We start from the raw sequence: 72089 nt of genomic DNA on the forward strand, positions 1-72089 counted from the left end.
AAAACATTAATATTTATATCACTATCAATGATATAGGTTTACGATGTTCTTCTTGCAAGCTGAAATACGACATGCATAATTTATTGCATTTTAAATTAATAAAAATTTTAAAGGTTAACAGGTTAACAACACAGCCTGAATTTTCACTTGCAATAGAAGTGACAAGCTATAGGTACAACTTGGATGCACATCTACATCAAGTTATTTTCAGGGTAATAATAGGCCAAATCAACAACAGGATCTAACAAGTGATAAAATTAAAATTTTTGAAAACCCCACGCAGCCGTTTTGATGAAACATATCTACTGCAGCGCCCCCTAGCGGCTTATAACCGTAAAACTAATCTAAGAACCGGCTCTAAAGTAATACTTGTGTAATGCAGAAAACCGCATTGAAATCGGTCCAGTAGTTTTTGAGGAAAATGGTAACACACACACACACACATACACAAAACCTCTTACCCCAAACGCATATACCGTCTTCGTTCCGTCGTCAGTAAAAAGAAATAAAAATAAAGTAGTTTATTTGTTAAAAAAAATAAGATTTGTGTAATTAAAATTTGAAAAATTTCAGAGCTACTTAGATTTTTCTGATTGTCTAAATCGTAGCTGACCCAGTTATACAAATTGTTATTCAAAACTTCTTATAAATTACAATATTGATTTATTTATATATTAATTTTTATTTAAATTAAACAGATTTTTTAGGTATTAAGTTACAATTATTCAAAATTGCTTAAATTAATCACAAGTGTTCAGTTACTAATTTTGGTATTGTACCTATGTATATACAAGCGTTTTGATTTTAAAAAATTTTTTTTTTTTTTTACTGAAGAATTAATTCACATTAATAAAATAAATAAACAATGTTTTTGTACAAATAACAAGGAAAAGATGGTATTTAAATTTTCAAAGAAAAACATAGCTAAAAAATAAAATTTAGAAATAAATTACATAATAAATATTTAAAACGAGATAATATATTTAATAAGAATATAGAAAAAATTATCAAAAACAAACTTATATTCAGTACTCAGTAATTAATATATAATTATTATATAACAATAAACAAAGCAGAATAACCAAAAACGCAAATACAGTTTAGGATACTGACCTAACAACCCCATATAAACAAAAAAATAAATAAAAGAATAATAATGAAAATATATACAATAATAATATAGAATTTATACAAAATCAGTTGTACTGGCCAAGCCTTTTAAATAATGAAAACATAAATATAACAAATGCAGCAACAAACTAAAACACATCACGACTAGTACTGAAAAATTTTAAGAAATAAGTTAATGTGATAGGAAATAGAAACTAAAACCCATTTAATATTTGTTAATACAGGAGTATAAAATTGTGAACATAACATACTACAAAAAAGATTGCTTTGTTTTCTTCTTCTCCCCCGGACCGGATCCTGCAGTTAAGTATTACACAGCCCAGGCGCGTGTCCTTTACTCTAACAGGCTTCCACGTCTCGGCCCGCCGGTCGGATTTTACTTTGCGGCCGCCTCAAATCCCCAGAGTAGAATCCACCAGGCCCGGATATGCCGTCCCTGGGTCCCCACACCGGGAGCGGGGACTTGGTCTTTATGCCATTGCCTCTAACGGGGACACCCCGAGTGGGGCATCCCTGCCGGAACTCTGTCTTTTTCGCTCAGGGGTGCGAAAGTCCCCGTGCCTCATCGCTACCATCCACTCGTGCCCCTGTAGACGAAAGGATAAAAAAGATTGCTTGTACAAATATAATTACCCATTTTGCTAACAAATAATCTATATAATTTTATCAAATAAGCTCAACATTCCATAATAACAAATTATTAAAGAAATTAACATTCTTAATTTGTGATGAATTATTTTCAATATTTAGGTGTAATATAATGACGCTGAAGTGAAAGTAGAGTTTTCTTTAAAAGAACTTTAAAGTTATAAAATATTACTCTATATTTCAACTTGGCGGAATTTTCTTATTACAACAAAGTTTATATATATGAATGAATCTGATGGGAGAATGATTCTCCCATCAGATTAATGTATCATAAATCTTAAATAACTCAAAATAAAAAAAATATATATATCTACCGTATATTAGAAACTAAACGCTTATGTAGCTTTATACTCTGATCAATTTCATTAAAGGTCAGACCTGATGCTGTTTCTCAAACGAATTGTTTCTACACCGGCAGACGTGATGAGGTTGCTGCTTCCATTGTAGTGGTACTTTGAAAGAGTGTTTGGATGATGATGATGATCCCTGAGTTGAACATCCTCGCTATTTCGGCAAAATGTGCAACTTCGTACGATTGACGAAAGGTTTAGATAACATTGACATTGTACAGATCCATTCTCAGGAAATGAGGAAATTAAAGGATGAGGTTTAATTAATATCACTGTATTGTAATTTCTTCAGTGTAACAGTTTGTCCAGTACAGGATCCGAAACTTTGAGTGATCTAAGAATGTGGGGTTCAAAACAATCGGCCTACATCTTAAAAATATTAGTTATAACCGGTTAAAACTGTATTTTGTCCGGTTCTTAGCATTACCAAAAAAACACCACCAGAAGGTGACCGTACTTCGTTTCTCATTTTTTATTTTTATTTTTTTTTATTTCTTTTATTTTATGATTTTTAGTCAAGTAAACGGAGGCAGGTGCAAGAAATCGTGTTGCACATACAGTAAGAGTGACTTCAATTAAAAAAAACCCGAAAATAATTTTTAGATATTTATCTGAAGAGTATTTGCAAGTCCCAATCAAGTGAATATCACGTTTAGTATATTCGGAAAGAGGGAAAATTTGCAATCCTTGTTCAAATTTTTTACTTTTCCTCATTATTTTCAAGGTCGAATTTCGATAAATTTAGAAATTGGGTTTTAGATATTAATATGAAAATTACACATACCAAACATCAAGATGATATCTCCATTTGTTACCGAGAAATTAAAAAAAATAAATAAATAAAAAAATGGCGAGGTTTGAGAAAAAACAATTCAAAATCCATTTTAAACTTTGAACCCATTTTTTACCAAATTATTATTTTTTTCATCTGTAAGTAAAACTTTACGTAACCGCCTTGCCATCGTCTTAAATTAGTAGTATGTTTATCATAATTCAATATTTTTGTTCCTAATCCCCAAAAGTGCATGTCATATTAATAGGACAGTGGTAAGTGTCATTTTGAAAAAAATTACATTGTCCTTAAAATAAGCCAGAGGTAAATACTGTAAATATTTTCCAATAATATTTATTTTATTACGTATAATACCTAAGTAATTTTTTTAATAAATGTTTTTAAAAATGAAGTACAAAAAATTTTATTTTATAAAAACTGCAATTATAAAATATATATATGGAAACACGTACAAGAAGTAAATACAATGAAATTTTTTTAAAAATATATAATAATTTTGTTCTTATAATAAAATTTTATTCAATTAAACTTACATTTTTCATATGCAATTTAAAACAGTGTTTTATTTAATTTTTGTTTAGAATGATATGGTCCAAAAAATTTTGCAAAAAGGGTCACATATTTTGCTGTATGTCAGGTGGTTTTAATTTGCAGTTTTTCATTTGGCATCTTCCTTGTTTATTTCTTTTAAACAGCAAGTAGTCTTTTTTTATCGAATCATCAAAAGTACTTGATATATGAGCACGTGCATTAATTACTTGACGACTGCCTGGAGTTGGATGATTTCAAAGAAGTTACTGTAATGCATCTTCGGAAATTCAACAAAGACATTCTTACGAGTGTGAATAATCCAAGCATTTATAATGGTCATATCTAAAATTCTTATTATTTCAGGTCAATACAATTTTTTCAACTTTAATACTGATAGAATTTTTTGAGGCTAGCCAGTCGTATAGGTCAACACCTCCCATTCACTGATCAAATTTTGGCATAGGCACTGACACCAACTTTTTTTGTTCTTTGTAGTATCTATTTACTGACGCTAATGGCTTAGCAGAATCATAGTTGGTTGTTACAGTAAGATTTTTATTGTCGTGCCATTTTACCACAAGTATATTATTTTTTCGTCAGAACGAAATCAAAAGAGACACTTCTTCGCTTCTTAAACTACTATTTACCAGTAGACATTGTTTTGAATGACTTTATTTAATTGTACTGGTCACTCGAATACCAACTGCAAAAGCTTCTTTTAATAAATCAAAACTGGTAAAGCAAGTATCAAAAAATATTTCATGGCTCAATGGATCTTCTACTACAGCAAGAAGCAATTCAAGAACTTGTGTGCCAAGAGCAATGTCATCATTCGAACCAAATTCTTTTCCAAAATACAAATCATACATAAGTAGTAGCAGTAGCCACTTGCACCACATAACGCCAAACATTTGCAAGCGAACCGCACAGGTTTACCATGAATAAACTGCTTCAAACGATTCCCGCCAAAATATTTAATAATCATCTCGCCAACAAATAATTTCTCATCAAAAACACCAAACTGAAAGAAAGAGTTGTTTACCGCTTGTATCAACGGTCTGACCTTAAATCCTTTATCCCATTGTACATTTTCATTTATAGCAAAAACACAACTACTTGCCAATAGAAAATTGTTAGTGTAGCTGTATAAGTATTGCCAACCTAAGATATGCATATTAGTGTCATATTTATATGACAGGTCAATTTTTTCAAATTTTGCTACCTACGAGGAAAATATATTTAAACCTCTTTATCTGCATAACCTATTCTCAAGCGTTTAAAAAAATAACCAAAAAATTTAAAATAATAAAAAAATAGTAATAAAATAAGATAAAATAAATGTACGACAGCCAAAATTTTACTTTTTTAATTCCATAAAAACAATTGTTTTACTGCGAAATATAAAAAAGTTTATATAATATTTGTACAGCATAGAGTTTAAATTAATTATTGTAAAAGAAATAATGGTGATAACTAATTAACATATGGTGATTTATTATTAACATACAAAATTGATGTGTCCTATTTATATGACAGTGGTAAAAGCTGGGTAAAAACAGAAATATCAAAAAATTTAGAAATTAGTTTTTAGATTTACACATGAGGATTATACACACAAAGATGAAGTAGACATCTTCATTTGTTTCCGAGAAGTAAAAAAGACACATTATATTATATTGTTACTTCATTTTAACCCTTTAAACACAGAATTTCAAAAAATCCATTCCTAGCGTGCACTTACACTGTAAGAAGAACATATATACAAATTTTCATCAATTTATATTCAATAGTTTTTGATGAGCGATGATGTATCACTCAGTCAGGACAAGTGCTTTATAGGTACAGATAATATAGCAATAAATGTTTTTATTAATCGAAACAAAAAATAATGTTATTAAAAAGGTAACTCTAATAAAAATACAAATATATATATATATATATATATATATATATATATATATATATGAGCATATTAACCTGCCAGGGCTCGCTTCGCCCTTTCTTTCCATCTAGACAGGGGTTCCGCTCCTTGGATCCCCCGCTACGTTCGTATACTCATGGTTGTGAGAATAATACTGATAAATAACAATTACAGCCTAAAAAATTCCCTTTTCTCCAACGTTTCCCTCGTTCTTATCATAGAAGCTACAATACCCTCCTGCTGTAGACCAACATATTCCTTTTAGTTCCCCTTTCCATTTCCCTAAAATACCTTATATGTTGGGAAGGAGTCAAGGTAGAGAGCTGAAGATCGGATATGTTATAAAACGCTAATTTTATTATTTTTACGCCTATAAAAGAAATCTAAAACCTTATTAGGTCGTCGTCCAAGAGGAAAAATTCACAACTTCATCTCCAAGGGGGCTAGGGACTCGATCTATCGCTTAAAATCTTTCATGAGATAACACGAATGTGTTCTGAAAATTTGAAAGCAATCGGTCGGTTGGTTCTTGCGTAATGCCATTTTAAACAGACAGAGAAACTTTTGCATTTATTTATAAGATATAAAAACACACATACTTAGTAAAGTAATGATTTTATGTCTAACATGAAATTTTATGTTTTACAAAGTGTAACATCTTTTGAAGTTATACAATAGCCGTTTTAAAGAGTTTTTTTTTATTTTGTTATAATGACTTGAAATTAAGCACAAATCAACATTATAACATTATATTTCTCTACTATTTATAAATAATTCAAAGTATTACTATGTAATACAAAATACTAATTGTAACAGTGTGTCATTGTGTTGCTAATGTTGTGAGAGTGAATACTTAAATATTATATTAAATTATAATAAATCTAAATTAGAACAACTTTATATAAATTACTAACTTTTTATTTGTACTTCAAACTTACCAAAAGTCTAAATTAAAAGCTGATACTTAAGCAATCTAACTAGTTAATTTTGTCAAATCCCACCAGAACTTTCTTAAGAATAAAATATCTAATGTGAAATACGGTATGTGAATCCAATCAAATTATTATTAATCTGGCCTAGCACAAATCGCTTCTCATTATTATTTACCACAAAAGAAACGAGATACTCGTTAAAGAATGATAAATCACGATATAGAAAATCTATACAAAACGACGAATACCAAAATAAATTCAACATACTAAAGTAAAAACTGAATAATTGCGTGAAGGGCTGATATTCAATAAATTAAAACGAAATAATTACCAGTAAACGAGTAGCGACAACGATATAACAATAAAAAAGTCATCAAAAACTAAAAAGAATAAATTTAAACTTTAAAACTGTGAATAAGAGTGTAAAGGACTTCACTTATATTAAAATCTAAAAATAAATAATAAATAAAAGGGAGATTAAATAATTTAAATAAAAAGTAAAAAGCAATTATCTTATAGCGACAGTGTCTAATGGTATAGAGTACAAGCTGAAGTCAACAAAACAATAAAGACTTAAAAGTAAATAAAAATGTTAATGGGGCTGGACGGATAATGTAAAGAAAACATTATTTCAGCATATAATGAGGAGAGACAGAATGATAGGACATTTACTACGTCATTCCATTGTATTCATTACTTTCCTGAAAGGATGTTCTAAGGAAACCGTATAAAGGAAAGAAATAATACAAAGAAAATCTAGAAAGTATTATGATTTTTTAAAATTATAATTGTTCACAAAAAAATTGTTATAACTATCAAATTATCAAAACAAAGGATAACGGAATTACAAATTTAGTAATAAAAATATTATCTTTGGCTGCCAATACAAAAATATTTCACGAACGGTAAAATATAAAGGTCATAAAACAGCAATGTGACGTTGTAAAATAAAGGTGTTGACAACTATAATTTGAAACCCGAAAGTGACTGAACAATTTTGTAAGAAAATTAAAAATTATAAAATAAATAAACAAAGATTACTTTATAATTAAAAACGTGTTTAGAATAAATAAAAAGTTACATAAAAATAACAAAGATGCATAATAAAAAATCTGTCAAATATTTTCTAATACATTTTTGCCAAAATTTAAACAAGTGTTACAATACATGAAAAATTAAAACTACTTTAAATTCGTCAAGTATGGGTATCACATAGAATTGTTTAAGAAGAGGACTTAAAAAAATACATACATTATAGTATCCATCAAAATGTTACGTCTGAATAATATTTTTTACAGAAGCTACTATTATAATATTTATATGTATTAAATGAATTTTAAAATAAAAGATTAATCTACTCCATGAAACCGAGCTCCGTATACTCGGAAGATTTATGTATTCGTATGAATTACTGAACTGCGTTATCATAAATAAAAACATATTTTACAAAAAACCATCATTTAGTATATTAGTAATGTTTTAATAATTTTAAAAGATTAATCGTAATTTTTCCCTTTTTATTTATAAATAGATATATTAAAATATTTTTAATATCGATTCAGGACTGAAATATCAGTAAGAATATAATCATTAATGGCAGGAAAAAACTCCTTACATCTCAACTGGATTCAGAGTTCGGCATTAGTATTGTAAACATTGAAAATCTATCTCTTTGTGCATTTCTTTCGGGCGGTATATCAGATTTTAATGAATATACGTTGATTTGGTGTTGTCACTGGAATATTTAAAGGGGTTTGATAGAAACTTAAAGAATTTTCTCTTTTAAACACCTAAGAAACATTAGTAACAAAATGCTACACTGGATTAGATTATAAAAGTCATTGACAAAAAATTAAACAAAAGCATAATGGATAGAAATTATGAAACAAGGTAGGCAAGTATAGTGTACGAAAAATATAAAGAAATACTTTGTTCATTCAAATATCTTCGTACAGTACAATACAAATATTACATTGTACATAAATAATACAAGATTATAAACGAGCCCTAAAACTACGTAATTAATCGCCAATATATACTTAGGGAGTGTAAAAAACTCTCCGAAAAAAATATTTGAAACAAACTTGAAGAGATAATTCAAATTATAATAAGGAATAATTGAATGACTATTCTTATATGCAATTAAAAATGGTGAGTTATGACTTCATGATAATTTTCCTAATAAACTTTCAGAAGATTAATTTTTAATTAACTATAAGAAAATCCCTAAAAATGTTCAAAACGACTTAAAAAACATTCTTACAAACCTAAAAGGCAAAAGACTGTGTAAATGACCAGACTCGAACAACACAACCAATCAAATTTCAGATTTTAAGTGAACCAAAATACCTTAATTTTCATAAAAAGTGCAGTGGTTTAAGTGTAAAAGTAAACAAATTAATTTTCTTAAGGACGTAAACAAATAAAAAATTTTAAAGGAAATCTTACAAACGGAAAGAAAAAATCAAGGAAAATCACTTCACGAAAGAAATAATTAGTCAAAAAAAAGAACAAATATTTATTTAAGTAGTTATAAGTAATGAGGAGTATGTAGGAATATATATAAAATTTTGTGAGTGTTTGTGCTAATCGATCAGAGACCAAAGATGAATCAGTCTCTAAATAAGAAAGTTTCTTATTTAGAGTCAGGTTAAATATCTTCGAATGAATATTCCGGAAGTCTCCAGATATCCTATGCAGCTTTCTGGATTCGGAGGCCGTAGTCAGCTGCGTCCTTTGTTCGTGACGTGTGAGTGAGACGCAATCTTATACAGATTCAGGCCGATATATCTAACGCGTGAGGTTAATTGAAACAGATAAAATATAAATTGTATGCAGATAAAATATAAATCAGCTGTTCTATTGTTAAATAAAAACAATATTTTATGTATAAAAAAAAGTTCTATTATAACCTTTAAAATATTTTTCTTAATAAATTCTATAATGGAATAAAAAGTATATTACCGCATAACGGTAATATATTTACCGTAATTTATTATACATTTATTTATTCCGTATTTACGGAATTTATTTTGAGTGTTTTAGTTAGATTTCATAAGAAAGCTACCTATTGTAATGGGTACCATGATTCGACTTCCGGAAAATTTCGACATATCTTCGCGTTTCACATTCCCCAGACCCCAAGACCACCGTCAGATCAAACGTTTATATATACATATACATATGTGTCCACAAGAAAGTGAAGTATATATATATATTTCACATACAACATTTTCCACATATTCACAAGAAAGTATATTTCACTTTCTTGTGGACACATAACAGCTGTAATTTTCCGCCTATCACTTTCAAATTGATATATAAAATATAATGATCCAAAATCTCGGTCGAGTTCGTTAATGGGCAAAATCGGACTATGGAGGTGGAAATGAGAGGGCTTTTTCGAAAAAATAAAATATTGCTATAACTTTCTTATTAAGTAAAATATCGAATTAGTTTAAAGTTTTTACTATTCTTTGGAGGGTCTAAAACTTATCTAAGTAAAGTTTTTTGATATCACCAACCACTCGTCCAGGTGGCGGAAAAAATGAGGTTTCGAAAACAAAAAAGAATCATACCCCCCTTAATAGGCACAGTATCAAGTTACTTTCAAGTATCAAATTAGTATCAAGTTTTCGTTAGTCCTCTAAACATTAACTGAAACATTTGTCTGAAATAATTTTTGATATGACTAACCCTTACGGCAAGGGTGACTAAAATGTTGCTGGTGTTGTAAGAAGATGGGGCTTGTCGCATGCTAAACGTGTGAAACTTTTTTCACATGCAACCATTATCGTATTGAGTAATTTGAGGTTTTTTTAACTTTAAGGTGAAAATATTTTTTATTCCCTACTTAACATCGGCGAAATCTACGAAAGGGATTTTTTTTAAGATGAATTTGTAATAAGATATATATGTAAGGGGGAGTCTAAACAAATTTAAGCAGATAATTTAGAAGATACATATTTTTTTTCTATCTTACTAGAGGTTAAAATAGTCTTTTAATTTTAATTTAATTTATAAATCATATCTACTGATATACTTGATACATCATAAATAGTTATATACCAATTAATAATATATATATATATATATATATATATATATAAATTAACCTCACTTTTATTGTATAATTACTCACTCTTTAATTTTTGTCAGAATTATCGTAAAATATAATTTGAAAGACGAGCATATTAAATTTTACATACGTCAAATTTCCATTAAAAACTGTAAAACAGCGGCCTACGTTTAGTAAAATTTCTAATTTAATTTGGCAAGGTTTAAAAAAACTTTTAAATATATAATAGGAGCATTTAAAATATACATTTTTTCTAAAGACATTTATCTTGAGACTTAAGGATACAAATTAAAGAATGCATAAAAAAAATTATAAAAAAATTTAACATAAAAAATAAAACAGTTTTTTAATTAATTCCAACAGATTTTTCATGGATAATTTTTTGTTGTTATTGTAGGTGACGAAAATGTGAAGTAGGATTAAAAACTACTTTATTTGGTTATATAACGACATTTATGTCGAGTATGAATAATAGTCGTTCAGTTTATAGTTTAAAAATACAATCCTGTGTATACACCAACACAAATGTACAATTATGAATTCATTATATATATATATATATATATATATATATAAAGATAATAAAATATGAGATAGGGCATAGTAGGAGTAACATCCTTTTTGTTTACGCTAAGTGGCCTGCGGAGAAGTTGGCGCATGTCGGCGCATGTGCGTAGAGTAGCCGGTGTTGGGATGCTGTACATGCGTTTGCTGTGAGTGTAAGTTTGTGTGTTTGTGTGCATTGCGCGCGGTGCAGTATTGTCGGGACGCCCCATGTGGACGTCTGATTTTCTGATTTTGTGAAACATTCTTTCGGTAAAATCGCGTTGTTCGTTCATCATCTACTAAGAACATGCGTAATTTTGACAGGTAAATAGAAAATCTTTTATTATAAATCTCAAGCAGTTTTATAATATATTGTTATAGATAATTATTTTCTAAAATCCAAGTTTTCAAAAACTGATAATAATTTTAAGAAAAAAAGTTTTTAAAAATACTTAATTTCTATTTTATTAAGAAAAATTAATGATAAATATAAGTAAAATATCTTGCCATGTTTTATTTACTATTAATCTCTTCCTAATTAATAACTACACAAAAAAAGAATCTTTCAAATAAACAGATATTCGGACTTTTTTAATTGTCTGATTGAAAGTTAGGGATTAATAATAATATTACTAAGCAACTGCTTAGTAACTACGGTATAACTATACCGTACCGATAAAGCAACTGACTGACCAACGCCCAGCAAAAACTACTAAAAATAAATTTATAAAAATTTGTACATACGCTCTTACTGTGTAAGTGCACATTAAGAAAGATTTTTTTTTGCAATTTCAAGTTTAAAGGGTTAAATTAAACTTTTGACATTTTTTTGAAACCTGGCTACTTTTTTTTTAATTTCTCTGTAAAAAATAAAGATATCAACTTGATTTTTGGTTTTCGTAATTTTCATGTAAACATCTAAAAATAATTTATAGATTTTTCAGAATTCGAATTTGAAAGGGGGTAAAGAAAGGAAATACAAATTTGAACAATGATAGTAAATTTTCCCCATTTACGACTACACTAAACGAGGTATTCACTAGAGTGGGACTTGATAATACTCTTCAGATAAATATCTAAACTAATTCGCTAATTTTCTGAATTTCGATTTTATAAGGAGTGCTACGATGTACTGTGTTGGGGCTTAATCAACACAGTCACTGCTACTTTATGTAAGACGCGCCCGATGCACTTACTTCCGGTTACGACTAGAAAATATAATGTATATGTAATTAATAATAAAAAAATGAGAAACTACGTACGGTCACCTCTTAGTGGTGTGCCACGCTTTTTTTACCCGTACGTAATACGGGTAACCAGTTATAAGTAATATTTTTAAGATAAAAGTTGACTGTTTTGAAACCCGACTGTTTTGAAATCCCCATTCTTAGATCACTCAAAGATTTGGTTCCTATTGTAACCAAACTGCTGCTCTGAAGAAATTACAATACACTGATAGTTTTTATAAATTTAACAGGCTTTAATTTTTATTTTTCATTATTATTCTCAAAAGCTTGAGTTTATTGAACACAGCGTGGTTCAAGGGATAGAGCCCTCTGGCTAGACGGGAAGCGTGAGCGAAGGGAGCGATGGACCGGCTAAATATCCCTTGACCGAGACGGAAAACGTAAGTAACCTATAGCGCGGGCGAAGCCGCGACGGGAAATTACGATTAATAAGTCTCAAAGACAATAGTTGAAGTTGGCATGCATTGACTTAAGACAGTTCTGTTTCTTTCACGGGCAATTTTATGTGGCTTGCTCTAGAGTAAGTTCATTACAATAGCTTATTCATTCCAGCACCACAAAAAAAAAAATTGCCAAAATATTTATTAAATGACGGGGATTTAATAGGAAATCTAAAGACAATATTCATAATAAAATAATTTTTATTTATAAATAAATAAGTTTATTGTAAAAAGGATATTGGTGGGAAGCCGCATTGATAACGCGAGCAGAGCCGCAACGGCGGAGAACGCTAGTATGTATATATATATGAAATAGTTACAAAGAAAATTATAAACTTTATATTTTAATTTTTTTTCAGAAATACAAAATTCATATGATTTCATCCAATCCACAAAATACAAATGATTATTTATTATTAAATCTAATCGTTATCCAAGATGTAATTATTTTATAATCGTAATATGTGCATTTATTATAATAAGTAAGAAAATCTTACAATTATATTTTTTATTATTGGTACGCTTTCGATATTATCATAATTACCTATTAAAACAAGATTTTTATTTTAATGGATTTTATAAATCATTTTATAATTATAAACCTGCCATCTGGTACGTTAAGAATTTTAACTATAATAACTTATAAATTTTCATTTTATTACAGATTAAACTTATTTTCTTAATTCGACGTTTATACGATCTATTTAATTTAATTAGAAGGTATTTTCCCGCGGTTGGGGGTCATTAATTTAAGATGAAAATTAAATAACGTTATTCATGTTTTAAATATATTAAACCAAATATTATATATTCATATAATTAAACAAATATATGTATATATATAAAACAAATAAATATATTCATATAATCTGGGAGAGTGACTGGGATAGTTTTTTCTTTGTTTAAAAATATTTTTATTAATTCGAATAAAGAATAAATGTTAAATAAGATGACTAGTATATCTATTAATTGTTAATTAATTAACACTTACGTTACATTAAAAATTATATATGATGTAGTAAAGTTATTTGAAATGCTGCAAAAAATTATTGTGAACGTAAAAATTAATTTAACAAGATTCTACGTTAAAAATTACGTAAATTCTAAATAATATATTCATATACACTACTGAATATGCTTTGTTTATGAAAATCCACTTTCACAAATAAATTCTCATTTATTCTAATTTTAAAATGTAACGATTATGTTTAACTATGAAAATATTGAAATTTATGAGTTAAGTTTTTTAACATTGTTTCTTGCTAATACCTAACTATATTTACTCTCTCAGTTGTGCGTTTTCATACCCCCTTACACATGTACATGGTTTTATACTTATGCATGTATGTACACATGTTCTTATGGAATATTAAGTGCATTTTTTCTTCTTATTTAATTATATGTACTCGTAAGTATATATATATATATAGGAAATACGTACATATTACATATACGGAATATATGTATTAATTAAATCCTATTTAAGAACGTTTCTTAAATATGCAATTATTTTTCTTTTAGTTAAGACTAATATTTTGGCTTTAGAAAATATTTTTTAATAGTAAAATAAGGTGGTAAGAATCGGCATTAAACTAATTTTATATCTACACAACGAAATCTTTCTTTTAAATGAAATATGAAAATTATTTCATAAAGTTAGTAAAAATTTTGAGTTTCTAGAAAAGGGAATCTTGTTTATTTAACTGAAAATTTAATTAAAATAATAATTATACAGTATATTACAGCGATCGCTAAATTTAGCATAATATATCAATCATACCCTTACACATGATTATAACAAATCAGTATTACACCATTTCAGAGAGAACGATATCATTAGGGCAAAGAGCAAACATTAATTAATGTGGTTTTGTTTAAATTTCTTTTAATATTTGATGATGGTGATTATCACATGATATTTAAATAAAATAATGGTTTAATTGACCTTGACCACATAATATGGTTCGCTTTAACAGTCTCTAAATCATTTTACCGTACATGTAGAGAAGCTTAGAGACAAATAATTTCCTTGTCCCTTGGGATTCGTCGGGATTTGACCTCATTACTAAACAGGTACTCAGTGATCTACTGAGATAAACTGTGTTAAAGTTGACTTGTTTAATATCATTATGAAAACGACCAAAAGCTCTATCAGTTTTTCTATTTTTCTATTTCTATTTTTAAAATTTTTCTATTTTTAAAATTATTTATAAGCCTAGTAAAATGTACTTCTGTTTCTGAAAAATATTTGAAAAGCTTTTATCTTACAGACTTCCGCATGTCATTAAACAAGATCCCCAGTTTTTTATTTAAATTTCCGAACAAATTTATTCATCAACTAGAGAAAATGGATACAATTTCAGTGCCACCTTAAAAAAACGGTAAATTTAAGTGTTTTTTTGCATTAAATCAAACGTAGAGGGTAGATATATGTACTAATGAAATTCCAACCATCCATCTAATAATATATTCTACAATCCTAATCGGAACGATTTTTAACCTTTCCTAGGAAAATCCTCAGTTTCGACTTAACCCTAAAGAAACAGCAGTCCTCTAAAAATCGAATTTTTAATTCATTATTATCCAAAATTTACACTTCTGATAGATATCCCTGAAGCTTTGAAAAAATTACTGGCCACACGATATAGTTACAATGACATCAGCTTAAAATCCTGTTTACGCTTTAATTAAAGAACAATCCAACAACGTTGATCAGTATTCCAAGCTTAGTTAAAAAATGTGGAACAACCATCAAACATTACTGAAAATATCTTCAAAGGCAAATTATTATCGTCTTAGAGACAGCAGAGATAAGATACGAAACGGTTTCAAAATGATATATTTTACATTAAAAAATACATTCTTCTAAATTTTGTCAACAAAACAATATATTATTATTATTAAAACAAAACTAATTCACTTAGGTATAGTGTACTATAACGAATAGCTTGGAAATTAACAATAAGTCAAACGTGAATAACGTAGATATTTAAACTGTCACCCACTAACGAAAATGTTTGAAAGATAAGCCGGCATGAAAATTGAATAGCAGAAAAACAAACCACATAGTATGTAGGTAAAAAAGAAAACAAAAAACAAATCAATAAAACTAAATTAATAGATAAATTAAATATAATAAAACATATATACAAGTAAAAAAAAAATTCCTTTAAAATTAATCAAATTCGTTTTTTATTAATCAATTTCTTCCAAAAACTGATGGAATTTGTTATTCTTTAACTTGGAGATGGACTTTCTATGACGTATTAGTATTGTGAAGCTGATTATAAATAAATCAGAATTGTTAAATTATAGAATAGACTGGTTATATTTACTTTAATCATCTTCCCAAAGAAACCAATTTACAATCCTATATAATTTACGGACTAAAGCTAATCTGAATTAATGAAAGTCAAATATAAAATGAAGCAAAGACTTTGTAATTAAATGATGGCAAGTTTTTCAAAAAAAATTCCCACGTACATAAAATATATTCCAATTTAAATTGTCAGTAGAATGAAATACAATGATAGAAAGTTGTTAAAAACAACAATTAAAAACTTTTACTGGCCGTTCAAAGGCAAATTAAACTTCAGCAGAAACCTTGTAACACAAAAACATGATTTACTAGGAATTCTTGGAATGTTGCTAAGGCGTCACTCTAATATTAATACGTGAAACTTATGTTTTATCATGATAACTTGTTTTTCTTATTATGATACAGCATGCAAGTTGGATGAAATTCTCCTACATGAATTATTTTTAATCGATGAATAATTTAGTCCAGATGGAACTTATGCTTGGAAATATGGAAGGAAAATTTTTAGCCAATAAAAAATGGTATATCTGACCGGGATTCGAACCGGGACCTTTTGGGTGAAGGGCTGAAACGATATACTCCCACATGGAGGTGAACAAAGTGGTTAATTGATTGATAAATGATCTTATAACATGATTTATTTTTATATTTCTTTGTTGTTGATAAAATTTTAGAACTTAATACAATAAAAGAGGAAAAAATGTTTTAATTATTATTGCTTTACAAGTATTTTTCATAATTCTGAGCTAAGAATTCTGGATTACTTTAATTAGTGCAGATAAACCTATTGCTAATTATTTTATTAAAATTTTTCTATCATATATAAGAAAAATTTGTAAGTTGAATGACTTCAATTATTAATATAGACACACCTGCTATTTGTCTATCTGTAACTGAAAGCCAAAGAAGGAATAAGGACATGAATCAGTACATGCGACATAGATTTTTCATTTTAACTGGTTAAAATTTCTTTTATCGGTAAAATAAAGTACACAAGAAAAGATAGCATACTGCAGTTGGATAAAGTACAGTGAATCCAACACCAGGTTATTATTTTAGTTATTTAAATATTACTTACTAAAATAAACAATTAAAACAAATAATGTGGTTAAAAGTGGCATAATTAGAAATAAATTTATACAATGAAATAAACAGGATTTAGTCATGGGAAAAGTACGGGCTTATACGTTAAATTACAACATCGACTTCTTTTTTAAGTTATTCCTCCTGGAATAGTTCCCATAATGTTCTGAAGTTGTATTTTGTATAACGCATGCCTCTAATCGAAAACAATTTTAAAGAAAGAAAAGAAACTAAAAACACTAAATAATTTATATTCAAGTTTAGCTACATGTTTCTTTTAGGGCAAAAAATTATTGTTGTCTTTCAATATAAGATTTAAATTAACATTGCGCGCATACATACATATACATACACACACACACAAAAAAAATTGTGTAATAAACAATTTATAGCAGTTCACAAACCGAAAAACTTAAGGTTCAAACAACTAACTTCAAGTGTACTTTTAATTCCTTATTTTTACCGACTGGTTTTGCTTACGGTCGCATGGCTGGAGGGGGTTGAAAATGAAATGTCTTTGTTTTGAGGTGTGAGGAGTACGAAAATGCCAAGCATATAAGGAAATATATTTCCTTGTATGTGTAGAAAAAGTATATACGTATAATGTTCTGAAGCTGTATTTTATAAAACTCATGCCTTTAATCAAAAACATTTTTAAAGAAAGAAAAGAAACTAAATCATTGTTAATTTATATTCAAATTTACAGACATGTCTTTTAGGACAAAACACACAAACACATACACACACACAAACATATATATATACACGCACAAATACGTGTGTATGTGTGTGTGCGCGCACGTGTTTATTTATATATATATATATATATATATATATATATATATATATATATATACAGGACCTATATACGAGTAAACAGGACTCTAAATATGTATTTATAAGCCTACATAAAAAATTTTATGAGAACTTTCAAAACTGCTTGATCAATTTCATTGAAATTTAAACATGTTGTAGTAGTGTATCTGAAGTTGTGCACGTGAAAATTTTATGAAGATTGGTTGGGTCGTTCTTGAGTTACGCTCAATTTAAGGCTGAAAAACGATTGGAACCCCGTCTAGTAGTCTGAATGGGGCAAGTTAGAAGCGTGGTTCGTTACAATGCTGCAAGTTGGAACGTTGAAATTTCTTTATGTGCAGTATCAATAGATACCGAAAAAAACCAAATTAAAACAAAAATTAAAATATTAAAACCAAATTAAGTTAACTAAAAATCGGTCCTCTTGCGCAGAACTGAGGAATAATTTTTTTAAAATTTTATAGCGTTATACAGAAGAGGTTATTATTAGAAAAGAAAAAGTGATCGTAAATGCACTAAAAGGTCTGTATAATATTCTTTAATTGCCAAAAAAAATTTATCAACATAAATAGTAAAAAACGTTTTCGCAAACAACGATACAATAGGGGCAACACTTAAGGAACTTTCCTTGAGAAGAAATACAAGACGAAAACGTGTAAAAAAATTTTAAAAAATGTGTACGAAAAAGATAAATAAGAAAATAAATAATTGTAATGGTAATAGGGTTGTTAACGCTTTGTGTAATTTTTTGGTTTTCTCTTGAAAATTTATACAATTCTAATGTAATGAAATAATATGTACATAAAAAAATAGTAAGATATTACCTACTAAACTGGACTATGTATTTTATGTCTTAATAAAACCATTCGTATTCTTTTAAACGTATGTAATACTAATTGAAATTTTACAAATTGTTTAATACTTTAGTTATTATAAAACTGAAGTTTTTAGATAGGAATACCTTTGTAATAACTAATTAAAGGAAACTAATTAATAAATAACATTTAAAAACAAAATATTATGTTTCACAATTAATACCATGGTTATTTTTATAATTCATATTTAAGCCTAATTTTTAAGTTCTTGCGTTTAGTATTATTAATTATATTCAGGTAGTTTTCCCTTCTATGCTTTATTAGTGGTTTGTACTTAAAATAATATACATTACTCCAAAATTAAAACTTATTTCAAAACCAGAAATCTCGATGTTTTGTTTCTAAAGATGAAAAATCATGTAGGTTACTGTCATCTGAAAAACAAAAGCAATTATGCAAAACTTCAAATTATGTAAATCTTTAATAACAATTTTGAAGACAAATATAAAATAAATAAATTTTCAAAATACAGCATTCAATAATAACAGTCTTTAGATTTATAATCAGTAATGAAGCAATTAATTATAGCAACTAGTTTTTGAAATGTATGCTGTAAATAAAATTAATTATAAACTGTAAATATTTGCTAATGACATTTAATGTTTACATAAGTAACAGTAAAAGTGTTTTTCTATCTCTCTTTCAAAACTCTTTTTCATAACATGAATGGAAGGTTATGTGATATACATAATATATTAAGAAAAAATATTTAACCTCCTGCTAGATTAAATAAATATAAATATCACAAACTAAAATTTCTGTATTTTAAAAGAACTCTGTGACTGAGTAGTGCTGCAACGGTTATGAACAACTTGTTACAAGGTGTAATTTATTAAAAAAAATGACATGGTCATTTTTAAGTACAACTTAAATGTTTTCCTTTTTTATTTAGTATGATATTAGAAAAAAAACATAATTACTTAATGAGCTTTCTAATTATAATATTTTTTAAATATTCAGAATTTTGCAGCCTATCATGAAGAAGATATCGTTAACATTTTACATGGGGGGAAGAACATCGTAAGATAATACAGCTGAAATAAATAAATGTATGTAAATATATTCTAATATTTACTAAAATGTACTTCCTCTGCTGCTGATGACATCGGAGAAATTTTACATTATAGTTATTTTATTATTATGCAATACATCTGAAAAACAGTTTTAAAACTCATCATGTAAAAAGAGATATGCGTTTGTAAAAAGTGTTTGTAAAAGTTTGTAAAAGTGTATGCGTTTGTAAAATATATACTCATGTGAACGTTACATTATAAAGTATTTTAAAGATTGAGATTACATACACAATTTCTTTTCTTTTTTAATACCAAAAATTTTATTGTCAATAGCAATCAAATCGGAAATATTTCAAATAATATATATATATATTTTTTTTTTTTTTTAAACTGGTGAACAACCAATAAGAAAAGTTATAATATATAACTATTTTCATACGAAAATCTTCAGTATGATAAACTGTATAGAAGGTGTCCTAAGAAAAACACCGATGAAATTTTATAATAAAGGTTTAAAAAATATCAAAGACGAACAATTTTGGAGTTTGATATTCCATAACGGATTAATATTTTAGGAATTGTAAAGAGAATCCATAAGCAAAATAAATAGTTTGCAAAGATTTAAGTAAATATTAAAATAATTTCAGTTTTTAATAAATAAATAAAAATGAAAATGAAGAAATTTACCACTAAATTTAAGAAAATATTTAAAATCTGTAGTAATAATATTCTCCATATTCTGAAATTTAAATTTATTCATGAGATTGAGATTTTCCACTTACCTCTTTAGTTTTTTCCTCCGCAGTACTTTCAATGGTTTATCAGAAGTTTCTGCTTCATCAGTATGTTTTTTTTACATATTTTATTTTTATTTTAAAAAATACATTTTTTGAAAAATCAATTTTAAATTATATAGATTGAATGTTTATCATCTTACCCCCAATATAAAATATGTAAGTATGTATTACGTAAATATGTATTTATATTCGTAATAATAATAGTAGCCCACCGGGCTGTTGTACTGATCAACTCGTCGTCACAAATCAGTTGCTTAAAAGCTGATTTTCAAAGTCGAGTGATCTGAGGTTAAAATCTTAGTAAAAGTTGGTTACTTTCATATGGATTTGAATGCTAGACAGCGAATACCGGTGTACTTTGGTGGTTGGGGTTCAATTAACCATACGTCTAAGGAACGGTCGGTCTGTGTCTGTAAATGGCTACACCTCATTTACACGTCATACATATCATCCTCATCTCGTGCAGTGGAAGTTTGTTTATTTTTCACTAATAGAAAAGATTGCAACGTAATAATTATAACATAGGAAATCATCAAAAAGCAAAATAAAAAAAAAAGAAACAAAATTAATGAGCAAAAATTTACATACAAATAACATGACCACACTTTTGCCATGAGAATATAAAAGAGGTAGTTATAAAATCTCGTGTTGAAAACATTTGGATTAATTGGGTCTATGTACTTAGTACTCGTGGAAATAATAAACCTATAACAGCCCATCTTCCTGACGACTAGGATATCGAGAGCATTTTCAGAAAAGTTAAGATGCTTAAAGATACAAAAATCATGGTGCAAAGCGGCTTTTCTGTCACCAAAAAAAAAAAAGAATGGAAATACTTTTACTTAAACGATATATCTTTTCGGTATAAATCAGTACCTCGGGTATTCTTATATAAATAAAAAAGATTGTTTCACAACCTTACCCTTTCTATTCTATTATATATAAAAGACAAACAGGAATTAAAAGTTTGCTAGTTTCTATCCCATTATTACTCAAAAATCAGCCGACACCAACTCAACAGTAGGGTTTTATGATGTATCTCATCCGAAATATACTTTTAACGAATATAAAGAGAACGTGATGAGACGAATAATTGATCCCTATCTTAATAATGGCTATTTTTAGGTACTAATAACACATTTTCTTAATCTGCTTATAAAAACAAAAACATATTTTTTGTAACTATTTCTGATTGAAATAGCTGCAATTTAAAAAAAAAATGAAAAACTGAAAAACTGTCCCATATTTTTTCCTTAATGTTAATTAACACCAAGTTCTAATACAAATCAAGTAATTTTTGTATACGTACTTATAGATGTGCACAAAAAAAGCATTAAAAATATATATAAGCAGGCATATATACAGAGTGATATTTAAGTATGGAAATATCTTTATACAGCGTATCTAAAAGGTATTTGGACGCAGAAAGAAATGGGATTCTATATATATTTTAAAAAATTCTGCGTTATGTAGGGATTTTTATTTTTTTCCGCCATCTTGGATTCACCATACTGAATCAAACTTAATTTTTTAAAAAGGAAGTGCTATATATGACTCATGATTTCGATTTAAAATTTTACGAGAAAAACAATGGTGAACTCTATTTTCTGTTAATGCCTTCGTTATCGATTTATAAGCATTCAAATTTGCTATGACGGCAAAATCCTGTTAACAATAAAACGAAGAAATCACGCTCCAACAACAATTCTATTGCATTTTACATTCATAATGCGTACAATAACGAACTTTAAACAGTGTTATAATATTGATAATAATAAACAATAACTAATAATTAACAACACAAGAACAAATTATACGGTAATATCAAATACATTTTCCGGTCTTGACGCCACGCCGCTAATGGGGAACTCCAGAAGGATCCCCACCGGGACTACGGTCTTACTTTACACCCCGTCATGAAGTTCCAAAGGGAGTCCCCGACCAATCATCAAAAGTAGGACACCTGAGCATCCCACCCCTCCTGGACGAGGTTGTTTCAACCGTAGGTCATTCCCAAAAGCAAAGGCGTTTCCCAGAGGAAAGCAAAGGTCTCATTTCTTGCTACTGGTCCTACTGGCTGTAGGACCTCCAAGTGAATGCCCTCAAACTTTACATAAGGAGCATTTAGCCTCAGTTTGACAGTCTTTCCGAAGATACCCCTCAGCCCCACAAAATATCAACTATATTATTTAATTTAAATATTACATTATTTACTTTAAAATTTTAAATAAATGTTTTCGATCGATAAATGTTTTCAAATAAATTTTGAAAGCATACTATTCTACAATAAATGTTCAAAACGCTGCCATCTATGGGTTGGCAGTGTGGCACCTCAACTAATATCCGTTCGTAACTTGTATCATGTCTGGTGTACATGAACAGATTCATAAATGTCAGCAGGTTTTGCTTTGTAAACACTGTTTCCAAAAAATATAAACAGGAGACAGTTCTTGGGTCCTAGCAGGCCTTTCTAAAGCTCCTCTACGACCTATCCAGCGATATATATCCTGCATACATATGTACATTTGTAATTATGACAATTCTCCTGTATACATATGCACACTTGTAATTATGACAATTCTTACAATTGATATTTTTTAATTTAAAAAAATAAATAGTTTGAAATCGTTAATACGATTAAAAACTTTAATCGATATTGTTATTATTACAACATTTTTTCACTAGATTATATTGAATTTGAGGTAGGAGAGTAATGTTTTTAATTTAATTAGTAGATTGTTTTTATCAAACAATGATGAAGTGGCTGATTATTTCGATGTTAAAACACTCATAATTAACAAAATAATAACGTATTCAAAATGCGATTAATTAGATAACATTTTTATTATTATCTTTTATCTATTTATTTTTTTTTTAATATACATTCGGAGATGAGAATTTAAAAATATTATATTCTTAATTAAATATAATCTTATTAACTATTACTCTTATTAATTCCAATCGCGACTTCTTACGCGTAATATAATGTATTTTTATATAAGAAATCTTTTTAAAAATAGGGTAGAAAGGCTGATCGATTTTTATTCATAAGAAATTCCTACATTACTATATTCGCATAGCATTTTTATAGAAGAGGAAACAGGTGTGGAAAAATTTCGAGTTCTTTTTTGTAATAGAATTTCTAAAGGTCAATTTCATCTCGACAAAATTGAAAACGATTTTAAGTTACTTACTAATAAATTTTGAAATAAAGAAAGACCAAGTGATGTCTTTCTTGGAAGACAAGTGATGTCTTTCTTGTATTTTTGAACTTACTACGAGAAAAAACGCGCAGGTAAGAGATTAACAATTCAAATGATTTTCGAAGGAAATACTTTTTATATATCATCACTTGGTTGGTGAGATCTTATGTGTTACAAATAACCTATATATTAAAAATAAAATTTTACAGAAGAAGAAAAAACAATAAATAATGTTTATAACTTTAATATTGTACAATTTAGATATTTTTAAGCGTGGTTTTATGGAACTATAAACATTTTAAAATATGTTTTTGACTGTTATGAACTCCTTAAAATAAATAAACCCATAAATTAACTTTTTTCTTATCAGAAGGTTTTAGTTGTGTTCTAAATGCCATGTAAAGGTGGTATGAGTATTAAGATACTATGATTGATATCTGAATACAAATAATTTTTTTTAAATTTATTTAAAATAAATAAGAAACATACAATAAATATTGAAAAAACAAGAATTAAAAAAAATTATCTCAACAAGAAATTCAAAGCATTTTTTTAAAAATATTCTACTATTACTGATAAAGTAATTAAAAATTATTAAAATCAATATGCTTATTTTATTTCGTACTACCTACCATCTTATGTGTTTCATTAGACTCCGAAATGTCGTAAAATGAATGGAAATCCTTTTCTTTTTTAGTAGAGTCCTTGTATTTAGATTTATTGATGGTTGGTAGACTCAAGTAGTTAATATTTTATAACATCATAATGTTAGGTCTTCTTCGGAGTGGAATATTCCACTCATCTTTGAAATTAGTTTTCTAATGTACCTCAGCATCTGGAATGTATTTTAGTCAGCACACGTCACGAACAGATAATTCACCTAATTTTCTTTCTGTTTTGATCGATAAAAAGTTTGATTTTTGTTCATCATATATCTTTATAAAGTAAGATTAACTACATGTACAGTGTACTAATAATTGCTTCTCGACATATTCATTCGCGCAATGTAATCGTGATTTATTGATTGGCAGTTTGAAAAAATATTCTAAAGTATTGTGGACACTGTCTGCTTCAATTTTTGCGTATACTTACTGTGTAAACAATTAATTATTCAATTGTGACAGACTTAAGATACCACTGAAGAAAGATCACTTATGATATCAATCAAGGTTTTATTCCTCTTTTGATAGATGCACCCACCTGATATCAAAACAATCCTTTTAAAATTATTATTTTCCGTGATATAATCTATTATAATTCAGAGAAATTCGTTGCCCGATACAGATCACACTTAGAAATATGTATGATTATCATTAAATTTATGTATTGCAAGGATGAGAAATTTGTCTACATCAGTGATATTAACCGGACAGCTCATAACACTTTTCAGATCTCTGAGCTAATAACTAAGAACTGTTCTTGGTAGTTTCTTTGATCTTCTCTATTCGAACAGCATATCTTATAATTTTTGCAATTACAATTATTTTTGTACTGGCTGTTATATTTTGTAACGTGTCTTTAACGAAGACACGTTTTAACAAATATCGATTGATTTTTTTTTGTTGTAAAAAACTCCTATTTTAAAAACTTCTAAACATTTTTTTTATGGGGTACCGTTATTCGTTTTTCTTCACAACTTTCCCTTAAATCTCTAGTCACATGCTCTGCTGAAAAAAAACAAAACAAATGCAACATACGACACCTATGAGGTTATACTCACCAAGCGACGATTCGATAAAATTATAATAATAAAATAAATAATACATATTTAAAGTAAGGATAGTAGTGACAAAAGAGAAAATGAAGTATATATCTTGTACACCTACGTTACTGTACACGAAAAATTAATAACTATAACTGACAAATTATAAATTTTAATTAATACTTTAACGGCACACTAAATTATTTTATCCAAAATTGTACCGCTATAAGTTACCTAGTGATATTGGAAATTATTTAAGAATAATAATATTATTATTATTACAATGTGCAATTCAAGTTTCTTCTTCTTCCAAAACATATGAATTACGATAAATTTAACAGTAATCCTCTAGAGAATCATTACGCTTGCCAAGAGACGTATTCATGACCAGCAGGCATCAAAGCCATAAAACTACGTCAGAAATATTAATTAAATTTACCAAAACATCCTCCTTTATCTATGATAATCCACCACGGTTATTCCACAAGCACTTTGCAACTGGACACGACTGCATATATCAAGAATGAAACAGCCGCAAAAAATGTTACAAAACATTTCAAAATAATAATGGCTGAATATGCTGACTGGCAAGAATTTTACACGAACGGGTCTAAGGCAAGGCGGGGTCTGGTTTGCATTTATTACAATGAATCACTTCCACTATTGAAGCCTCCCTATAGAAGAAACTAGCGTGTACGTGACAGAGTGCTATTTCATATGGCAACCACTACGATATTGAGAGCTCTTTGGTGTACAAAGAAGTGTCATCTGTACTCGCTCACCCTAAAACAGTGTTATGTATGCCATATCAGATTGCTATAAGTCTGAATCCCTTGTACAGCCATACTCTCCACTCTCCGAGCTATTGATAAGAGAGAAACAGAAGTTCATATGGACGCCCAGCCACGCAGCAATCCAGGAAATGTGGCCGAAATCATTCCTACATGAATCTCTATCAAACTCCTAGAAGAAGACATCTCTTATTTCACACAAAAGATACAAAAGATGCTGTAACGTCGCCATCAAAAAGAAATGGGATACGTACGGTATGGAAAATAGTTACGAAAAAAATTAATTGCAATAAAGAATTCTTCGTTTAAATATAATGGTAGAATAATATTAAAAAGAAAAAAATGATTCCTTGCACGACTCGGGATTGGATACACAAGCCTAGCATTGACTGGACATTGAATCTCTCTCTCTGTACAAGACTACACTTTGTTTACATTCATACATATCATCCTCATTCATACCACCTTACGGTGGTTCCGGAGGCTAAACAGAAATAGATAGAGACCATTCCTCAGATCGACCATTCCTGAGATGTGTGATTAATTGAAACCCATCCGCCAAAGAACACCGGTATCCACGATACAGTATTCAAATCCGATTAAAAGTAACTGCCTTTACTAGGATTTGAAGCTTAGAATTCTCCAATTCAAAATAAACTGATTTACCATGACGAGTTCACCACTAGACCAACCTACAGGACTGATTGAGCATTGACTGGGCAAGAAAGACCAACATATGTTTACTGGGACACTACAATTACCATCTAACACCTGCTAATCGAATGCACCAGATACAAAGAACAGGGAAAATATAAGTTTATCAATGAATTTTCGAATAGTCTTGGGAAACGGAAAAGAGAATGTCAACATTCTAATCAATTTCCTTCCTAAAACAAAAATTTTTTATTTCATGTAGATATAAGATCAAATAAGGATTTTCATAAATACGTGAAAAGTCATTTACACCCTTATATGGCTGTGAAGTCTATGATTTGTGTACTGTCCGTCATTAGATAAGGCTCTTTTCACCTTTTGCAGTAACTTTTAATTGTAACTTTTTAGTTTTAAATTTTTTATCTATATGCCAGAAAAAATGCATAAGATCCTTTATACCTTGTGCAGCAAACTCGTTTTGAATTTTCAGTATGATTGTAAGAGAAAGAGAAACAGATAAAAATTTATGAATTTTAAGAGAAAAAACTTACACAAGTTTAGAATTATATTAACCACCGTTTTTAATTACAAGGTAATGTTTTAGTTTGACTTACGTCTGCCAAGGATCGATTTACTCAAGTATGATCTCTCTAAAATAAGTACCCAACTTTGACTAACTAAAGAACTAACATTTTTTATTTCTTAAATTAATTAAAAGTCTATAAAGTAAAACTCTAGAAGATAAAACCCAATTAAAAAAAAAATATATACTAAACAGTAAAAGAATGATCTCATGATTTAAATATTCTAATATTTTTAAAAAAATTTAATTTATTTATGCCAGCGTTCAATTAAAAACTAATAACTATCAACAATTTATCAACCCTTAATGTATGGCCGGCTTGAAAAAGTCAAAATTTTATTTATTTATATTGTTTTAGAATTTTTAGCATTATTTCATGATTTACCAAGAAGGTTTCTTGTATGAAAAAAGCCGTTTGTAATCATTTTTATCGTATTTGTACCAAATTACATGTCATTCAAAGCGCGTCCAACGAGTGTCAGAAGCTACATCGTCTCATTTAATAAGAATAAGTTATCAACACTTGAAAATTTAGAAAACATTTAAGGGCAAAATTGTGTGTTAGTAATTTAAAAAATAATTTTCACAATTTTAATCCACAGATTATGATTTCAAATGGTTTAAAAAGTAATATCAGGTAATTTTATAGTTTGTTGGACTGAAATTTAAAAAAAGTCCCCTAATGTTTTTTCGCACCTACCGAGCGAAGGGGTGGGCCGATTTTAATTTTCTTTTCACCAAAATTCATTATTTTTCGGGGTTGTCAATTAATATAATTAAATGTTACCGTTGCCATTTAAGACCTTTGAGTTAGGGTAGGTGTAGCGGAGATGGTGAGTTCCAGCTCTTTGAAAATAATTTTAAAATGGTTCCCTCCGAGAATGGTATACATGCCTGCATACAGAAATACGATGGGACGGATAGCTGTTGAATAATAAATGTGGCAACTTTTCAAATGATCACCCGGTATATTCATATTCATATATGTGTATCAATATATCATATGTATTCATATATGAATATAAAGGAGGTAAAAAACCTGTAACTCATAATTTGTACAAAGCAGTAAGATTCTCTTTCAGTTAAAATATTTTTTAATAGAAAGTGAAATAAGGATTCATCCTTTCAAATCCAAATAAAAAGATAATTTCTGTATTACCATTAGATTCAAATGGTGCGGGAAAACATAAATTATGGAAAATTTAAGTCCGGATATGTCGGTTTAAGTTAAAATGTAGGTGGATAAACCTTAGGTTAGACAGTAATTTGTTGTACCCAAATATTCGAGAGGATAACTGTCAGTAGGTGGATGAACAATATTAAAGCTTTTCCACGATCAGGCACGGTGTGCTGAGATTAGAGATAATAAACGACTGAAGATTATGTCTTATCTATCAAATAAAATGCTTCCAGCGTCTGACTAAGTGTTTATTAATAACAAGGACAAACGTCTTATTTTACTGAAAGTACTTAGTTTGTATGTCATAATTTAAAAAAAATTCTATATTTATTTACGTATCGAAGTACATCAAATTATGCCACACAATGCAAATCTGTTATTATTATTATTATAACTGTATTTTAAAATAATCTATTTGAAAATGCATAGTCACAACTTTTTATTTAAATTAAATTACAACAGGATTACTTTACTCGTAATATTCAATATCCCATATCGGATTTATAGGTACGGTTAACATCTTTGGATATGTTATTTTTAAGTAAAAAATACGACTAGAAGGCTCAAATCCGAAAATAAATTAAAAAATTAAGAGTACATTCACTAAATCCCAATTTAACAAAAAAAAAAAAAAAATTGAAATGAGTTTTACAGTCGATACGGATAATTTTACATGGATAAGAAAATAACTTAAAAAATATTTAAAACATTCAGAAAAAATGCTTATACGTCATAAGGAAGATTTACTTCTGTACGTGAATAGGTTAACATAATATATATATTTTTTGTATTAATAAATTTAAATCTTTTAAGAAAATAAAACTTTTTGTACACGTTCGTAATATGGATAACTTAAGTAAACTTAAAAAAAAACAGGGGTTTTTACCCCAATCTATTGGTTTTCAACCCATATTTCTCAAAAAATACTGCAGATACGGTTCTAGGACTTACTTTATTTGATTTTTTATCTCAAAAATGATAAGAAATCATTAATTCTTCTCCTTAATTAACGTTCTAAAAATTTCTGTACGACCTGATTTCACCAGGATAGCTGAAATCTGAGCGAAATCTTACACTAACCGTACTCGCAAACGAAGCATTTTAGGGCATATGTTTAAACGAATTTTTTCCATTATATTCACGAGTAGAATAGGTAATGAAAGTCCCTGGAGAACTCCCTGATACACTCTGTATGTGTGTGTGTATACGTGCGCACTCGCGCGCGTTTTTACACGCTTGCACGTAAAAGTTTATCTTTTTATTTTAATTCTTAAATTTTTACATAAATAAACATAGAGTACTAATTTACAGTACTTGTAAAGTATAAATTTCTGGTTTTGTTACATTTATTTAGTTTTAATAATAGTCTATTTTTTTTAATGTTACTAGTTTGCAAATGGGCTTAAAGTTAACATAAATTTCTGGTCGTGGTCATGTTGCACATTAATTACAATCAGTTACACAAAAACTTTCCTGGAATGGGTCCCACCGATCGAAATCTTCTTACACGCAAAATTTCTGTAGTTGTAGCTTTTGAATAAGATTGTACAGTATAGTATACAAGTACACTATATGTTATTTTTGTGACAGATTTCTCGCACTAAATGAAAATTGCTCTCGATTTTAAATTAATCATAAGATTAAATTTATTCTTTATCGATTTCTTAATTAAACGTTCTACACATCCTAGTAACTGTTCAGTAGATTAACTTTATGTTTTCAGTGATATTCACATGTCTGAAACAAAACTGTGTAATTCTGAAGGAAAAAGGAACCATGATAAAGTTTTTAAAAATGATTAATTCTTAATGCTTTTGCATTATTTTAATGGCACATAGATAGTTTTACATTACTTATGTCTACAGATTATGTAAAACGACTATCCGATTGCCTCATACTCCCGAGCTAACGAGGCTGAATTATACAATCATGTAGCCCTTTATATACGTCTTTAAATGTAATTACAAACGTACCTGAGTTGGTTGCTATCTTTCCTCAAATTATACAAAGGATGCAGCAACTCAAATTTACCCATATTCTACGTATAATAATTCAGAACATTAACGTACGTAAGGGAGTACTAAGGGATGCAGAAATTTCGAATTCAATGTTAAGTGCATACTCGTGCATAAATCTACACAATGTCATCTAATAATGTAAGCATTCATCCATTCTTTGTAGAAGTGACTACAAGAAAGAGCTGAGAGAACGTTAAAGGCTATGAAATTTCAGTTTTAGACCAATATCAGAATTTCTCAAAATTTTCTAATGCGAAACTAGATTGCCGGATAAAACACGTTTATCTTTGAACTTATGTTGGAACATTCTACAGACAACCCCCTACTTCTGTTGTGTAAGGAAAACTGAGGTTCATGAGCGGTCCGTTCCTACATCGACTACCTTAGGACTGCTGGACGACATCCCAAAACACATCCTCAGCTGACCTTGCCACGATTTTGAGATATATTTTGTTCAAATTTTCCTCACTTGCTCTTACAGTCCAAATTTTAAGAGATACAAATTTCGTATTGAACAAAGTAACTTTTTGGTTTGAAATTTCTCAAGTGATTTAAGCTTCTATTTACATTAAAAAAATTACCTACACCTCATAAACATTTTCGCGTGATACTGTCCCTGTAAAATAAACATTCAACTACCTATTCCAGTCTTTCAAATTTTGCATTAAATTTTTAATTAAAGTTATAAAAACTCCTTGAAAACTGTACTTTTCCGAAGTCAAGGAGAAAGGTTATTGTTATTCCTGTGTTAAATACATACAAATTTTGGTGCAGCAGCTACCGCATTATATTTCTGAAAAATGTTTAGTGCAAGCTGATGGAGGAATTGGTGTATCGCAGACTGGTGTGATATCTTGAGAAAACTCTAGTTGTGGATTCAGACAGGACAGGTTTTCATCGATAACCTAGTCACTATCGAAGCAACTGTGCAAAATGATTTTGAGACGAATCAGCACCTTGTTATTATTTTCTTCATAATGGATAAGGTACATGATATAACTTAGGTAACAGGTATGTTAAGAGTTAGTTATGACGTAAACTGCAATATGCCGAGCTGCATAATAGTCTTCCTCTGCAATCGCCATTTCGTGCTTGTACAGGGGCGGCAGTTTCCATATAAAATACGGTGGAAAACAGCATATGTTGTTAAAACGGACGGTGTTGGTAGGGTAACGTTAATTGCTATAGATATTAAAAATTTTGTAAGATACATTAAAACCCATCGTATGTTCAATACATGTCGATGATACTGAGATCTACATTACAGTAATCCCGACCATTTAAATTCCACTGTTTTTTAGAAATTTGGGAAAAGAATAATGAATTTAAATTTATCTAAACATCTAAGCAATACACAGTACAGCAATATGTAATAATTATTTTTAAATACATATTAAATCTCAGTATCACATGGTGTACAATTACTGGGTTTCTATTTTGTTGAACGCAGAACGGTAGTAAAACATTTATGATTACTAAATACTTTCTTTGAAAGGTTTCAAAGAACCTAAGTAAGTTAACCACACTTACATTAAGTGTGGTTAATAACAGCTATTGGGTGGACACCAAACATATAACCTAAAGTTTACAGGGTCTTGGACAGATTTCGATCAAATTATCAATTCTTTATATCCCTGTAAGATAGACGGAACTTAAACGTAGAATAATTGAATAGATGTAGAATCCGTTCATAATTGTTTTCTTCGACATGGTACCACACACACACACACACATATATATATATATATATATATATATATATATGTGTGTGTGTGTATATATATATATATATATATATACACACACACATACACAATTGGAAATTAATAACTTGCTTAATTTTTATATACTAACTACTACTATGTTATTTTCGTGCATTATATTTTATATTGTTTTTTATAAAACGCCAGGTAATTGAATTCTGGATTCTGAGCAGTAGAAGTCAACTATAAATAATAATTATTTAGTTAAAGTGCGATTTTTGGTAATGTTTTTAGGATTTCACAAAATAAAAGAATTAAACTGAAATACAAATAACTTACTGTATTTTTTAGTCAAATCTTGTTTCAAGTGTTCAATGATATATATATATATATATATATATATATATATATATTATGCTCTCTCTCTCTCTCTCTCTCTATATATATATATATATATATATATGTGTGTGTGTGTGTGTGTGTGTGTATGCATGCGTGTGTGTGTGTGTGTGTGTCTGTGTGTGTGTGTATTTATATATGTTTTAAATTTATTCTAGAACCAAATACACAGATCTTAAAAAGAACTAATGTAAAATCATGCGTGTAGTTTTTGGATGAGCTAATAAATGGCTATTTATGCAATATCTTAGGGAAAAGGAAAACGAATATAAAAAGAAATTGTATAATATATGTTATTAAGTAGAAAAAAATAACCGTGATTTTTTACAATATTCATCATAGTTACAAGTCATCACTCTAAAGGTATTTAACTTCATCAATCCTATAGTTAGCTGTGGTACAAAGCCTCAAAGACTAATACAATTTTCTGGACCTAGAAGTGAACCGCTAGTTTCTTTCACAAAAAGGCAGGTCATTGTCCAAGTAAAAAGCTATTTAAAAAATTAATATATTTCCAACATTTTCTAGGTAATGACTACTAATTACTCTCAAGTGCTTTTTGAAAATATGGAATGACAACCACTGTTATATTGCCATGCTCACGATTTAAAAAAATATGGTAATGTATGAAAAAAGAAATTATACCAAATTATACGTACATTTTGTTGAAAAAGTATTTAAAAATCTGCTTTAGGCGTATTAAAAACTGATTAACATCAGTACTTTTGAGAGTATGAATCTGTTGAGAATCTGTTGTGTATGGCTGTTGAGATAAATTAAAATAAAAATTGTTTGATTAATAAAAATCTGGCAATTATGGTGCTGAAATTCTTAACATTAATAAAAAGAATAAATTTAAAAAAGAATCTTTAATTTTTATTTCACCACACAGACATAGGGTACTTGGAAATAGGAAATGGAAATTTTTAGGTATGAACTATGCCGAGTCTGACCAGTAATGGCTTAGTTGAAGGATTTAAATGCTACAAATCCACCATATATATTAAAAAACCAGCTGTACCCTGCCACGCCTCGCTGTGGCACAGCGAAATTTGTGCGACGTTTATCAATTGATCGTTTCTTCGATGGAGAACAATATCTCTAGGTTGGAACTGATCTCCGACTATGACAGTTGCTACTTCGTCTATAGTTGGAGCATTATATCTCCGGACATGTTCTCCAGCGGGCGTTTTGTCTGCGTGAATGACAATCTTGTGGGTATCTGATGGCATCATATCAATTGCCGTTTTGAACAAACGCACCAAATTGTTCCTTTCGTGAAGGAGCCTCTGTAGCTGCGAAATAATGGATCTTCTTTGCGAGGTATGTATTCCACAACGTGCATCGACTTCATCTCTATCATCACCAACGAAGTACATTTGAAGGAATTTATGGTCACTATCTGGGAACGGGAGCAGGGAGCCAGCTTTGTGATATATTTGCCCTTTGATTTTAAAAGTTGTCATGAATTGAGTCGTCACGATTTCCGCACCAAATGACGTCATTTGGAAGTAAGAGTTATATTTCCTGATGTTCGATAGGAAATGCTTCGATTCAGCGGTAGATCCAGCAAGTAGAGTTTTCAGTGGCTCTGGTGGTGCATCAAGTTGAGGCAATTTGATTTTTCCGCCAGCGCAACACATCCCTTTCCTTTCATTATTAAACTTTAGAGCCTGGCAATAGGTACAGACATGACTCATCTTGCCAATGACAACATGCCGACTTGAACTATAATCAACAGCTGGATTGTACCGGAACGCAAGACGATTGTATTGCAGATTCAAATCAGCTGTTCTTTGGGTTCGTGTTTCAGCTATCCTCACCCTGTCGCATTCATTCCAAAGAGAACGAACCAAATCTGTTGCTGCAGAACGCGACTGACGTGCTCGTAATCGTGCATCCTCAAGCCTGTCTGCTCGTGTTTCTGCCGGTTCCACGTTACGTATCTGGATGGCGCTTAGTCTGTTCCTCTCTGGTACGGATGCCCGCTCTTCCTCAGTCATATTCGAAAGCCGTCTTCTTAATCCTTCTGTGTGGCGAGTGCGACGGCCCAAATTCGATTTTCTGCGAGGTATTATTTCGGCTTTCACTGGAATAGAAGGAAGGGATAAGATAACCTCTTATGGCTCTCACAGCTCTAGGTTGAAAACCATTACTGAAAGGACAAAAAGTTTCATAACAAAAAATTTTCATTTTGAAAAGGCCAAAAAAATTTATTTAAACTTTTTTCACATATCTCTCATGGTCCTCATAGCTGCAGTTCGACAACAATGAGACACAGGACAGACAGTATTGAAAAGTGGCTAAAAATTAATAATATTAACTAAATACATGAATTTAAATAAATAAGTAAAATATTAGTTAAACGAAATAGTTAAATAATAATTATAAAAAAATTAATACTTTTTCTGACCATCTCTCATATAAAACATAACCTCTACTTACGATTTGGTGAAAGGCGCAGCTCAATCACGACACGATCACACAAAAGTACCTTGATTAAAGTGAATATTTAATTCACATTGTATAATAATCTGAATCAGATGCAAGTGGATACGTTTTTGTTTTTTTTGTTAATAAACAATGTAATTGGGAACAGGTATTGTTTCACATGTGACTGCGGTTGTAGTTAGCTAGTATGGGGAGTGTTCCTGTCGCTTCCGGCGCGGTCACTGTTACACAGCTGACCGTTAAAAAAACTGTTTTCTCGCGGTCGCGGGTATGTGACTGATGCGAAAAATGTGATTTGATGCGGTGTGTTTAAATTGTAGGCGGTTGAGGAAGCCGGCGGACCATAGCTGTCGTAGCTTGGACTATCCGGCGTACTTGCGGGCGAGAGAGCTGTTAATTGATCGGACAGATATTGATTAGCTTGAGTACATCTGTTGCGTAGGTAGGGGCAGGCAGCCCGGCTGGTGAGGGTTGCATGGTCCTCGGATCATGTCTCCTGATGAGCCAGTCGGGACCCTGTGTAGGGTAGGGCGACCCATGGCTGAAGATCGTCGGATACTGTTTGTAAGTGGAGCATGCAGGGGTTCGTGGCGTTAGGTTGTGGGTCACGTTCGTTGGAACATTGTATAGGACGCAGGTGGCCACGGAGGATGGCGTTATGCGTTGAAAGAGTACTACCGGTCTGGCATTTACGTGCCGGACTGTGCTTCCCCCGGTGAGGCCGGAGGTTTTTCCAAGGATGGCTGAGGGGGGACATCTTCGCTCAGGCTATTGCTTCTGGCATATACAGTTGTGAGGGCTTTTTGAGGACTGCAGGGGAAGGCTTCGGCCTAGGAACTGCAGGGGTGGTGGACTACCGGAATAGTCCAAGGTGGGTGCATCTTAAATAAAAATAAAGATGATGCGAAAAATAGATGAAAACAATCTTTGATGCAGGTTATATATCGTGCAAAATTTGAGTTCAATCGGTGCAGAACATTTTGAGTTTTTGAAGCGTATACAAACGAACTTAACATTTTTATATATAAAGATTAGTGGGCTGCGAAAAAAGCCCTTAAGTCGTGCGAAAAAACACATCATTTTAAATGCTTACTAAAGCAGAGTAATGCTTACAAATTACAGAATAATCAAACGGCGTTGATTTCAGATGTTAATAAACTGCTAACGTAAGTAGAAGTTGTGCTGCTTCAGTGTTCAACGTGATTCTCGAGTATGAATCTACTAATGAATTATGGTCTCCAAAGAAAACAAAACCCGGCAGGTCAATTGAGAAAAAGGTGAGATTTTGATAAAAACGCGATTCGTAAAAAAATTACACGAATTTGAATTATTTAGAAATAGTTTAGCGGTGTATTATGTCCTTTGGAAGAGAATTCGGTTATTGTCTTCGACAACGCTTCTTATCATTAAACGAAAAAAATTCTAGCCGTGTTATAGAAAAACAATGATATCAAAATGTGGCTTAGTTCAAAAGGAATAATTTTTTGAAGAGGTTTAAGTTAATGTTCAATCATTGCAAAGGGTTTCGCGTATTAAAAGTAATTATAGTCCGTATAAAATTGGTTTGACACACAACGCCATATTGGTAAGTCGTGTTTTTATTCGGCTCCTAACGAATGGAATATGTTTGCCGGCCTCCGTGGCGCGAGTGGTAACGTCTCGCACTTTAATCCGGTGGCTCCGAATTCGAATCCCGGTCAGGCATGGCATTTTCATACGCTATAAATCATTCATATCATCATCTGAAGCAATGCATAACAGTGGTTTCGGTGGTTAGAAAAAACAAAAAAAAAAATGATTACTTAGTTCTGTGGTCTCAGTGTTACTATTTGAGAATTTTGTTCTTTGCTTTTACATAGCAAAGGACGCTAAATGACCAAAAAACGATTGTTTGGTCATATATATGTAAAAAAATAACCTAACAAAGGATTTTTTGGTCATTATGTAGGGATATTATTTTCTGTGTATTTGGTTGTTTCGACTTTTTTTGTTTTCATAGTCTTAAGTCTATCTGGGCTATAAGAAAGTTGGGTGTTTTAATTTATTTACTGTAAGTCATCCTTCTTGGTGGCTTTTCTTTTTGTTTTGGTGTTTTTTTTTTTTTTTTAATAAAATACAGATGTTTTAGCTGTTAAATATAATTCAAAGAAATTTGTTACTTAATCAGTTGTGATTTTGTTTACATTGGCAACGGCCATACGGGCTCTTTGTGATTGGTCGTTGTGTTTGACAACGGCCATCTTGCATTGATCTGATTGGTTTTCCTTTGTTTACATTTCCATCTGATTTATTAGCCTCTTATTTATTAAAAAACTGTTTTCTCGCGGTTGCGGGTATGTGACTGATGCGAAATATAGATGAAAACAATCTTTGATGGGGGTTATATATCGTGCTAAAATTTGAGCTCAATCGGTGCAGAACATTTTGAGTTTTTGAAGCGTACACAAACGAACTTTACATTTTTATATATAAAGATTTAAACTTCAATTGATACAGGTGAAAATTATTTTTAGCCTTTACAATCAAAATTTTATTTTCACATTTATTTAATATTTTATCTAAATAAAAATAGCACTAGATAGGGAATCTTGGAGAGCTGCATCAAACCAGTCAAGTGACTGAAGACAAAAAAAAAAAAAAATAAAAATAATTGAGATAAAAATATACTAAATTTTTTTTAGATACAGTAAACGTTTTCTAAAAAAGTAAAATTAAGTTTTAATTACGCTTAGTTGTTCTGCTCTAAAATAACATGAAATAATGTTAAAAAAAATTAATTTGAAGATACTGATAGTGTAATAATTTAAAATTAAATAATACAGATTTCTTCATAACTTCATGAGGTGAAAATAAAATCCACTACATTTGTGAAAGGATTGAAAATTACCTTCACCATTTTATTTATGCTACGTAAATGAAATAGTGGAGTTATCTCATAAGTACATAAAATGATGCCATAAGAGATCAACAAGAAACACTAATCATTAAAATGGAAATATCAAAACATTCCATAGAAATAACAAATTTTTCATACCAGTTTTACCACTTAAAGTGAGAAATGAACCAGTTCTGTTGCCTATTTTAATAATGATGTTAATGAGAAAAGTGAGAATGTTATATTTAGGGCTGAATATAATATTCTCACTTACATCATTACTCATAGAGTAAGCAAAACTTGTAATTCAGATCTTTTAGTGTCGACAGCCACAAGGACAAAACTGGGACTAAATAGTGTGCAGTAACGAATTAATTCTATAACAGCTGGAAGGTAAAAATATATTGACCCTAATCGAAATAATACTTTAGTGTAATTTATTCATATATATATAAAATATGTTTTGGTTAATATTTATTTAATTATGTATAAAAACGATTAACTTTGAATAATAATACAATATACAGTAAAATATAATTACATTACAATAGAGTGAAATTCTCGGCACCACTCCAAGAATTTAACTCTATTATTATCTTCTTGTTTCACTAACGCAATATGATACTTGTAATTATCACTGAATCATGATACTCCAACAACAAATTTATGGTCATGAGTAATAAATTATATTAAACAACCAAATTAATACTGTTTGCTAAAGTAATATGAATTATATATATATAATATATATGTATATATATTATATATATATATATATATATATATACTAATTAAACTATATTAGCTGCGATAATTACATAATTTTTAATTAGCGAATTATTAACTCCTGCTAAATCAGACAAAAAAATTATGTTTAATTTATATTTATTTTAATAAAACTATAATTTAATTTCAATCAAATTAATTATATAATGTATAAAATAAATATAATTTTTTTTCAAATATATGAAAAAAATGTAATTGTTATAATTAATTATTTAATTTTTGTATAGTTTTTGTAATTTTTTTCAGATATTTAAATTTTTATTTTGATGTGATTCATTATACTGGTGTCATTCAAACACTTTTTTCTTAGCACATGGAAAATTAAAAATATATTCCTACACAAATGTATTGCTGTAAGAAGATGTGAACTTGAAAATTTCTAAAGTGATAGAGGCCTTTACAATATTACAGAATGTTCAAAAGTGATACAACCTTATGGGAAAATGAGTAAGTATCAATAGTTGTTGAACGTGGTCTCCATTATGCAATTCACATAACTGAATATGACATTGCATGCTCTTAAACACATGTAACGTTTTTTGAGGAATTGCAACAACACATCGTTCAATTTTTCTCTGCAATTCAGGAATGGTGTGAGGATGAGTTTTGTAAGCAGCATCCTTAAATTATCTCAAAAAGAAAAATATCAGAAGACTGAGTGGGCCACAACTCCTTCAAAATCACTAGTCCGAGCAAACGCTGATCCAAGAAAGTGAGAGTATTATTGGTTGTATGAGCCGTAGCACTGACCTGCTGAAACTATGAGTATATCCAATCTGTGGGTATAGTGTTTACAAATTTTTTTACAATCTGTAGGTAGCGGCTCACTGTTCACTGTACCATGAAAGAATGTCATGAAGATTTGCCTATGTGAAATTATACACCAAACACTCACTTTATATCTGTCTACAGGAGACTCATGCAGCTGATGTGTTTTTCCATATATCGAACGAGTAAATTCTGTGCATTCATGTACCCATCAAGGATATGTTTGATAATACGTTGGTATTATCAAACATATTAAAACATATACCAGCCATAGCTGGTAATATGTTTGAAGATACATATGTAATAATAATAATAATAAAACTATAAAGAAAATATAACAAAATGCAGTATACCAACCTAATGACTCATGGAATTTTCATTAAAAACAGAGAAAAGTTATTAAATTTATTTTACCTTTCATGCCAAAAAATTTACAAGTACTCTCTTAGGTCTTCTGAAATACTCAGAGATATCAATAATATATATATATATATACATAGAGTGATCTAGTTGGATTGCAAGAAAATTTACTCATACTACAATAAAATTTTAATCTGTTTATTAAAAAAATGAAAATACATTAGGCATAGAGTCAAAAAATAGAGATTGTTGCAGATTGATGTTTGGTTATATATGGCCTTTACTTCCTCAAACAAGGAGAATCTAAAAGTACAATTTTAAATTATAATTTGCAATATAAAACCGTCAGATTTCATATGGTTTATTTTGGGAATTAAAGTTAAAAAGTCATTCAAAGAGAGTTTTATTACGGAAATGTACGCAACTAGAAACTTACTATAGGTCTACAGCTTAACATCATACGTTCTTTCTAGGGAAGATAAAATTTTATCTTTAAAACAAGTAACAACCCTTGTAGAATTTTAAAACAGGTAAATCTTGCCAATGTTAGCTTTTATGATAATAAACTATCATACTGTAAATAAAAAACCGGCAACGAGCTATAACTTTTCCGAACTTATGGAGGATCTCCCCCATCCCACCAAAAGTTTCTGTGGAATTAAAAATTTACTGACATCAATGTATATATATATATATGTCATGTTAGAAATTTCAAGTTTTTAAAATAACGAAGTTGAGAGATATACTGAAATTTTTACCTTCTCCACTTCTTTTGAAATATTGATCAAAGTAAGACTTTAGCACCTGTAAACCATATTTTACATCAGTTCATTAACTATTATCATACATCCTGACCCTCATAGGGGAAGACACATGCCTTGTGACGATCCTGGTCGCCATACCACCCCCTCCTGATGGGTTTTACCGTAGGTCGTCTTTCAGACCCTCTAATCCTGATAAAAACACATTCATCAATTTGGCCTCTGTCAGGATGCCACCGGCATAAATGCATCGGCAGACATTTCTATCGGTGTTTTACACAACCTACTATTGCCTTTGTATGGTCTCTTCCAACCACGATTACCAACCATATTATTTTACAGTGCAAGTGGTCAAAACCAAATATGACAGAAATTGGTATATTTAAAATATTTAGGGGAAGAAATTTTTTCATAAAACTCTCTTTCGCAAACACCACTTATATGGAAGAAGGAATAAATTAAACTTACGCATCCCTAATATACATGTTTACAGATAATTTACGACCAAATCACAAAAGAATCAGTAAAAACCAGCACTGTTGAAATTCTTACATTTAAGGAAGGAAGATTCAAAAAAAAAAAATGTTTTTGTAAATGCAATTACTTAAACATCAAAAAAACTACAAGATTAACAATTAATTGTTCTTCCACATATGAAAACACTACCTTAATATTTCCCGACCTTCATGATGAATTTCTCAAAAATTTAATATTAATGCCTCAAACATAGAAGTAATTCTATAAAGTTCCATACTTCCAGGTCTACCGGTTTCTGAGATGTTAAATGAACAAAATGTAGAGCAATACATAATTTTATAAGCGGTATTTTGCAGTATCTCGAAGTTTCATGGTTCCCTGAGTCTTAAAAAATGTTAATATCGTGTGTCATTTTTGATAACAGTAATACCATCCCTGTATTTTATTATTTAATAATTGGAAGGGCAAAAGATACCAAAAGATTATAATTATGATTTTTGTTTTAATTTGGAATATTTGGTAGGAGTTTTCTTATGAAAAATATATTTACCTTAACATATTAAAAAAATAAACTAATGCTGATTTGTAACTCTATATATACGGCACTTTCCGTTGACTGTTAATAGCATACTGCATACGCTGCATACAAAGTCTAATAAACGAATGATATACGGTGTGTAAATAGATAAATAGCCGCCGGTCCAGACAAAAATTCATGTGTATTAAAAAATAATTTTGTTTGCTGTACCGTTAGAGAATACCAATTAAAAAATGTTAATTTCCATTACTGTAATAAAATGGGTAGATTTCACTGGAAAAAAGTATATATATATATATATATATATATATATATTTATATATACTAACAATATCCAAACATCAGTCTGCAACGTTCTCTATTTTTTGACTCTATGCGTAACGTATTTTAATTTTTTTGATAAACTCAATAATTTTTTATGTATTTTTAACTTCAAGCTAATAATAAATTGAAAGGAATACGATTTGTAGGATTAAAATTATTTTATTGCTCACCAATTACAAAATTTTAAAATGACCTATTCATCCATAATATACTATATAAGGCTGGGCTCTACATCGAGTGTTCACACGTTTCTTATTTTTGGGAGATTATTTTAATATTTTAAGCTACTTAATTATTAAATATTTGATAGATATTATTAAATATCTGATAGATAGAAAAAATACATAAAGCATTTTATCTATATATATAAAAATCAATGTTTGTTTGTCTGTTCCAACTTAACTCGAGATCTACCAGACAGATTTGTCTAAAATTTTGCACACCTACACTTTGAAGCCCTGCGGTGAACATAGGCTAATTTTTTTGGACCTCCGACATAACGAAATTTAAAACACTTTATTTCTTTCTTAAAGCTTATTTAATTTTCAAAATGACTTTGATTTTCAAGAAAGATTTAATTTTTAGCTAACATTTTTTTTCAACATTGAATTGATTAATTTTGAAAAGGGCTGAAGTTTCAACGTACAGTTATTCCTAAGTTTCAATTGATTTAGCGCACATGCATATTAATTTTTACAATTCATTCATTTACAATTTTTTACAGCTGTTTAAAAACATAAATAAATTGCTGCTTTTGTTTATCATGTGTGTGCTACTAATTTAAAGTGTGTAAAGTATTTACCTGAAATCTTTTAAATTCTGTGATCTTTTTTCAAAAACATCATACCATGCCTAAAAGACATTCTTCAATTGGGAGAAATACAAAAAAAGCACGTATGATGAAAACTGTTCGTGCGGCAGAGACTGAAGACGAAAGACAGTCAAGATTGGAAAGCGACCGAATACACGCAGCCCAATCCCGTTCGACTGAAACAACTGAGCAACGGATATCGGTAAATTAAAAATAACTGGATTTTCTGTTATCAGATAACGTATCTAAATTGCATGAAATTTTTTCTAAAAACATTAAGCTCTTACTTGGAGTAAAGTTTATAACGTCAAAAATTTTCCAGTTGAAAAAATAACTTTGGAAACCTGGAAAACCAAAGTGCCGAGCGAAGCCGGGCCGAGCAGTTAGTATTTCATAAAACGGTTACAAAGTAATCGTGTAACGATTACACGTTTTTAGGTGTGTAAATTTAATAACTTTGTTAAATGATTGATAAATGTGTAAATTTAATTATCAAGAATTGTAGAGAATTAATTAAGAGAAAATTGATATTGCAATTAACTCTATGAAAAACATAAAAATCAACTTTATAATTACAAACAAAACAACAGAAAAATGTTATAAATTTTCAAAAATTAAAAACAGCTGTAATTAATTAATTTTTATCGGTATATTTTTTTTGATTCCTTTAAACTGTTGAATTTTGCTTGATTTTAAGATTTTCTGTTTATTTTTCTTGTTTAATATTATTTTTTTTATTTAAAGTTAAGCACAAAAATTTCTATTAATTAGAAATGGTATATTTAGAAATTAATCATTCGGTTGTTTGTGCTTCTGCACACCCAATGAACATAATTATACTGTCACACCGCATTCTGTAGTCTCAATTTCATTATTGCTGAGTTCTAGTTAAACAGCTCTTGCAGTAAATATAAGCAACAGAGAAGCAAAGCAAACTGATAACATGGTAGTTGTAATATAACTAAAATTAATTACATCTTTAACTAGATTTAAGTAAGAATCCTGCTGAATAATTTTCTTTTCAGACTCAAAAAATTGCTGTTCACTCGCACTGGTGATTTTGATATTGGAGCACACCAGATTAATGCATTGACTCTTTTAATACAAGAAAAAATAATTATATAAAACAATACAATAAAAGTAAAAAAAAGTAAACTTATAGCAAAAAAAAACAAAAGCAAAAGTATAAAAAAACAAATGACTCAAGAAAGATGCAAAAGGAAACCCAAGTTCCTTTTCCTGGATGGATTGTCATTCTGTAAATGGTTCCATATTTTTCAATTAAATAAAAGAAATTTCCAACTTCGTTTTCTAGAGCTCATTTACTGTTTTGTTCAATGGGCTTTATTGCTAGTGTTATATAATTATTTATATAAAAAGTTTTTAAGGCCCATTTTCAATTTTCAAATCCTTTTAATGGTATAATTAAATTTAAATGCTTGTATTACTAATTAACTTCATTATAAAGAAGTCTCATTTTGAGTTCTCATAAATGTTTAATTCACATTATATTTTTACCTAAATTAAGACCTAAAAAAATTTATGTAGTGAAACCAAGATTATTTGTATTTTAAAAACAATTTAGGAGTATTTTTTTGTTAGCAAATGAGAAATGCAAACAGGTTCTTTTGGTACTACAAATTATAGCTATGTGATTGTTCCCATACTTTCTCCATTCCATGAGCATGAGACCTATGAAAAGGATTTTTTCCCAATGTCATACAGTTGCTCAAATTTTTTAATATTTTATTTCAAAATTAAAATCTCATATGTAATTGATAAATTAAGAACTGAATTTAAATAAATTAGTAAATCGTTATTCCATTTCATAAGTAAATAGTTGCATTACTGCATTAATAAATCATAGAAAGAATTTTTCATTTGAATGAACTTGTAAATTAAGGGATAAATCGTAAAATAAAATTTGCAGCTAAAAGAATAAAACATTTCTGTAATAATTTGTTTCAGCTCTGGAGATTTCCATAGTGACTACCTTTTAAAAAAATGTCCAATATTTTTATGATATAATTTAGCATACGCAATAATTTTATGTAAACAGAATCTCCAGCTTCACATTGTTCGCATGTTTCTTCAAGATTACTCAAGCAACTAAGTAACACCTCATGCAACTAGAAAACATTTATTATTATTTTCAGTTACATATCATTTTTTATGTTTTTGTAAACAGAATTTGATGTCCATAAAACATACTGTTATTTAACAGTAAATTATTTAAACTATTAAAAATGAAGATCTCTTTGTGAAAAAATTCTCACTTTATATTCTATTAAAAATGTTTTTAAATAAAATGACACAGAAAAGATTTAAGGAAGTATACATACTACTTAACAATCTCATTCTTTGATATACCCTTACACACATCAAACAATCATGATACCTATAAAGAATACTACCTACCTATAAAGAACACTCTATACCTATAAAGATACTACCAAAAAAAAAAAAAAACCAATAACATTAAAAAACTGTAATCCTTTTAGATATATAACTTAAATTACAATTGTCTCACAAAACACAAATGAGTAAAGCTATTCAAATGCAATAGCATATAAATATCTTTACAGTCAACTAGACGTACTACTTTGCCCATCAGTATCTAATCTCCTGCTGAAATTGTTTTGCAACACTCTAAAAACACATATATTACTCAGTGAAAATTCATCCAGATGTAATAGCTTACTTGCTCTTTATGTTAATGACATTCTATTCACATAAACCAGCAACATAAGGCAATCATCTCATACATTCCTAACACTCATAAACAAGTTATACCAAATTACATTGAAAAATGTGAATGCAATACATTCAACTTCCTAGCCTTCACCGTATTCAAAATAGATAACACTTTTAAACATACATACTCTTTTAAACTTTAAAATATATATAAAACCCACCAGAATGACCTACTTATCGACAAGATATTTAATCCAGTATACAAAATAGACTTTATAATAGATCCTGCAATATATTCTCACTATACTAATTAAAATAAAATGGGAACCTTAAAAACGTTGCTAAAATTAAAATAATTATGGTTATTAATATAACATCTTCATCAGAGGCATTAAATTTAATTTCATAAACAGTGTTTTTCTTTAGAATTATAGATTAAAACTGAACATTACGGTTCAGTATGAGCAATTATTTTATTATTGTTGATGGCAGCATCGGACTTAATTGAAGTATCATTTTTAATTAAGAAATTTGTTTTTCTTATTTTACATGACTTATAATAGTTAAAATAGATGTAGTCACATTTTATAGTTCTATTATATACTTTAAATTTTAAACTAAATTTCCTACTAGTCATTCCCATTTAAATGTCATCACAGTTTTTGTTACTGCAATTAATTTTATGTATACCTTTATTTTTAAATTTATTTATATTTTTATTTCTTTTATTATTAACTTTTTATAATTGTTTATGTGTGCTATTTTAAAATACTGTTTTATAAACTTACTTATTTACTTAGAAATTATTTTACTGTACATTACTTCAATACATTGTGTTATTTGTTGTTATTTATAAATAAGCTATTAAGTGCTCTGTTATATGTTGTGAACTTATTTTATATTTAATTTTCTTTATCAATACTATTAAAATTATTGTTTTGAGCTGTACATTTTATCATATTTCATTTCTTTTTGTCTTTACGGAAATCCTTGTCATTTTTTATTTTTAAATGCAAAACAGTGCCATTTTGTGATAACATAGATGAGAAATCTTTTGTTGATTGAGGCGACTGGTTCTCCAAGTAAGTTTATGATTTTAATTCATTAATTTTGTTAGTATTTTTTTCAAAGTAGGTATAAATTTAAATGTATTTTAGTTAAGGAAGAGAGAGAAAGAGAGAAAAAGTTTGTTGCTGCAGTTACTAGAAGAACTGTTAAGTTGAAGGAAAAAAGTAAAAAAAATAAATAAAGTTTGAGTACTTTTTCAAGAAGATATTAATAATTTAAGTAGGTAGTAAAACCGAAAAAAACCAGACAAACTATAATTTTATAAAAAAATGAACATAACTGAATGAATGTAAATAGTCTTAAAAAAAGTTGTCAATTTATACATTTTCTTTTTACATATCTTTGTAAATGTATGTTGATTTGTAACTTATGAGGCAGAGATTCAATGAGTATTTTTTTATCATATTATTTGGAGAAAATTAATGTAAAAATATTTATTTTTTTATAAATGCATAACTCGAGGTAAAATTATTATTCCTGTATTTCTCTTAGCTCTTTACTGATAGTAGTTTCTTTTTACTGTTTTTTGATTCAAAAATGTAAAATAACAATATATAAAATATAATTTTATTCTAATTAGAAGGATCAGAGCTAATTTTATTTTAGTAGTATTAAACTAGTAAAAAAAGTTAATCAATTACTCAATTAGCAATTATTTATAAAATCAATTAGTCACGAATTAGTATTAATTACATCATGGAGCTCAACAGAGTCAGAAAGTATTTGCAGATAAAGTTTTTTACTCTTTTTAGTAATAAATTGCCATATTTTTTTTGCTAAAATCATTAACTATTTATGTTGAAATAATTGTCTTACATAATTAGTTTCATAGATATCAAGCAGTTTTTCTCAAAAATGTTAATGATGTTACTTTTTAGTTTCCTAGATTTGTTTGTAACTTATACTTTCACTTTTTTGTGAAAATTATTCTCAATGAAATTTTCAAAAAATTATACAATAATATTATTTCTTTGCTTAAATGGTGTTTCACCAGTTTTGTTAACTTTTATCTGAAATACTGAATTCAAAAATTTCATCAGTATTTTTCTACCATGCAGCTTTTTTCATAACATTTTATACATATTTATTTTTCAGGATATCAGATATAACTAACGTATATAAAATATTATTTTAAGTGATTTCAAAAAGAGATTGAATACAAAATTTTCATTATGAATGTAATAATAGCTGTTTAAAGTGTGGCTGTTTTTCTCATTAAAGTGGAAAATGGTCAAAATATATTGTTGCACAATTAATTAATTTAAGTATTAAACACATCTCAACCAATATAATCTACAAATTTACTGCATCTTGATAGTTTCTTCAGTCATATAAGTTACAATACACTTAAAAGCAATAAACTTTCTTTATTCTGTCCATTTATATTAGTTTTTTTTCTATCTATATATATTAGTTTAATTATTTTATGTGTTCAGTTTTTAATGATAGACAAAATCTAACTATAAATCTATACAGATTTATAAATATGCAAAAACAATAGATTTATAAATATGCAGAAGAATAAATATGCAAAAATAATACAGTTAATTGGCAAATTCAATTTAAATACCTACACCATGTATATATGTATATATGTATATATATATATATACATTTTTGCTACTTGACTATGAATATTCACAAAAGAAAATAATGTAATTGGAAAAATTATCTAAAACCATAACCACAGCTTGGAACAATTTATTTGAAGAATACATGCCATTGCCTAATAAATTCCAGTGTACCTACAGCTCTGGAATTTCTCAGCTGCTTAGTATTTACTGTCAACAAATATGTTACAATTCTGGGAATGAACCTTAGACCTCTGGATATATTAAAACTTTTGAAAATGGATTTATTAATTATAAACCATTTCATATACTATACTTATTTTAATAGTTGAGTGATGCTGATCAAAATGTTACTGTAGTAGACACTGGGTATATTGGTATATTGCTGGGTATATATACTGGGTATATTGGTAGGAAGAAACTGAAGAAGAATATTCAAGTTATCAAGAATGAGCCAGTGGCTTCAAAAAGGAGACTTAGATCTATGTGATCCAAAAACTTGTCACTGGAAAGCTCAGATTTCATGTTATATACAAATGATGTGAGAAAAGCAGACACAAATTGGTAAGGATAAATTTGAGTTTTGAACATTATCTATATCTGAAGAATCATACCTAAAACACTGAAATTTTAAGATCAATCTTATTATTCAGGAGAGTTTACCTTGTAAGGTTTCATTCTATAGTGAATTTGGATAGTTGTTGTGCCCTGGAATTATGGAAGTGTAATGCCAAAACTTTCTTAATTATTACTTTGTATTTTTATTCCATTATTTTATAAAAATGGATACTACAATAATTGGAATAATTTATTAAAAAAATGTTGAAAATGATTCTCCAACGGGAAGTCTTATTTTTTAAGAATGTGGGGGTTGGCATCCCAAGGCCCTGTCATTTGCAGCTTTTCTTCTCACTTCACACAGAGCTGTAGAAGAATAAAAAAAAGATCAGGGTAGTTATGGTTCCTTTACACTATGCACATACACTGCACCAAGAACACTACACAAATTGTAATATTGTATTTTTATAATCAAAAACCAACTTGAACAACCCAAGTCCAGAATTATAAAGTAAATGAAATGACACTTAACTTTATTTTTTATTCCAAAAGCACTTTCGCGAGATCCTGTATCATCAGTTGTGTATAAGATACGGTACATTTTTATAAAATTAAATATCAAACAAAAATTTGTTTAAATTGAAATTACAATCATATATACAAAATAATGTATAATAATTGAAATTACTACATATGTATAAATATGACATCATAATTAAAAATTAAAATTAAATTTAAAAATAAAATAAATAGAAAATTTATACTATGTAACCTGGCCAATGTTACATTACTGAGTGGATTTAAATTATTTTGTTCATTATGATTATATCTATTTTTAACTAAAAATAAGCTGCCATGTGCTGCTGCTTTTATAAGAGTGTCATCTTCATATTATGTCTGAGAGTTGATAAAGTTGGAAATTCTTTTGTATTTAAATAAATAAAATGGAAGTGAAACTTAGACAATCAGAGTACCTGAGAAGAAAAGATTAGAAGCTTTTGAAATGTGGTGCTATAGGAGAATGTTAAAATCAGATGGGTTGATAAAGTGACAAATGAAGAGGTGTTGTGGCAAACTGATGAAGAAATAAGCATTTGTAAAAATATAGTTAAAAGAAGAGACAGACTTATAGGGCACATATTAAGGCATCCTGGTTGCTCTAATAGTCTATAAGCTATAGTCGCTTTAATACTGGAGGGACAGGTAGAAGGGAAAAATTGTGAAGGCAGGCAAAGTTTGGAATATGTAAAACAAATTGATTGGGATGTAGAATGTAGGGGGTATACTGAAATAAAATGACTGGTACTAGATATGGAATCTTGGAGAGCTTCATCAAACAAGTCAAATGACTGAAGACAAAAAAAATATATATAAAATCTCTTCAAAATGTCCAAACTTTTACTATTATTATTTAAATTAAATTTCTTGATTTCCACTGATTTGAAATTTGTCCAAATATCAGATGCAGTATGTTTGTTATTAATAAGGTGGTCAGCAACATTAGATAAACCTAATTTACCATTTTTATAATTTTTAATGTATTCTAAAAATCTAGTTTTAAAAGACCTATTAGTTTTACCTGTGTATATATAGATAAATATATGGTCTCAATCATTACTCTTTATTTGAAAAATTCCACATAAATTATATAAGTCAGTGTTATTGTTATTTTTTTAATATTTTATTGTATGATTGTTTATCTTGTATGTAAGTTTAAATTTACTTTTATCATAATTATTAGTTATATTTTCAACAAGATTATCAGTATATAAATATTTTAAATATATGTTGTCAGGTTTTTGTATCATTTATAGGTATAAGAGTTGTAGTATTATTAATTTTTGAATTTTGTTTTTTGTATATATTATCAATTAAAGAATCATTATAACCATTACGTTTAGCAATTGTTTTATAATATATATTTCTTTGTTTAATTTACTTTTATTATTTTTATTATATTGTGTATATTAATTAGTCTATTAACCATGTGTATATATGTGCTAATTTTGTGTGACCACGGATTATTTGAAATTCTATGAATTGCGGTTTTGACTGGTTGTATGTGGGTTTCCTATATTCTGACATTATAAATTGATTATTTTTGTTAATTTTGATACTAACATCTAGAAAATTTATTTTTCTATTTATGTCAATTTCAAAAGTAAATTTCAAACTATTATAATATGAATTAATTTTATTCAAAATTATTAAATGTTCATTGTGTATAATGGAATTATTAACTTAACTACAAAAACATCATCAACATGGCTAGTCCATTACAGGATATCAGGTATACAAATAATGGCATAAATAATTTATCTTCAAGACCCTGTAAATAATCTCATACATGATAGCTGATAATGTAAAACCCATTGGTAAAGAATTTTCCTGAATATAATATTTATCATTAAGTTTAAAGTAATTTTATTGGCAATTATTTCTAACAATAACAGGGTCTTCATTATTGTACATTAATTTATTTTTTATTATTTGAACCTCTTAGAATGTTAGATGCTCTAAATAAACAATTACCTCCAGTCCTTACTGCTACTCAATGTTATTACTCCCCTTGGCGGCCTTCTCTAGTAAATTACTGGTTTGATCTTTGTCAGTATTTTAAAAAGAACACAAATCTGGTTATCTTACAAAATGAATTTTGTTATATTATAAATATCGTGAATCCTGATGCTATAGTTTATACAGAGAGTTCTAGAAACATTAATTTTATTGCTTGTGCGTTTGTGTTTGGCAACATATGATAAATGCCTTCCCAGCATCACCAGTATATTTGTTGTGGAACAGTATGTCATTAATAAGGCCTTACATATAATTAGCCCAAAATTTTGACATGTTCTTATTTGCTCAGATTCCATGAGTGCCTTGCTGACGATTAATGACGTGTATTCCAGACACCCTCTTTTCTGTGAGGTTCAGTGTGTTAGTTCGCAAATGAATCACCGTAATACAACGAGCTTCTGGTGAATCCCCAACCATACTAGAATTTCAGGTAATGAGCGCAATGATAGTGCGTCAAAGCTGCTTCTTTCTAGCCTTCTTTCAACAATCGCATCACTTTGAACGATTTTGTCTGTTTCCTGGTGGGGGGTGGGTCATGATGAGTGGCAAAGTGAGTTGGGATACTAATATTAACAATAAACTTTATCCAATCAATAAAAACTGTGTCACCATGGAGCTCCTCATGCAGAAATAACTATCGAGATGATATTATTTGCTGTTTGTGAATGGGGCACACTAGGCTCACTCTGATGCAAACAGATGCACCTGTTTGTGCACGCTGCGACTGCCAACTAACAGTACATCACATCCTTGTGGACTGTATCTGTTATGCAGCATTGTGCCGCAAGTTTAACCTTGGAGCTAACATGCAAACTATTCTAGGGGATAATGAAATGTTATCTTATGTTTTACGTTTCTTAGAGCCGTCCATTTATATTCAAATATTTGAATTACTGTAGTGCATTTTAGCTATTTATGTCATTTGCCGCAAAGCAGATCTTAAGTTTATTATTTTAATTGAAATGTATTTTGTGATGTATCTTTGTTTATTACCACTGTTATATCGTATCCAGGCGATGGTAACGTGGAAGTGTTTTTCACCCAGAAAAAAAAGTCTAACATTAATATAACACTGTACTGGTTTCAATTTGTTTTCAAACACTTTAACCAACTGATGTTTGGAATGTCTCCTACATATGCTGTTATTGCGGTTTTTAGTTCATCAATCATGCATGATCTGTTGCAATGGACTACTTGTTCACTGCCTCCTACAGAAAGTAATCTGGGGGAGTCAGATCAGGTGATTGTTCAGGCAATAAACCCTTAAAACGATTCGTACAACAAAGATATTTTTTAAAAGTTATTGATCTTTAGTTATGTGTGCTGTGGCGTCATCTTGTTGGAACCAACCGTGATTGATTTCCATTTCTGTTAGTTGACTAATGAAGTTCATTAAAACAGCACAATAACGATCACTATTAACTAACTGTATTTTCAAACAAGAAAGGACACCTCCCACACAATGCACATTCTACTCACACCGACCCAGCCTCCAATATTTGTTTTATGTAAAGCTTCATCCTTCATCTGTAAAAAAACGTAATGTTGAGGATACCTACAGAATTTTGGTCAAAAAAATGTTTAAATCACAAACAATAATTTAGTATTTTGGTATGATCTTTAGGTTTCAGTTCTTGAACACTCATTACTTTGTGGGGGGAAAGTTTCAGTTCTTTTCTTACAGCTTTATGTGCAGTAGCAAGTCTGATATCTTGCTGCTGTGATAACTTACACATTCGCTTTGGTGGACTTTCAGTCATAGCATCCAAAATATCAAGCAGCTTTTATTTGTTTAGTTTAAGGTCTTCCACTTCAATCAGCATCTTCAACAGAACCTGTTACCTGCAACTTTTCGATAAGATTTCAAACTCCATTGTGATAAGGAACAGGAATATTTGGAAACTTTTAGAAAAAATTGTGCTTCATTAAATCTGTGTACTTGTCATCTTCACAAAAGACAAGCCAATGAGAAAAATGCGTTCCTTTACTGAAAGAACCATTACATTCTTTGCAACGATTGATTCCAAAAAACTAAACAAAATACGTTCAATCAAAACTCAACAACTGACATCTTGGTTTATTACTGAATAAATCTTCAGGGCAACCAACCTAATGCTGAAAGAAGAGAATATACAATATACAACATAATTATAATTTTAAAGCCTTTCTAAAGACTTTAATATTATGAGACATATTTCTGAAGACTTAGTACATATTTAGTAATAATACATAATTAAAACAATAATAATTAATTAATTATAATTAATTAATATTTCTTAACTCACACAGCATACATATTTTTAAAGATATATTTCTAAAGACTTTCTGAACATACTATATTATATTTAGTTGCTGGATACAATAAGATTTTTCCCTCTCTATTACCTGAAAAAAACTAATTGATGATTCTTTTCCAGATATACCTCAATAATTTTGAGAGTAGTCACTGAAGGATATTTAGGTTTTTGATAACCCTAGGTTTTGTAGCTGACCATAAAATCTTGAAATTAGTTTCTGTAACTTTTATTACCACCTTTTCTAGCTTCAATGTAGAAGCATTAGGTGTGGAAATTACAAAATCTTTACTGCTTCTTTCTTCGCTGACCAATGGGTTTGATTTGCTTCTTTACTCAGTGGTTGTTATTGCTGTCAGTATCTTAGTTAGTATCACAATTTTCTCAGTTAAAACTCATTTTAAGCAGCACTTTTAAGTGTTTTGCAGTTTGAGTCTTTTGATTTGGCTTTGACTGCTGAGAAGCCAAGGAGACATTGGGCTGGGGCAAATTACAAAAGTTTATTATCATTTTATATTCCTGAAGAGCGGCTGTGAAAGACAGTTGCTGTGTTACTCAGACTTTGTCTAAAAAACTCTGTCTGACTTGTGGTCTGTCTGAATTTTGGATGTATTTTTTGTATTAATGGTAATATTATAGTTGAACAATAAGTAATAAAATTTGCATGATAAATGTTTTATTCTAATATTAAAACAAAAAAAAATTGTTTTCTTCAATGAAGTCTCTGGATTCAGATTGCAAAGACAATTACTTATTTTTTAGGCGTTTATTTTCAGATAGTCACTTTTAGTTTTTTTAGGGGTTAATTTGATTCTTTTTTAAGGGTTTTAAAAATCTATATTTTTTTTAAAATAAATTTTCACATCAAAATTTATCATGAACATTAATAGTGATTTAGATGAAGATTGAAATTCATTCAGTTTTTAATTTATCAAGACTTGACTGTTTATACATCAGATGTTGGAAGTAGTATATTTTCATCTCTGAGTAATGGTATCACTTTAATGTGTTTATCAGTTGTGCACTTCAGTATGATTTCAAGATTAAATTATGAATAAAAAAATTACTTTGAGAAATATTTCCTCTTTGTTTTTATATGATGAACAAAATATGAGCTTCAATGACTTAAATATTAGTGGTAGTTAAGAATTTTTTTAAAAATTTTCTTAAATAATTCTGTAATATTCTATTTTGTTGGGAAAGAAAGAATAATCTTACAACAGTGATAAAAAGAGAATGTACATACATTGCTTTAAGTATATCAAAGGTAAGGAGTACTGTAAAGTGATGTAGAGCTTAATAATCGTGTAAAAAAAAATTATTAATAAAGGTAAAGAGTAAAAACTACTTCGAAAAACTCTTTGGCAAGATGGTTGGTACAAAAAATATGTAAACTTGAATTTCTATTGCCTTAAAAAATAGCATAAAAACTAGTATAATGCACATTTTTATAATGCATTAATCTTTGAGAAGAATACTAAATTGTTTAAATTTTCTAAAATATATATCTTAGAAATGTAAAAGGCAGTTCAAACAATTTTTGCTTTGGTATTTTTGTCTTAAAAAAGTAGCTAGTTTTGTGGGTGAAATTATTCTGCAGAAAAGTACGATTCAATGCGATCTATATCACTTATCAATAGTTAAATTTTTAAGATGACTTTTTTATAATAGCAAAATACATTTTAAAATGAATGTTGTAACGTATAAAAAGTTTAAAAATTACACAACTTTTTTTCTCAAGAAAAACATGATTAATGTCACTTTATTTATCCTGGAGTACAATGAGAAAAAAATGTTTAGGTTTCATAAGATTCTGTCAAAGACAGTATAGTAATACTTTAAGCAGGTAAAAAGAACTAACAGAATGTTACTAGGGGAACAGATGAATAAGACCGTTAGAATATGAGAACCTGTTTTTTAAAAGTGGCAAACTATAAAAGATATATTGACAGAATTTATAACTTGTTATGAAATTTATTGTGAAATGTAATGAAATTAATGGTTTATTAGGAAGTTAAAAATTATGAAACCAGTAGGATGGTGGTATGGGTGTATTTTTAAGCTAAACTGCTGGAAACATAGAGGAAATGAATCAGTTGAGAGACAAGAATTGAAAAAAAATTAATTTCATCAGTTAGACTGTACCATTTCAGTCAGTTTTGTATGAAATATTTATTATAGAAGTAAATATTAACTACATCTACTGTACTTAGATTAAGACAAAGCATGATAATATTAAAATAAACACATTGAAGAAAAGTATATATTTTGCCAATAATGCGGTCCTCTAAAGTAGAATGAGTTGAGTAAATTTAAGGACTGACCAGTATTAGTGATAAAGAATTTAGGTAAAATTATAGGATTTAGGTTTAATTATGTAAAAAATTAAAATGTGGTAGCCTTAAAAACGTAAACAAGTAAGTACATAATATAGCTATCTAGATTTAGTGAAAAAAAAAGAACTGCAGCAAGTGAAATTAATTGAATTGATAGAAGCAAATGTTATTACACAAGGAAGCTGATTAATATCTGACACACATCGGATGGTGATAATGCAGGTAAGTCCCTGTACTTTATGAATGAAGTAAGGGCACTGATAGAAATGTTTGAAAAAACTTTGTGAACAAACTTTGTTAGTAGATACTAGAGAATGAATGCTTGGGAGTTATTCAAGGATCTCATGTAAAGATGAATGTGATGTAGTATTTCATTATTCATAAATCCATATAATATTCTCATTAAATCTAGTTTGAAATAGATTACTTTTGTAAAGTGAAGAGGTAGATTTCTTATTCTGAAAAATTAGAAGCAAGATGTGGCTTGAAATTATGTACAGTAAATTAGATGCTTGAAATATTTTTTTGTTAAAAACTAAAACGGATACTTAAAAAAACTCATAATAAAGAAGGGAACTGTAATATTATTATTTGGCACTTGTAATGATGAATTATGCAGTCTGATATTAAGTAGATTAAGAATTTTAAAAGTTTCCAAATTTATATACTTATAATTGTTCTTTTTTGAATAAAAGTGATTTGCTTCAAAAAAGAAAATAATATGTCCACTGTTACCAATCCAGACAAAAGAACTATTTTTCTCTTGGCACAGTTGCTAGGTCTATGAGAAGGGAACCTCTGTATAAAGTGACTAAACATTTAAACACTGTTTTCAAAAACATTATTATTCAGTGATTTGTTTTTAACAAATAGTAATTAAATAAGATTGATTTTCTGCATCTAGGTAAAATGTGAAGGAATGAATACTATTGAATTCATTCAAATACTTTTTAATATTGTTAGTACTTTCAACATTGTTAATCTACACTGATTTTATAAATTTATTATCTCACATTTACATGTCTGTAATTTCATATATTCTGAATTGTAGTATAATTTAATATGAAATAAAATATTACTGTATGTTTGTGCTTATAAATAATTTTCACTTGTTTTCTTTCAATATTGAATATAATGTCAAATGAAACAATTTAAATTCACATTATAGTTATTTACCATTCAGACTAGCATAACCAGAAAATATTAAAAGAGTTGTTATCTTCAGAATTTGGTCAAAATTTTTATTGAATGTTTCCCTGAAAAAATTTATTCCATTTATTCTTCCTACCATTAATAGACGTAAAACAGGAATCTCTAAATAGAAAAGTTACAAAAAAAGTTTAAATCATACTTAATTTTTAATTTTGGCTAATTGACAAAATTCTTTATTGTCTGACAGTCACATTTAACTTTTATAGCTAAGTGAAATTTAAATTAATGAAAGTGTAAAAAGTACAATTTAGAACAGAAATTGATTGCATTGAAGAAACATGCATACATCTTTTTTCATATTTTCTTTTTATATGTTTTACTACATTTATTCAGATATGATTATTAAGAATTTTCTTTAGCGACTGATTAAGAAATTTGTAAGAAAATGATGAATGATAAATAAAAAGAAAAAAATTGAAATACTTTAATTCTTTGTTGACCTCTGTAAACCATAAAAAGGAATTGGTCTTAAGAGAAATAGTGCTGTACTAAGCAACTTCTGAGATCTGACTGAATGAATCTTTTATCAGTGTTGTTTTAAGTCTTTTTAAATATCTTTTAAAGCAGATTTTATTACAGCTTTATCCTCAGAATTATTCATGATGATATAGAAACCACGGGAAAATTCAAGTTTAACAAGCTTTCTTATTATAATTTATTCTTTATTTTCTTTTGATAAAATTTTTCAACTATATAAATTTTCTTCCATATCATGTACAAAAATTACTGTTCAGCTATTCTTCTATGTTAACTTTTTATGTCCTCCTTTAACTGTAGGTGAATGAAAATAGTAAAAGTGGCCATTGTAATGAGATGTGGCAATTTATATAACACAGTGATGAATAATTATTTAAGAAATTTAAAAAATAACTGAAGGTTCTCAAGTTCATCTATATATATATATTAATATATATACTTTTTTGTGTTAGCTTTCTTCCATAAAATTTACATAGAAAATTATGCACTATAAATTGTTCATAGGTTTTCGATATTTGAATAATAAAAATTTGTTTAAACAAAGAATCATTTTATGTCCATAATTATTTTTTGAGCCCACCAGGATGGTCTGGTGGTAAAACTTGTCACAAGTCACTTGTTTAGCAGCTGATTTTTGAAGTTGAAGGTTCTCAGGTTTGAATGCTAGTAAAGGTTGGTTGCTTTTATATGAATTTAAATGCTAGACAGTGAATACTAGTGTACTTTGCCGGTTAGGGTTTAATTAACCACATGTCTCAGGAATGTTGGGCCTCAGTTTGAACAAGACATACAAGTTTGAACAAGATACAGGATGATATGTGTGACATTTACATGTCATACATATCATCCTTATCTCATTGGGCCAGAGAGGGAGGAGTTTAATGAATTAAAAATAAAAATATTTCCAACATAAAAGATTTGAAGGTATTTATAATTTATATCTGTTATAGTGTTATAACTTTTATAGTGTAATGATATTTGGCTAATATAATTAAAGTATTTGCACATAAAAATTCAAGAAAATTTGATGAAGGTTCTTTTTTTTAAATATCCTAAAAAGTAAAACACTTGTATTACATCTTAATACTGTCGCCGAATGGTTTCGACGGCATGTCGCACTTAACAACCTTATGGTGGCCCTGAAAAGGGCCGTCTTTGTCGTCGATTGGCTTCGACAGCTCGTTGTAATTCCTAACCTTAAGGTAGCCCTGAGAAGGGCTGTTGTCGTCGAATGACTTCGACGGTTCGTAATCCATAACCTTGTGGTGGCTCTGAAAAGGACCGTTTTTGCGTTATCTCTGAGAAGAGTTGGGTCCGGAAGCTAGTCTACGTTTCCGAAGCTAGTCCGGAAGCGAAGTCGGGGAGTTGCGGCTCGTACATTGAAGCCCGACTGGGCTTTCCTTCAGCAGCAGTTGGGTCCCCCAGAGCCCCGCAGTGTCGGGTCGGCGTCGGTCATCCTTCGCCAGCGCGGCCGAGGCGGTTCTCCCCGAGCGATCCCACGCTGGACCGGCTACTGCTGCCGAATCCGCCGGCCAGGGCGATTGAAGCCCGGAGAGCTGGAGCTGGAGCGGGAAGGTAGCGTCTGCATCCATCAACTCCCTCGGCGGGCCGGCCAGGCCTACTGCTCCGGCGGGGATGTTGGCATCCGCCGGAAGGTCTCACGTTGAGCCGGGCAGGGAACTTCTTCTGTCTTCTTTCATCTTCTTGGTCTTCTCCAGGTGGTGATCGACGATGAATTGAAAATTCATGGAATGGAATGGAATGCAAAGTTGGCAGGAGTCTATTACTCCCTACTTTATCGCAGAACCTGGACAGAGTCCCTTGCTGCTGGATCTTTCTAATCGGGCTTGTTTTTTTAAAAGGGTTATTTTTAATCTCGGATCTAATTTTTCAATTTTTGTATATTATTATTATAGTGAATTTAAGACGGATTTAATTGCATTCCAATCCGTTGTTGAACCAGCGTTATCGAACCCATTTTATGGACCGACCGCGGAAGGCTAGGCTTATAAAGCCTGTCCTCCCGACGTAATTCCCCTTCAGACCGTCCACTGAAGTCCTTTCGGTGCTAACTCTTTAATAGGCTAGCAGGAATACGCCACAACGGGGCACTACCTGTAAGGAGGGAGCAATGCGTCCCCTTTTCCGGAGGAGTCGCAATTGCTGGGTTATTTTGTCAGATTGTAAGTTAGAAAAATAGGAGAGGTTGTGTAGAAGCTCTTCATCCGCTTCTGGTATGGCTGCCCTTCAGGTCGCATCTCTGCTGGGCTCTCTTCCGGACTCCAGTCCGTGATGTTGAGACGAGTGGCTGGTCTTCCTTCTTCTTCATCTTCATCTTCTCCCTCTTCTTCTCCCGAAGACCTCTTCGTTCTTCTTTGGCCTGCACTTTCCAAGAATTGGTAGTAACCGAAGTTACATACCGTTAACCTTGTAATTCCCGAAGCCCCGAAGGGCTGAACGGGGGAAAGTGCAGGTTTCTTCGCTCTTCTGTGCTGTCAGTAGCTGCTGGGCAGGTGACTGCTGGGCAGGTGGCTGCTGGGCTGATGGCTGCTGGGCTCGTTCCCTCTTTCTTCTTTCCTGAAAGGAAAGGAAGGTAATAGGGAACTTACAAATGGTGGTGCCTATTCGCGATCGCGGTTTGGGGCGGCGATTTTTGTGGAAAGAAGTAAACAGTAATTATTCACTCCACGTAATTATTAACCTTCAGACACACGTGTGCCTGAGAAGGGGTTGGGGGGACCGCGTGGCCGCAGTGAAGAAACCATTTGTTTTTGTGGTGGCTGTTGGTATCTGCAACAAAAGAAGCAGAACACACACACGGAAGAAAAAAAAAAAAACTTAGCGTATTCGAAGTCTTCAAATTATATAACTCGCGAAAAAACTATTCACTCGCGACCCCGGAAACGCGTCTGACGCACTATTCCGTTTATGGCTCATGCGATATGGAGGCCCCTAAGCCTGGGTTGTCGATTTTCGGCTACCGCACCGCACCATCACGGTGGTTCGTCCAGTACGGCGTGAGGCCGCTTCCTTACACCTGTCGGAGTTGGGTCCTCTCTGCAGATGTCCCGAAGATGACTGTGTTCGGACACAGCCGCTCTCCCGAACAGTCTGCGCGCCTGCGCCACCCCCACCTCGGACACGGATTGAAATCTCGCATCAGATCGGAGAGTGGCGTTCCTGACGAACCACGGAGCTCCAAAGATCGTCCGCAACGCTATGTTTTGGACGGCCTCGATCTTCTTTTGAAGCGAGGAGCTCAACACTGCCCCCCATGCCGGGTAAGCATATGTTAGAATCGGCAGTACGTACAGCCGAAAAATGAGCAGCTTAGTTGCCAGTGGGTACGGGCTGGCACTGTTCAGCACTGGGTATAGCGAGGCTATGGCGGCCTTAGCCCTCCGAGTCGCATAAATTACATGTTCGTCGAAGGTAAGCCGCCTGTCCAACACCACCCCCAGGTACTTAACTGTTTTCTCAAAAGGGATTTTCTCCCCTGAGATTTCCAGCTCTCTGGTCGGTTTTCGTGTCTTGCATGTGAACATCACGGCCACCGATTTTTCACCGTTGACCCTGATTCTCCACATGTCGAGCCACGGTTCCAGTAAGTCCAGCTGCCTTTGGAGCCTCCGGACCGCGTAATCCACATTTGCGGATTCGTAGAAATATGCCGTGTCGTCTGCGTAAAGGGCCGTTTTGACCCCTTCCGACAGCGGCATATCGTTCACGTACAAAGTGTACAAGAACGGGGAAAGTAGTGCTCCTTGGGGAACCCCAGCGGCTATTTCTCTGGTGGAGGAAATCGTTTCCCCTACGCGCACGACAAAATGTATGTCGGTCTAGCAGATATGACCGCATCAGTCTGACGTAGCGGTAGATCGCCGATCGCGCTAGCTTATAAAGCAGCCCGCTATGCCAAACTTTGTCAAAGGCCTTGGCCACATCCAGAAAAACGGCTGCAGTCACCCGTTTCCTGTTCAGGCCTCCGACAAGGTCGTCTACTCTTATTTTTACCAGTTGGAGGGTAGTTGAGTGACCCTCCCTGAACCCAAATTGCTCGGGCCGCACTTCTCCCTCCATGTATCGCCTCAGTTTTTCGAGAAAAATCCTCTCGAACAACTTAGATAATACCGGTAACAGGGAGATTGGCCTATAATTCCGTGGGAAAAGTAAACTTTTCCCCGGTTTGGGTAAACATACGACTTTGGCCGTTTTCCAACAATTCGGGAAATATCCAACGTACAAAATGGACGTGAATATCACCGAAATTGCTGTAATCACGGAGGCCGGTATGTTCCGGAATGCACGGGCGCTGATCCCGTCGACACCCGGGGCCTTGCCGGGGCTTGTGGCCTTAATGGCTGCGGAAACTTCCGCTTCAGTGACTTGGTCAATCTCTAGAGGGGCGTCCTCCACCTGTGAGAAATAATCTACAAGAAAGGATTCCACCTCGGTTGTGTGCTCGTAATTCGGGGAGGGAGGGGGGTTTGGAGTGAACTGCTCCTCCAAGGTATCGGCGAATACCTCGGCCCTCTCCGCCTCCGAGTATGCAAGAAAACCTCGCTGCCCCACAACCGGATGGCGAGGCTTCTTCCCTTCTCGCAGTCTCCTGTTCAACCTGAACACCGAGGAGATGTCGTCAGAGACCGAGGCGAGGTATTCGTTCCACGAATCCTCTCGATGGCTTTTTAGCAGTTGTTTTACCCTGTCCGTTTGATTATAAAAGGCCCGCTTATCAGCGGGGGACAGGGTGATTCGATATCTCCTCCTCAATCGTCGTTTCTCCGTTATGGCTTCGGAGATATGAGGAGGGAGGTTGTTTCGAACAACTGCTCGAGTCTTGGCCGATGAGCTGCCTGCCAGGGCCTCGGTCATTGACGACGTGACGCGCCCGATAGTGTCGTCGATTTCCTCCGGGGTGTTCAGGAGCTCAGGATTTACCGGCCTGTACTCCCGCTGGAGGGTTTCGTAGAACCTTTTCCAGTTAACTGACCTTCGGAGTATAGGCGGGGGATCTCGGCCACCCCCTGCCTGACCTAGTTCCAACAGGACAGGGGAATGGTCCGAGCTGAGGTCTTCTATCGTTTCAATCATGAATGGGAGGGTACCCCCCTTCATGACTGCGATATCCAGCACGTCAGGCCTAAATCTGCCTTAGCGATGCACGAACGTGGGCACCTCAGGGCCTACGACGACCAAGCGGCGGGCTCTCGCCCTTTCGTACAGCAATCTGCCATTTGGATTTGTCAGATTGCTGTTCCATGACACGTGTTTGGCATTGAGGTCGCCCATGAGTATCATGGGCCCATCCCAATTTTCCAGCACGGCATCCAGATCTGCGCCGGTTACCGCGTCGTTCGGCTTGCTATAAGCCGAAACCAGCCGATACACCGTGCCCAGATGCTCCACATGCACACACGTTTGCTCCATCACGTTTGTATGAAGAACAACGCGCGTATGCATGTGGCGTCTGTGGACTAAAACCGCAGTTCCACCAGAGGTGCAAGATCCGGGTCGAACTGGCCTATCCGTCCTATACGTAAAATAGTTCCGAAGGGTCAGTTGCTTGTTTGGGTTCAAGCACGTCTCAGACAACAGTATCACGTCTATCAGTAGATCCTCGGCCAGACGGCATAGTTCCTCCGTCCGGCCTACTACTGAGTTGGCGTTCCACTGCAAGAGTCTGAGGGTGGGCCTAACCATACCTGGACAGTACAGTCATGAGGTGTCCTTGAGAGATTTTGCCTGGAGCAGGCGTGGCAAAACCATCATGATATCTGGCAGGATATCCTTCACTGTCATCTGCGACAGGAAGTCCATGCCAGTGGTCTCCAACGGGGTAGCCGGTTTCGGATTGCCGCTGGGGGTGCCTTTTGGCGCGGCCGCCCCTTTGGGGGGGCGCGGGGCCACAGGGGCTGCGGTGTTTTTAACAGCCTGCTTGGCCTTCCCAGCCTTGGCCACAGGTGCCGGCACCTCCGGTTTGGGGGCTGATATTCCCCCACCGGCAACACGGGCCCAGCTGCGGCCGTCTAAAGTCGCGGGCTTTTTAAGTCCCTTGACTTTATTTGTCTGCTCCTTATAATAGGGGCAGCCCCTGTAATTGGCCGGATGTGGCCCCTTACAATTGACGCATGAGGCTGGTTCCTCACGCGGCTTGACGCAGGCAGAAGTGTCGTGGTTTCCACCACACTTCACGCATTGCTGGGCCCTCTGGCAATAGTTCGAAGAGTGCCCAAATTTTTGGCATCTGTGGCACTGGGGCGGCCCCCCTCGTGACACAAATGCAGTCACTGAGACCTTGCAATAGAATATATTGCTGAGGTCATAAATTTTCCTCGCGCTTGGGGTCCTTTTCAGGGCCACTAGGCAGGTCGGGGTTTCCCGACCGTCCCTCGTGAGGAGCTTCTTGACAGAAGTCACCTCAAAACCAAGGGAGGTCAGTTCCTCCTTTACTTCTTCCGGGGCAGCCCCATAGGGGATCCCCCGTATAACTACCTTCAGCTCCCGAAGGATAGGGAGCTGAAGGAGTGAAAGGCGATTCCCTTTGAGTGCAGGAAACTCTGCACCGCCCGGTAATCTGCCTCGCTGCCCAGCTGCAGCCTGATGGAAAGCCCGATGCTTTTCGCCACCAGGCGTCCCCCGATACGCGACTTAATGTCGCGCGCTAATGCTGGCCACTCCTTAGGGCAGTCCAGCATAATTGGCGGGATTCTCTCCCGCCTGACGGTAGCAGGCTGTGATGGGGCCCCATCATCAGCCTGCGGGTTGGCGGCTGCTGCAGCCTTGCTGCAGCCCGCTACGGGCTCCGCCTCCATAGGAGGCGCGGAGTTCCGGCGTTTCTGGCGCTTCCTAGCGCCAGACCCGCTTTCCTCTCCACCGTCGGATAGTTCCGGGGTGGGAGAACGGGGTGGTGGAGGCCTTATTTTTCCTTCCATGAAGGAGAAAAAAGAAGACTAAAATTAAAATTAAAAATTAAAACTTATATTATCACTACACTTGCTGTAAGAAAATACACAACAGAAATAAAATTGGAAAGTTTAATTTCCTGTTCCTAGAAGTATCACAATAGTCTATTATGTTAGGCTATTAGTCTAATGTATAACTAATGACTACAAGAGTTCACTTTACATTGTTAATAGAAATTGAATAGAATAGAAATAGAATTAAGAAAAGGATTAAATTAAGAAAAGGATTATCCTTTTCTTAATGTAACTGGCCTGTAATCCAGGTAGCTGGCCGCCCGGCTGATGTCCTCGCAGACCCTTCTTACATTGTCTGTCGACGCAGGTAGAAGTCCTGTTGAACACCTGGCTGGACTGGTTACAACTCACAATTCACAGAGCACAAAAGAGATCCTTCCACTAGCAAAGCCAAGGATAGAATCCACCTCCCTCACCTCTTGAAAATTCACTCTCATGCACGCTCCTTTATTGGAGCCTGAGAGTGGTGGGGCTGCTGCGCCGCTATGGTGGGAGAAATGCGGTCATCTGCGCGTTGAGAATGATGCTTGTATCTGCGCGCCCGTATACTGTGTGCCCCGCTCACATCGTTGCTACCGTTATCGCTCATCGATATTACATTAGGCATAAATGTGGTAACAATACACATTGTATTTACATCTTAGCTAAAATCCAAATAATCATATTGCAATTTATCGACTTGTTTTCTGCAGATAAATATAACATTAATTTTTGGAAGAGCTAGGTGGTACTTTCTTGTAATGTATGTAGTTATTTTTTAAATAATATGCTCAAAATTACGCATAACAAAACATTATAAAAATACATAATGCATGTATCAGAATTTATAATTAACAAATACGACTGGTATGTCGTGAAATGCTATACATAAGAAAACAGTAGAGGGAGACTAACTACCGGAGTATTTTATGCAAAACAAATTGTTTTTTCTATTTATTACACATTTAAATGGGAAAAAATAAATTGCTTCAAGAATATTAATCAAAAAGTTTGAAAAAGTAGTCGAATTGTTCTTTTTATTAAACTTTGAAAATAAAAATAAATTATCTCAATCCATCAATTATTAGTACATGAATATTTTTTTTTCCAAATCAAGCCTGAAAAAATACTTTTTGTCTAACCATTAGTGGACGTGGATTACACAGTTTCTCTACCATTTGGCGATATGTCCTTATATTTGTCAATGCACATTATGTCTTATGCTCATGTGTATTATTTCTTATGCTTAATATAATAAGTAAAAATAACTTTAAAAAAACATTAAAAAATATAAACATATTTAAAAATATAAGTAAAAATAACACACCTTATTAATTATTTGCTGATTTAAAACAAAACTAGCTTCCCGTTGCAGCTTCGCGCGCGCTATATGGTTACTTGCGTTTCCCGTACTGGTCAATTATTTTATTTTACCTTTTTTTTGATCAAGTAACCGGAGGCAGGTACAGCCAGTCACACATACAGTAACTGTGTCAATGGCTGTGTTGGTCGAGCCACAACGCCGTATACCTTCGCATCCTTTAAAAAATTGTAATTCAAAAAACCCGGAAATGGTGTTTAAATATTTATCTGAAAAGTATTTGCAAGCCTGAGAATTTAACTGCTCGCCATCTAGCGGCCCGAATGAGAAGTGCGGCACCGTAACGTATTACTTTACACGTTTTAATTTTTTTTTCATTTTTAGATAACATTTCCGAATAACCGTGATCTGTTAGATTGAGTGAGTACTTGATGCATGCAAGGTTATCCTTCAACCCACTAACAAATACCCCATTTGAATTTTAAAATTGGTTGCACAGATATTATAAGAGCGCTCCAGGGACACCCTGTTTGTTAACAATTGATGGTGATGATCCCACGACATGTTTGCATACCTAACCCCTCTAGCCTCACCCACGATCCCCACGGGAAGCCCATTAATGCTAAACAGAAAGTTTTTAAATTTAATAACATTATTTTTGTAATAATACTCATTCCATTGATTCGAATCATTCAATTTCAACCCAGTTCACAATTCATTAACCCACCGAGTTGGACTAGTGGTGAACGTGTCTTCCCAAATCAACTGATTTGGAAGTCGAGAGTTCCAGCGTTCAAGTCCTAGTAAAGTCAGTTATTTTTACACGGATTTGAATTCTAGATCGTGGATACCGGTGTTTTTTGGTGGTTGGGTTTCAATTAACCACACATCTCAGGAATGGTTGAACTGAGACGGTACAAGACTACACTTCATTTAAACTCATACATATCATCCTCATTCATCCTCTGAAATATTATCTAAAAGGTAATTACCGGAGGCTAAACAGGAAAAAGAAAGAAAGAAAAAGTTCACAGTTGATTAACTGAATCATTAAAGTTAGTGCTTTAACCCGCAAATATATTATTTATGTATGTATTTAGAGATTTTTCGAGGTGAAATATATCTATAAACCTTCTCAGTTATATTAAAAAACAAGGGTAAAAATTTGGTTGGGATTGACCGAGAATTTTCTTTTTATCCCGAACATTTAACAACCATCTTCTTCTTTATAGAATAGTATAGATACTCGATTACAAGGATAACGATGTATTTATTTATAAGCCGTCTATATCTTAATAAAAATAAGAATTTTGTGAAACAAAACGGTATGATTATCATGTTTTTTTTTACATAACCTTACCATGTTTATATCACAGTTCATTTTAACGATTAGTTCTCATTTATTTTGACATCTTTTACTTAATTTTTTCTTAGAAGCGAGAATTTGTGGATTTTAAGCGGTTGTTATTGCTAACCACACACGCCTTTTGGTCAACAGGTCTGGACACGTTCTGCTGGAACGCAACAAAGAGCATTAACACACGGCCCACACTGAATCTCTCCGAATATCTAAGCATGGGCAGTAGTATTTAAAATGGAAGATCAATTATATACTGTAGAGAGCGTCAATTTTTATTCTGGTACATCTTTTGAGAAAGAGCATTACATACATGATAAAACAAAGTAAGAAATGGATTTGTATAATGATGAAAAAGTTTTAAACATGGTAACATCCGGCCAGGAAATGCAAAAGATGCTTTATGCATTTCCTGAAGTAAAGAAATGGACTAAAACCTGAAACTAATCGAAATTGACATAAAAATGAATACGTATCTTCTTAAACTAAACAAATACATGGATATCAAATGTGAACTCAGTTATTTCACTTCACTCAAATTATTGAATTTCACACAATTTTATGAACACTGTTGAACAAAAAGCACTAATATCACACCTCATAACCATTTCTAATGTAAAAAATTAGGACGCCATACTTCGTATTTTTTATTAAATTGCATTGCGACAAGAACTATTGATATCATCGCGATACACCAGTTCATTACTCCGATTCATAATGTCTCAGTAAATTTTTAGGACTGATATGTTTAATAATGATGACTAATTAAGTGGTTGTTATAAAGGCAGTATGAAAAATTTTACTACAATACTCTCGTACTCGAAATATCTGGCGTCCCGACTTGAAATGTTTAATTACTTACTTTTTTCGCATTTATCATATCTTTTTTCATGAAATTCTATGTGACTACCATAATTATATAGAAAATGTGAAATATATTTAGAAATATTTATAGAAGCATTCTAACTGATTAGGACCCCCACTTCCTAATCCGAAACTAATAAAATTCAGTCTCCAGTTGTAAATTTAACATTTGTAAAAAATAAATCACAGATATACATTAATTTCGGTTTTATTCTGCTAATAATTATGATATTTCTTATTTAAAGATAAAACCAAATATATATATATATATATATATATATATATGTGTGTGTGTGTGTGTGTGTGTGTGTATAAAGTAGATTTTTGTTCTATAGTTCAAAAATCACTAAAAAAATAAAATCGTAATTCTTTTGAACGCATGCTCGAAAAATTGGTTTTGTATTGCTTGCAATCAGAGCCGCCTGTTCGCTAAATGTATAGAAATAATGATCACATCCTGACCCTCGTAGGGAAAAACATCCGCCTTGTGATGATTCCGTCGCCACACAACGCCCACCTTTGCTAGCCCTGATGGGGTTTAGCGGAGGTCGTATTTTAGACCCCCTAAACTTGATAACACAACAGTTATCAATTTGGCCTCTGTCAAGATGCCACCATTCCAAATACTTTGGCAGAAATTTCCATCAGTGTATTTACACAACTTACTATCGCATTTGTATGTATGGGCTCTTCCAATTATGACCACCTACCGTAAATTACAACCCACAACTATCAAATTAACCAATTCGCGATCCTTGCGCCTTCATCTAACACCGAAGATTTCACACGAAGACTCTCTTTCCATATTTACGTTTAATTAGATTATGCACTCAGATCATTACCAACCAGATTGAACTTTAAAAACCAAAAATTCTATTTACTCAAAGTCCTCCTGATTTATTCAAAAATCAAGAAAAAATTCGCAAATTTAATAAGCTTCCAATGTAAACTTACTTTATCTCTCTCCGCTCTAATCCGCTTTCGGGAGCGAGGTTAATGCTTACACATTTCCACCATAACTTACATTGTAATGCTTACACCGTAACTCCAACACAGAGTTCTCCACATATCCATTTTCATCCTAGCAGTGATTATTTCAGTTAACCAGGCCTTGATGGCAAAATGCCTATTTTGGCGCAGTAAGCAACCAGGCGAGTTCCTAGTCATCTAGGTTGTTATTTTATCTGTGCATTTATAACAGCATCAGACCTCCATAGACATCCTTTGTAGGACTAAGAATTTCAGGAAGCTACCAACTCTCAGACTCTCAGCATTATAAAGCTCTCAGACTACTTTGGTACGTTCAGCTTTGTACCTACGGCAAATAAATATGACACATTAGGGAAAATAAAGCACATTCACAATAGCACTACACTCCAGACACAAATCTGAATTAATCAAACCAAATCTGGCCAATCTATCTTGAAAAGCACTAGGTCTAGAAAGAAACTATAATATACCAAATGGGGGAAATCCATCTAACCTGCATATTTCTCAAATTAGGAAAAATACCATGCATGTAACTAACACCCATCAAATGATTCAGTCCATCCAACTGCCATAAATGGAAACCTTGGTACTTCTTTTATTTGCCCAGAGGTAACTTAGCCTACTTCTTCACAATATAACATAATTGGTGCTCATTTGCAAGAATATTAATGAGCTTAACATTAGAAATAACAAGAACCGCCTTTTGCAAGACAGTCCTATAGGCACCAATCACAGATAACAATTGGAGACACTACGTTCTCAAGAAAATATTTCTATATCTGTACCTCATTTGATAGGCCCAGACAGAAGCAGCATACAGCATTATAGCTTTGCCCTACGTACACCCTTATATAAAACACATATAATTTTGAAATTAAGGTGAGCTGCTCTCCAAACACCAAAGAAAGCATTACAAGCCTTTTTGGCAGCATATTGAAGGTACTCCTTGAATCAAAAATTCTAATCAAGGATAACACATAGACACTTCTGCAGCAGAACAAACCTAGTTTGATGACCTACCATTGATACATGAGGTTGTTGTGTAGTAGCCAGTCTGTCCTTGAGCAACATGATTGATTGTTTTATTTATTACATTCAGAAGCAAAGAATTTGTCCAGAATCTGGTGGATTAGAGGGGGCAGAGATGACAAGGCAACTTTGTTAAAAAGCATAGTAAATTTAACTGTTTTTCACTAGGAATTCTTGGACAGATTCTTTGGCCCTGAGTGTTCTATGCTGAGTAAAGTGAATTTTCAGACACATTTTTAAAAGCACTAGTCTCAGAAGAGTAAATTTTATCTGTAGATTTACTAGAGGGCAATAATATTACATTTAGTATTACAAAGCAGAAACCAGAAGATTTTGGTTTTTACTCAGTTAAATATGAGATTCAGTTTTAATTTTTAATAGATTGTCAGTTATAATTTTTAACCTATCAGTTATAAATGCTCACCAGTCAATGAATCCATTGTCATTATCACTCTCCACAACATTCAGCCTGTAAGAAAAAGTTACATTAAAATTGAATAACTGCTGAAACCTTTCCTATTATTTTAACAATTGCACTAATTTTCACTGTTGCTTCAGGTATGCTTTTATTACCTTATTTCTGTTTTCAGCAGCAGTCAATTTAAAAGAATAGTTTTTTCAAATACTACAATTACCAACCTTTGAAATGATTGTTTTTAATTATTGCGCGTTTTCTTAATAATCTTGTGAAAATAAACATAACCATTCTTCATTGAAGTAACTGAAAATGAGCAGTATTAAACATTCATTAATACAAATTTAGAACTATGAGAAAAGAATAATAAACAAGCTATAAACACATATTTTACTCAGATCAGAACACAATTATACTTAAAAACATTCAACCAAGAAGTGAGTGCATGTCAGAATAAAAAAAAATATTCCCTTGTTTACTGGAAGGATCAAAAATGATCTATCAACAACCTTAATAAGAGTTTTAATCACAAAATATAATTTTAGTAAATGAAAGAAAAGAAGTGGCAACAATTCATAATTATAGATAAAAAATATACATGTTTAAATGGTAATATAAATATGTGACAGTAGAAGGAAAAAATCAGTAAATAAAAAAAAAACTTTACAATTGTTAATTATATAGAGTACATACATAAAAGTATATTTTAAACTTGAATGCAAAAAATTTGGATTTTTAAATAATATTATTTAAAAACTCAAGTCAAGAAATATTATTTTCTGTAGAAGGAGACATCATAATGTCATTATAAATGCAATTGAGAAATGGCAGTGAGCCTCCATTTCTGGAAAAATCATTTAGCTCAGACAGATTCTGATAGGGGAAATGATGATAGATTGCCTCCTTGTGGTGCCACTGGATAGGTTACACCTAATTTCTGATCGAACTGAGCATGAAGAATTTCAGACTATCTGATCTTAACTTGGAATTTATTCCAAGGTTCACGGAAGCTGTTGGTGGACGGCTTGCTAACATCACTCACAGTAGTACGGAATTAGGGATACTGCCAAAAATCCAAGATGGCGGACAGTCCGCCATCGTGGATTGCAAGATAGTGGCGTCCGTCATCTTGGAATGACATCACGAATACAAGATGACGGTGGTCGGCCATATTGGATTGTGACGTCATTAGCGCAGTATCCCGTCACTGCCATATTGGAATTTCCCATTTTCCTTGTGGGAATTTTCCTTTTTCCTTAGCGGGATATATGAAATTCCGCAGCGATACCAACTTGACTAATATATTCGCTTTGAATATTATTTATAATAATTAATTCAAAGGTTGGTACCGTTGGTGAACAGTTGTTGTGTAGCGGTCGGTTTGAATTAAATAATATTTGAAGTGAAAAAAAGCTTGGTCGGCTAGGACTCGAACCCGGTCATGACGGGATAGGACAGACTGA

This window comes from Lycorma delicatula, chromosome 1 (assembly GCF_047948215.1).
Source record: "Lycorma delicatula isolate Av1 chromosome 1, ASM4794821v1, whole genome shotgun sequence".
Classification (NCBI taxonomy): domain Eukaryota; kingdom Metazoa; phylum Arthropoda; class Insecta; order Hemiptera; family Fulgoridae; genus Lycorma; species Lycorma delicatula.